The sequence below is a fragment of the Telopea speciosissima genome, chromosome 2, assembly GCF_018873765.1.
Source record: "Telopea speciosissima isolate NSW1024214 ecotype Mountain lineage chromosome 2, Tspe_v1, whole genome shotgun sequence".
NCBI classification, from domain to species: Eukaryota; Viridiplantae; Streptophyta; class Magnoliopsida; order Proteales; family Proteaceae; genus Telopea; species Telopea speciosissima.
Genome location: NC_057917.1, coordinates 7,890,036 through 7,962,124, shown reverse-complemented (window position 1 = coordinate 7,962,124; position 72,089 = coordinate 7,890,036). Strand labels below are relative to the sequence as shown.

At 39.1% G+C, this 72,089-nt stretch overlaps 4 protein-coding genes across 4 annotated transcripts in view; all 4 read left to right on the top strand.

Moving 5' to 3' along the window:
* The window catches only part of LOC122650099 (2-oxoglutarate dehydrogenase, mitochondrial-like), a 9,377-nt gene extending 4,820 nt beyond the window's left edge, over nt 1-4,557 (top strand). Inside the window, exons 5-9 of the mRNA XM_043843399.1 lie at nt 1-233; nt 1,003-1,131; nt 1,311-1,526; nt 1,938-2,061; nt 4,239-4,557. The exon at nt 1-233 is cut by the window's left edge and continues 14 nt beyond it. Of these exons, the coding sequence (XP_043699334.1) occupies nt 1-233; nt 1,003-1,131; nt 1,311-1,526; nt 1,938-2,061; nt 4,239-4,477 (941 nt within the window). The 3' untranslated portion in view covers nt 4,478-4,557. The remainder of the gene's footprint in view (nt 234-1,002; nt 1,132-1,310; nt 1,527-1,937; nt 2,062-4,238) is intronic.
* A 10,489-nt stretch (nt 4,558-15,046) lies between these two features.
* LOC122650405 (WAT1-related protein At2g39510-like) lies at nt 15,047-17,624 on the top strand. Its single transcript, XM_043843822.1, has 7 exons — nt 15,047-15,246; nt 15,643-15,705; nt 15,878-15,994; nt 16,145-16,388; nt 16,674-16,835; nt 16,978-17,129; nt 17,372-17,624. The coding sequence occupies exons 1-7, from the start codon at nt 15,047-15,049 to the stop codon at nt 17,622-17,624; spliced, it is 1,191 nt and encodes a 396-aa protein (XP_043699757.1).
* Nucleotides 17,625-41,239: 23,615 nt separating this feature from the next.
* On the top strand, nt 41,240-43,655 carry LOC122650404 (WAT1-related protein At2g37460-like). Its single transcript, XM_043843821.1, has 7 exons — nt 41,240-41,439; nt 42,037-42,099; nt 42,224-42,340; nt 42,554-42,797; nt 42,875-43,036; nt 43,161-43,312; nt 43,401-43,655. The coding sequence occupies exons 1-7, from the start codon at nt 41,240-41,242 to the stop codon at nt 43,531-43,533; spliced, it is 1,071 nt and encodes a 356-aa protein (XP_043699756.1). The 3' UTR covers nt 43,534-43,655.
* Nucleotides 43,656-48,717: 5,062 nt separating this feature from the next.
* Nucleotides 48,718-52,228, top strand: LOC122650403 (WAT1-related protein At2g37460-like). Its single transcript, XM_043843820.1, has 6 exons — nt 48,718-48,920; nt 49,309-49,371; nt 49,539-49,655; nt 49,806-50,049; nt 50,346-50,468; nt 52,067-52,228. The coding sequence occupies exons 1-6, from the start codon at nt 48,718-48,720 to the stop codon at nt 52,226-52,228; spliced, it is 912 nt and encodes a 303-aa protein (XP_043699755.1).
* Nucleotides 52,229-72,089: the final 19,861 nt, after the last annotated feature.

The following is a 72,089-nucleotide window of genomic DNA, read 5'->3' as shown; positions in this document are numbered from 1 at the left end:
TTGGTGTCCTTGGATTTGAGTTGGGATATTCAATGGAAAATCCAAATTCATTGGTAATTTGGGAAGCTCAGTTTGGCGATTTTGCAAATGGGGCTCAGGTGATCTTTGATCAGTTTGTGAGCAGTGGAGAGTCAAAGTGGCTGCGACAATCAGGGCTTGTTGTGCTGCTTCCTCATGGATATGATGGCCAGGGCCCTGAACATTCAAGTGCACGATTGGAGCGTTTTCTTCAGGTATCGTCTTAACATCTAATTTTTGTTCTGCCTCATGTAGTAAAACATTTTAAAAAGGCAATGCTACACTGACAATTATCAGACATGGCCTAACAGGCCAATCAAATGTTAGAGAGTCTTTGGTTTTCTCCATGCACACACACCCCCTCTCTGGTTTTATAGCTTGCCCCTCAGGGGTGGGGGTGGGGGTGGGGGTTGTGATCCTAATCATCCTATGGAAAAAATTCTGGGAGGACCTTCTGGTAATCTGGTCACATGTGCTACGGTAACAATGAGGCTAGCAAACCAACTTTTTATCCATTTGGAATTTTGAAATCTTCTTTATTGCTTTATTCCCTTGTAACATCTTTGGTGCATTATTATAGTCTATTGATGCAGTGAACTTTCACTCAGACATAAATCAATGCTAAAGTGTTAATTCAGCAAAGCCCTTAAAGAAATATATATTTAGTGAAACCACTTCCTCTGAGCTGCAATAATAAGTCAATTGATGGAGACCACTGCATGATCCTGCATTTTGGCGCAAGTATGCTTTCAGTTTTATCGGTCTTGTATATATCAGTCCACCCTGATTCTTCACTTGACATGGCAAAACCTCCCTCAATCTCCCTCATTTTTGCAAATCCATTCTACTCAGCTTGGTAGCTATGTTTGACAAACTCTCTTGCTGTTCCAATATCTCTGCTGGTCGTATTATTTCTTGAATCTGTGGACAACAATACTCAATTCTTTTTCCTTATGGTATGTGCTTGAAAATTGATATATGCAGATGAGTGATGATAACCCCTATATGATACCTGAGATGGATTCGACACTGCGCAAGCAGATCCAGGAGTGCAATTGGCAGATTGTTAATGTAACAACCCCTGCCAACTATTTCCATGTTTTGCGACGTCAGGTACATGCTCTTAAACAATCCCCGAATGTCCTTCAGTATTCTGGATTAGTTTCTTCTGCTTTTTTCAGTTGAATGGCAAAATAGGATTTGTATAGGAGACTCCGCTTAATTAGGCTGAGTTTAGTTGTGTTGAGTGTAGTTTCTTCTGTTTTCTTACTCTCTATGGTTTCATGTTACAGATACATAGGGAATTTCGGAAACCACTCATTGTGATGGCTCCTAAAAATCTGCTTCGGCACAAGGACTGCAAATCAAATTTATCCGAGTTCGATGATGTACAAGGCCACCCAGGTTTTGACAAGCAAGGGACCCGTTTTAAGCGCCTTATTAAAGACCAGAATCTCCACTCTGATCTTGAGAATGGCATCAGACGCTTGGTTCTTTGCTCTGGAAAGGTATTCTGCTTTCTTTTGTTGTTTTCTTTGGGTCCTCCTCACTGTTGTTTTCAATTTATGAGGACAGACGAACTTTAGGTCAGTGATCTGCTATACCTTTAAGATATGGTGTGTATTGCTATAACGATGTACTGTTTGGTGAGTCTCATGTGTTGATATTCTATTTAGTTGTCGTCTCTATGTGATTGTAACTATTATCCGTTACTTTCATTTCAGTGGGCGAATTTATGGCTACCGATCAGATATACCTACTAAATCAAATGTTTTCTTATACCTGGGAACCATTGAATTTGATTCTGGCATTTTTTTATCTCATTGATATTGGTGTTTGGAATCTAGCTGATGTGTGTGTGTGTGTGTGTGTGTTCTTTTTTGGTTTTTAATTTGTCTTTGTAAATTTATCATCGCCAGGTTTATTATGAGATTGATGAAGAGCGGAAGAAAGTTGATGCAAAGGACGTTGCTGTCTGCAGGGTGGAACAGCTCTGCCCTTTCCCATATGATCTCATCCAGAGAGAACTGAAGCGATATCCAAGTATGTCATTCTCACTTGAGAAATAATTGGATATTTTTTACTGGAACTGAGTATACCTTGTAGCATAAAGGTTGAGGGAGCATCTTTCCACAATAACACAACATTAAGGCTGTCTTGTTTCAATCTTAGAATCTTGAAACAGCGAGAACTTACGAGATATGGAGTTGCTCTTTGATGTGTTCTAGGTTAGAGAAGATGGGGTTAATAGAACACAAATCCACAAAGGACAGAATCACAATGATCCAAATCAAACACAATCTGGCGGAATACAAAAAACTAAATAAAACAGAATCTAATTGTCGGATGGATCTGAAATTTGGATCAGATAATCCCTTACTAGGTTGAACTATCCCTCCGAAATCAAATAGATCCAATGGTGGGATCTGCTATTATGACATGAAACAGAAATAGAAACTTAGCCTTTTTACAGGAAATAGAAACCAAATTAAAACTGATTGAATTCCCAACTGACTGGTCTGATCAACATCAAATTTAGCGTTATTAAAGGTACCAACATTGAAGATACTAAAGTAGGGCTGAATCCAAGGGCTGGAATGCCCAGAATAGACAGTTAAATCCTGCAGCCAAATTAGCAAGTAACATTAACAGCATTAAAAAACCAGTACTAGCAATGGAAACCAGTGGGCTTCTAAGGGACTGAACTCGAGGAACAATGACAAGAGATTCAGGCACAGTGGCACACATACACAGATTGTGTGGCCTGCAAAACAAAATGAGAAAAAAAAACCAGAAAAGAAGTCCTGACCAACAGAGAACCGAGAGGACCTAACAGTATCAGTAGCCTGCAGTATAGGTTAAAACAGAATAGTAATGATAGCAGGTCATGAAAACAAGAGAACAACTCAAAGGAACAGTCTCGGTATTACCTTGCTGGAACTGATGGACAGACTAGTAGTAGGAGAGAAAGATGGAAAAAGAAGAAGAGAAGGGGGATATGACCTGGCTTCACCACCTAGGGTTGCTCCTACTCCACCATAGTAGCAAAGCTTCATAAGAGAAGACACCTTTTTTTCCTTGTCAAAATCGTTGAAGGGAGAAAGAACGCCACCTGGTCGTGTGCTGTGGTGTGTATCTGCGCCAGACACAACCGGACGCAAAATGCTCGGCACACCCGTCTTTCCATGGGGCGGAGTGGTCATTTTGCACCCGGCTGTGTCTGGGCATAGGCACACGCCACAGCGCATGACCGGGTGGCGTTCCTTTTCCCCAAAGAGAAATCCTTTTACTTGGTCTTAAAGCCACCGAGTCCTATTGGGCTTAAGTTAAAGACTTAAAGAAGTGGGCCTATAATGGACTTAAGTGACTGAACATGATTTAACCCATAATGGGCTTAAGTGACTTAACCCATATGGGCCCAAAACAGGCTAAGGAAGCAAGTGTCTTAAAGACCCATCGTCGCTGTTTTAAATGGCCTATCGTGGGCCATTTTAAACATTGATTGTGGGCCTGATCTTAGCCCAGTCATGGGGCTAGTTTTCTGACTCTATTTTGTGAAAAATCCCAATAATCAAGAATAACTTGCTAAGTTTAGCAAAAACAAACGTCTTTGTCTACCATTCTGAGTCTCAGTTAAGGTATTCATTATTTGAGTTTGTCAAATCAAAATTGAGTTGCAACGTAAATTTATCCGATTGAGGTCATACCCCACTTGTCTATCTCAGCTGCTAGATCCTTGTGTATGTGGGAGCTGGTTCTGATGATTGCTCTGTTGAGTTACTTGGGAACTGGTTAAACCTGCAATTGACTGTTCATTCTTTATAGCTTGGATCTCGTCCCACTTTGACTTCAAGTTGGATGGAGACTAGAAATGTGAAAAAATCATTTGTTTGTGAGTGAAAGAGAGAACAATGGTAAATGGAACCAGTGTCTTGTGCAACCTGCAGCAACCATTGTGATCCATCTAAACCCCAAGCACACAATCTACATACTTGGCAACAAGATGTGTGTACACATCCTGTGCCATCATCCTTTTCGGGATTTTCACCCCTTGTATGATACTTATTAATGTATCATTGGAAATGACACTGCATCTACAATCATGGTTTATAAGGTATCAGTATCGTATCGGCTGAGACTGATACTGATGTTGATATCTATAACCTTGTCTAGGATCTTTTTTCTGACTAATTATTTATTTTCATTGTGGTTTTCTTCAGATGCGGAGGTTGTGTGGTGCCAGGAAGAGTCAATGAACATGGGCGCATATAATTACATTGCACCTCGGCTTTGCACCGCTATGAGGGCATTGGGCAGAGGGTCCATGGAGGACATCAAATACGTTGGGCGTGCCCCATCTGCTGCTACGGCCACTGGTTTCTATTCAATGCACGTGAAAGAGCAGTCGGAGCTTGTACAGAAGGCCATGCAACAGGAGCCAATCAATTATCCTTACTGATTGAAAGAAAATTCCAGAACTGTGAGCCAATCTTAAAAAAATAATGATGCCTGGGAGGATCCTAACATGGTAGATGCTTTCAGAATTGGTGGAAGCTCATGTCGAACACTCAATCGATATGTAGTTTTTTTTTTTGAAGCTCTCCTTATTCAAAATGTTCACTTTTGAGTCATATTATTTTTGACCCATCTCTTAAATTTTGCTCTTTATTCGATTTTATGGATGTGTGGCAGTAAAGATTTGCAGAAGATAAACTGCATTTGAGTTTTGTTTTACAGAAAAACATTGTAATAAACCAAATTAATATTACATCCAAGATGTTATGGGATGGCCCTGCTTGTCAATCTTCTGATGGAATTTTGCTGGGTGGATCCATGAACTAGAGACTGGAGTAATGTTATTGGAACACGTTCGGATTATTCTAACCAAGACCTGAATTGGACTCAATTAAGAACTCTTGCTATAGAACAAGCAGCAATTACACTATAATTAAACTCTTGACTTGTGGATTAAAAGCATTAGAAATGCTTAATTATATTGGTTGGCAGGAGTAATTGGTCTCAATCTTCAGAGACAACCGTCAAGTCTAGTCCTGGCTGCTATTGCTAAGATCAATTGGGGCTTGGCCTGCGGATGTTGAAGCTTAGGTGTTAGCCTGTTAATGGATCATTTGTATTAAAGGAAGATCGAAGAAAAAGAATGAAAAAAATACAAGCTGGACAAAGCCAGCAGAAACTCCAACAAAAAAGCAAGCAAACCCCTACCACCTACGGCATTGCCATCAGCGGGAGAGGAAAGTTGCTGATTTTGCTAAAAAATTTGCAAGGGGGTTGGCTTCTCTAAAGCAATGAGAGATTTTTTCAATCAATAGAGGAAAGGAATGACTGAAGAAAGAATCACGCTTGACGAACAAACCACGGCACTACTCTCAACGACATTAAAATAAGAACACTACTAAAACCGAATCACACTCCACCCAAATCTTTTGATAGCTAACCAAGGTCCTTAGCCAACTCCAAACCATGAATAACAGCATAGTAAAATACCCAAAGAAAAGGAGCATCCATTCTAATCTAGGCATAATTCTTTGCAGTTTACTGAAGCTACAACAACAACAAAAAATTATTCTAAACTTCTTACTGATCGTAGAGCTAGCATTATTCTTTGCAACCATCTGAAGCAAACCCAATAATATATAGGGATTTGTTGCTAATAAGGGATTAATCAAGCTAGCTAGCTAGCTTAGCTAGATCGAGTATCCGGCCACAAAGTGATCAGGAATGCAATCTTGATATTCGAAGGGCAGAAATATATAATGAACTCGATCGATCCTTATAAAATAACACTCCTATTTCTGGAATTTTATTACCACATTCTAATTTCTAATACAGATTTTGATTTTGTTTTTCCCTTTTCATGTCTGTCTGAATTTCCATTAGAGGTTTATGAAAGTTGTGTGCAGATTGGGGTTGCAGCTGTTGGCCTTGGCACATCCTCTCCCACAGTATACAACAACCCAAATTAAACAGATGAACTGATAGCCTTGTGGGCACCATTAATATTTCTTCTCTATTGCATTCATTTAGGTGGTCCATGAAGACACCATCACGTACTGCCTTCTCCTTAATTAGAAGATAATGAGGTAGCTGTACGTGGTTAAGGCACTTACTTGGACTTGGTGTCCAAGGCAGCATTAATGCAGCTTATGTCTCCTATATATATATATATATATATATAGGTCCTGGACTGGTACTAGCTAATAAGGTCTCAATTCTTTCTTTCAGTCCTGATGTACGTTTGTTCCTGCAATTATTAATCAAGTATGGTGAGAGAGGTGATGGGGGTTCTCTGTTCAGCAAGCAACACGCGCCGCCTCCTCAGACGCTCTATGATTGATCGGTGCCCCTCCTGATCCGGACTCAAGAAATGTGGAGGAGGAATGGTTTAATTCGGCATCCCAAGCTAGAACGCAAGAATATACAGAGACCCCACCCCACCCGGCCCCGCCGGCAGTAGATGATGATGGTTGGTGTCGACGAGCTAGATTTTGGTTATGGCATATAGATAGATTCTTTAATAATAAATATATAACATACCATTTGATCACTCTAGGGCCATGCCATCATTCAATTCTGGATTTTACCCAAAAAAAAAAAAAAAGTCATTCAATTCTGGAGATTTATATATTTGGCCGTCAATATAATATCTTTGGATTCGACATTACTCTGGCTGGCTAAGAGTAGGGGTATAAATGAATAGTCAAAATCCATTTCCATATCTGTGACAGTATCCGTTTAGCACTATTCAAATCTGTCGAAAGCTAAATAGATGCAGATATAGATAGGATATAACTATCCGAAAGGCCATATTTACATGTAAACGGATAAAATATCCGTGTCCATATCCGTTTAACACTATCCGAATCTATCCGAAAACTAATTAGATGTGGATGTGAATATAGCACTATCCAAACCGAATCCGATCCGTTTACACCCCTAACTAAGAGATCAGCAGCAAAGACTGTTATTGGCTTCGGGTCCGATGGGTAAGTTACTCTTGAAATATTGCAGGTCCAAAAAAAAAAAGGCCTACTACTACTACTTGAAGGAATTAATTTAATATTCAGATGACAACTCTGCATGCAACATATCAAAGAATTACTTAAGGCCACAAATTTGACTGAAGTAAAGCGGCGGGTATGCTGCAGTTGAGATCAATTGGGGGTTGTTGGCCTTCTGACTGACAGGCGAAGTTAAGTGTTAGCTTAAGCATACTCCTTGCCTCCTTGTGAGGTGAATTTTTTTCAAAAGTGGAGAGCACATGCATGGCGAGATGGTAAGGGGCTTAGCATGCACCTATTTATATTTCAATAACAAAGTGTACGTCTATCATACCACACTCTTACCATTTTTTCTAAAATCCTTGATTTTTTTTTATCAGAAACAATTGGATTTGCAAATCATTATATTAGACTAAATTAAATAAATTGTTTGGAACGATATTACTTCTCTTGAGAAAGTACAAAGCTTTCTTCAGATTTCTGAATGCATTGAAGACCATCTTAAAGATCCCCTCTTCTTTAAAATCAGAAAAATATTCTTATACAAAAAAGCCCAAGAAATCCTTCTCCGATAAGTCTTCTCAATGATACAAAGTCATTGTAACGAAGAATGCTTATGGCTGTAGAATTTATTTAAAGACTTTATATATATATATATATATATATATATCTGATCGCACACAAGATGTGACTTTTGTCAAGGATAGTAACCAATTTTGTATCAGTGGAGCTACGAATATGGTTACGAATGCTTGTCATAAAGACTTTGTTCACATCTGACTTATATAATATTTTATTTTCATCCAAAAAAAAATAAAAATTGTTCGTGTATCATACTTCATTCCGGCCCATTAGGTCAACGAAATCGTAAAATGACAAAAATAATTTAAAAAAAAATGCAAGGAAAAACAACAATCAGATCAGAATTGAATAAAAAACCAATAATGGAAATGCCCAGTCACTCCTTCAATCGATCAAGATAGAAGGAGATACCTGTCTGGATCTCCATAAGAGACGAGAAAGCTAATTAATGCCATGATCAGAATTTCTCTGCGTCGATCGAAAGAACCAGTGGTACTTGAACCGGTTGTACTGATAGAACCGGCGGCGGGGGGAGAGGCAAGGCAAGAGGAGGCGCTGCCACGGTGAGGCTGTCGTTGATGTCACTGCTGGAGGAGACGGATAGGAAAGCCCAACTTATCTTTTCTGTTTTTTATAACCTAATAAACGATTTGGGGAAGATGAGCAATTTGGTCAATTAAAACATAATTTTAACGTAAAAAACATTAAAATCGATTGAGTGTTTTTGTTACTTAATTTGGAAAACAATGGAGGTACGTGAAACTTTCCAAACCTCATGGGGGAAGTATAATTAAGTCATACCTCAGGGGAGGTACATGAAAATTTTTATATAAGAAAAAAATAAAGAAGACTGTCAGGCTGCGTAGGGTACATTTGCGCCTAGACATAGGAAGGGCAAAATGGACTGCCCTGCCCTGATCCCGTGAAATGAAAAATCCCACAACCAATGTAAGCTCCTTGTTTTCTCTATTCTTACAACCCTATCACCAATGGGAATAGCCGAGCACCAAAAACATAAAGCAACTTTTTGTAAATGTTCATTTGACTTAGTGTAAAATTATCACCCTCCTTAATATGTAACTTACATTCAGTGTGATTCATACACACAACTTCTGACATAATAAGCCATGAGATCCACATTGACACTCTATCTCACATAACCTTGCACATTGACACTCTATCTCTTCAAACAAAATGTCGGCGTTCTTTATTGAACGAATCTATCTTCCCTCCTACTCTCATTGATATGGTTGCCACTCTGGTGGCGTCTAGTGAAACCTCTGCCCAATGGAGCTTTATGCAGTGGCAAATGGAATGAAAATGAAGAGAAAGGAAAACATAAGACTCTCTTTTATATTAATTGTCTTTCACGATCATCAACTTGATATTAGCCTTCAAGCATGATGTAGTGCTCTCGTCTCTCTCTCTCTCTCTCTCTCACACACACACTTTTAGAGCATTTTCAAGATTCAACAAGATTAATTATGCGGCGGTGCGAGTGGGAGAGGAGGAGAATGGGAGACACTTTTACTACGCACGTGTTGGGTTAATTAATCAAACCTGTGTGATTAAGACATTCAAAGTAACATGTAATTGAGTAATAAATAAAGAGTTCACTAAAAGGTATTGCATACAATAAATATTATTCATGTTTAATTGAAACTAATTGGTTTCATTAAGCTTCAGTATGATATCTCCTCTCTTCTCTATTGGTTAAGTAATTAGATCAACTTGCACAATCAGAAGAGGGCATGAACTTCATCTTGTCTAGCTATGTTGATCTCACCAAGCACCCAAAGTCCTAATCCTGCAAATTAAGAATTCCAGGTAGGTGGGTTTAATGTATTTGCTATCAAATGGTTTTTCTGTTGGTTTTGAATGAGATTAATCATATCTGTCATGTCTATCACTGATGGTTATGTTTAGCAAAACTAGTCATACAGAAAAAAAAACTAGGGCATAATATGTTTTCATAAGTCAAAAGAAGAAATTTTTCGAGAAATCCCCGATCTGATCTGATTGTCATTATTACTCTTACTACTAGTTGAAGGTTCATAATATATACTTCTCTTTCATTTATTACACTGGTTATCGTACCCCCATTAATGCCCCCGGTGAAATAAAACCGCCTACTAAGCCAAATGTACAATAAAAAAAATATCATATGAGGAATGCTAGCATTAAGACATCATAACAATACGATATAGTGTCTTACCTGCTCAATACGTTAGGCTGTTGTCATAAAATTTTGATGCCGTAAAACTATCATTTCATTCGTACATTCATATTAAATAAATATATTAATTATGATATTTGAAATTATTACATAGATCACACATAATAAGAAAAAAGGGTTTGGCATTAGGGTTTTTCTCAGTGCCGGCTGCTGACCTGACGCATCAACCCTCCTCCTTTTTATACATGTAGCCAAGATTGGTTGGGTGGTTGTTGGTGAGTTGATTTAACCATTCAAGTGATTAGATAGATTGATGATCCTTTGGATTAGCCAAATGCCAGCTTTCATGATCGAATTTAATTTATGATGACTTCCTATGTATTATACCTTACATTGTTATGGTAGTTATCCTAATTCTTTTTTTGAGAAAAAAATCTCTACTTGGTGGTGTTTCCTACACCTTCCCACAGGACACCATGAGATGACGCCTCTGCTCCCTGGGTAGATACCCAAGCGTGCTCACCTATTGGCCCAGACCCTTGTGTAAAGACCATGCGACCAAGTGATCGGGGCCTAATTATTCATAATAAGTGTTACATAATCTAAGTTTTTAATTGATTATCTATGAATAAATTAATACATTTTTGTTATTTATTTTTATCACAGGATTCCAAGGTTAAGCTTGCGATTTGGGAAGAATTAGAGTTAATTTTGCATCAAAGTAGATCGCTGGGAAGTACAAGAGTTCGGTTTTCCTATGGCGCAGATAGAAGAGTGCAATGAAGACAAATTTGGTATGCCACAGAGAAGGTTCCATGAACGGTAGAAGCGAAATTTCAGAAAGAAGATTGGTCCCCAAGTTAATCTTTCTTTTTTTTGGTAATGTGGTCCCCAAGCTAATCGATTGTTGCTAAAGAATCCAAAACAATCTTTTATTATTAATGTGAGGAGGAGTTCTAGTGGAATGCAATTTCTTGGAGAAGGAAGGAAGCCTTCACGGTTTGGGAGTGGGCCCTCACCAATCACTATTTCTCCCATTTCTCCTATTATCTCTCCCTAAATCTCCTCTCCCCCACGTTTCTCTCTCTTTACTCACATGCTGCCCACGGTCTCCCATCTCTTAAATCTCTCTACCCTACCTGAAAGCTCTCTCCTCTCTATTTTCTCTCTCCTCTCTCTCTCTCTCTAACCCTTGCACCAATTCTGATTTTTTTCTAATCTCTCTCTTTCCTCTTTAATCCCTCGACGTTATCTCTCTTCCATATCTATATCTAACCTTTGGGACCAATCCCCTAAAATCTCTCTCTCTCTCTCTCTCGATTTCCTAGACAACATTCCGTAAGAAGACCAACCTCACCATTGAAGCCGCTTCAGCTCTTTACTTGCGTATCACGTTCATGGAAGATCACCATTGCTGTGCCCTATCAATTAGTCCCATGAATGACTAAGTATCTTCTGTATTTAGGAATAGATGAATCTTTGATAATTGTTATTTAATTTATGATTTAAGCATGTTGATTATTAGATGTTATATATATATATATATATATTGATACTGTGACACATGGGCTGATGTCATTCTCATATATATATATATATATATATATTTTGCATCCATTTTTTTTTTTGTTTGATAAGTTTTTGTATCCATTCATGCTAGGCACAATTGCATATGCCATTATGTTATAGTGTTTTTTTTAATGCTTTGTCTAGTTTTGCAACGTATGAGATAACTATTTTTTATTTATATACATATTATATATGTTATATGCATTAATTGAAGTGAGAGTAAAGGCCAGTATAAGACAAAAAAAACATTTATTTTAGATGTGGTAGCATTGGGTGGGGCTCCCGGCGGGTTTCCTTGTTGCAGCATGGCGCTCTCTCTTTTTTGTAGTGATTTTTATGATGAATGGGCTCTAGTTATATGGTATTATTCATTTGGCGTACTTACCATTTTCACTGAACATAATGCAAGGCTTAGCATTCGACTTTTTATTTTATTTTGTGCAGGTTTTAACTGGGACAATATAATCAATTGCCAAAACTAGTTAATATTATTATATTAACTTCACATATGATTATATATTGGGACCGTGCATGTTCCAATAATCTGTTAGTAGATTGAACATGCACTTAGAATTGTGGAGGTAAAGTAACCCAATTATGATTGACATTAGACTGGACTTGATGTCCACTGGAACAATGTGATGGAATTATCAGATAGTCTCATTCAAGTGGATCAAGTGTTAGAGCAAATAGCATAGGTATCTCAATGGTAATCCATTGATGCAATTGTTTGATAAAATTGTTATTTGTCTCGCATCATTTTTGTTGATAAGATGTTCATTGGAATTTTTGGAATCTTGTTGATTATATGGATGCAAATCCCGTATGCCGTCAATATATATATATATATATATATATATATATTTGTCCATGGTTTGAGTGGGACAGGTCAATTAGGCTTGCAGCTATAATGAATCTAAGTATGTGTCAGAATTAAATAATTATATCAATGGGGATTTGAAACTTAAAGACTGTTTTTCTCATCAATTCTCACTTTTGTTAATTAGTCATTAATTTAGGCCTAATTTGATAAGATTTCTATTTCAATTTCAGATTGGTTTCATGAAATAGCCAACAAATAGATTTTTGGTCAAAAAATTGAAATTGTTTTGGTTGTATCAATATGAAATATTTCAAGAATAAAAAAATCCATTTGGCAATTCAATTTCTGAGAATAGATTCTCTATATTTCTTTGAAAAGGGTGGTGGTGGCAACGGCAGTGGTGGGATTGTGGTGGTGGTGGCGGGATTGATGGCAATAGTGGTAGTGGTAGTGGTGAGACCATTAGGAGGAAACACACACCCTTCACTCACAACACTGTATGTAGGACTCATTCAACAGAAAAACTCACTCAGAATATAAGTCACACAAATTGCACAAAGAAATTATACAGAGAATGTAATACTTAAAATTCCCTACAATTGAAACTCAATCCAAACCAAAAACACCATTCAAAATTATGTGAGATTTCCCTTCAAACTCATCTCCCAACCCCTATTTATAGGAGAAGGGAATAAGAGAGATGAGAGGAAACCAATTCCTTGGTTTCTCCGTAACCGCTCTCCTCCTCTTCCTCATTTCTTACCCTGTTTTTTGTATGAGATTCTTCATTTCTTTACCGGTCTTGCATTAATTAATGCCATCTTGACTTCAAAGCTGCCGGCCACATCAAATAGTTAAGTAACTATTTATTGTTTTTAATATTCATTTTGTTATGTGGGGCCCACAACATTTACCACATGGTGTATGAAATGAACATTCAACCCTAATTCAGGTATCTTCTTTTTTAACGGATGGAAACTCATCGGATGCAAAGGATTTCATTGGCTCCCGTGATGGTGCAGGGACTACATGACCAAGCAACAACCTCTACCCCTACACAAAATAAAGAGAGGGATCTACACAATACCGCACCTATAGTTAGGGATGTAAATGGATCAGGTTCGGTTTGGATAGTGCTATATCCGCATCCGCATTCGATTAGCTCTCGAACGGATTCGGATAGTGCTAAACGGATACGGACACGGATTTGGATCGAATATTTTATCCGTTTACATGTAAATATAGTTTTTCGGATAACTATAACCTATCTGTATCTGCATCCGTTTAGCTTTTGGACGAATACAAATAGTACTAAATGAATACGAACACAGATACAAAAATGGATTCGACTATTCATTTACACCCCTACCTATAGTGGCTTCCAAGAAACAATACATTTAATGAGGAGAGAGAAAGGAATCCACATATTTAACAAGGAGAGAGTAGAGAAACTATGTGAGTAGGGACTCAAAATAAGCTTCACCAAGTCATGAATCAATTTTCGACGTGTGTGCTGACTTTCTTGGTGGTGGTGTACAGAATTGGAAAGATTCTTCCTTTGATGAGGAAGACATGATTATTTTTGATAACAATCATCATGATGCCATGGTTTGCTACTCAAGCGTTGCTTGATTGTGCACACCATTTTGGGAAAGTATCTAATAATCGAACTTTGACTGAGAATTCAGTTTCAAATTCTGATGAGGCGGCCACAAAAATCAAAGATGGTTTTTCAAACTTTGATAGAGAATCTTATCAATAGTCAAACTTTTATTAAAAATTCAATTTTAAATTCTGATGAGGTGATTAGTCAATCTCAACATAGGATTGTTTTTCAAACTTTGAGTAAAAAAATAATCCTATACATGGTCAAAATTTTTGTGCTCAGGATTCTTGGTCGGGAAGGCTTCTTTTTCAACATGTGGGTACGGGTTTTGTCCCAAACACATGACCCGGGCGTCGGGGGATGGGACAGGTCAAGGAGGTGAAGCCTCCTTTTCAAAATGTGGGGGCGGGTTTTGTCCCAAACACATAACCTGGACCTCGGGGCATGGGATAGGTCAAGGAGGTTGAACTTTAGGTCATGGTCGGATGGTGACTAATCTCGGGGGGTGGGGGTTCAACTTTCCAGGTAGGGAATGTTGCAAGGGGTGGGATCAGGTGTTGCTTCCTGTGAGCGTGGTGATGGAGTCCATGGAGTCCATTGATCCAACCCAACGACTTTCCAAAGACAAAGAAGGTGAAAAGGGTAAGGCTCAAGCAACGTAGAGTGAAGAAGAAGGGGGAGGTGGACGTCAAGGGTTAGGTAAACGATCTGTCCAATGCATGTCCTTTGTTTAGAATAGAAGAGAAATTAAGAAGATCGCTCCCCGGTTGGTTATTGATCTCTTGATTTGAGTAGTGTAGTGTGGGGTCACCGTTTGGGAGACTTTGACAAATACAGGGAAGGTACACAGTACCCGAAAAAAAAAAATGTGAGAAAGCATAAGTATCAGAATCAGTATGGCGTATGGAGCCGAATCAGATGGATGGATGCTTTTGCCGACATTTTTTTTATCAACCAGCCCAGCCGCATGAGGCGGCTGGGGTGGGGGCCCCGCGGGGGTCAGGGGGGCGGGGTTGGGTTGGTTGGTATATAAATAAGGCATCACTTCTCTTATTTCATTCAACAGCTCAGGCGGATTTCTTTCTCTCTTTTCTAGCTAGCAAAGACGGCTGCTGGCTACTTCATTCAGATAAACAAAGCAGTGTTGGGGGGAGGGACATTGTTAATTAGTTTGAAGTTTTTAAGTTCTTAATTAAAAGCTGAGTTCATCTATCTATAGTTTTTGGTTTGAGATGGAAAAGCAAAGATTGATGATGAGTTCTCAATGCTTGTGTGGTCTGTTCCATAAAGCAAAGCCATATTTGGGTGTGGTACTGTTGCAGTTTGGGATTGCAGGGCTGGATACCATTGTGAAGATTGCTATGGATCAGGGGATGAGCCATTACTCCCTTGTTGTCTACCGTCATGCCATTGCAGCTGCTCTCATCTTCCCCTTTGCTATCATCTTAGAGAGGTTTGTGTCTGTGTGTGTTTGTGTCCACTATTTGAAACAGTTTTTCTTAGCTTTGGTTGGTTCTGTTTCTAAAGAACTAATTCTTTCTGGAAGTCTTAATTAATTTCTATTGGTTGGCTAAGAATTTAAACTTATATTAGATGGATAGATAGATAGATTTGAAGAGTTTGCTAACCTCACAATTCTCTAATTTAGAGATGTAAGTAAAACAGAGGAACTGTTTAATAACCTCTCTCTGTCTCTATGGTGTTAGGCTGATTGGCTCAAGATCACTCAGATTAGCTCCTGATTAAATGGGTTTTATTGAGTTTTGAGTATGCATAAAACTTATAACTTGTATTAGTAATAATGCAGCAGCAGAATGACTTAAAACTTCTTTGTTTCATGTTTCATCAGGAAGGTGAGGCCGCGGATGACACTATCCATCTTCATCAAGATCATATTTCTCGGATTGTTAGAGTAATTAATCCACTATTTCTTTTTAATCCTATTACATTGACTTGACTGGAATCTTATATTATTGGATAGATGAGTCAGTCTCTCTAGCTTATGAGCTAAAAAGAAAACAATATATCTAACACACACAAACACAGGGAACTAAACTATTTTTTAACTTGATCTCTCTGTGCAGACCAGTACTTGACCAGAACATATACTTTGCTGGAATGCAGTATACCACAGTCACATTCACCACAGCCATGACCAATATGATTCCTGCCTTGACCTTTATAATGGCTTTCCTACTTAAGTAATTCCTCCATCTCTTTAACAACAACAATATTTTATTTTTTGTCACTTTTTAATTTCCTTGCTTCTCTCCTACCTCTTCACAAAGCTTAACTTCCATGATTTTCAAAAGTGGCTAACTTGAGTTGTGTTGGTGGTGAGTGATTTGAAGGATGGAGAAAGTGAATCTTAGAAAATCAAGAAGCATAGCTAAAGTGGCTGGAACTATAGTCACACTTGGGGGAGCAATGCTAATGACCTTTATTAAAGGTCCCTCCATAGAATTGCCATGGACCAAAGGAGGAGCAGGAACCCAATTAGCTATAGCAGAAGCCAGTATCCAACAACAACCTCTTAAAGGAGCTCTCATGATCACAGCAGGCTGCATCTGTGCTGCTGGATTTATCATTCTCCAGGTAAGCGCCCCCGCATATCAATAACTACTCTTAATTAAATCAAGGCCAAATGTTTTCTGTACATGTGGGTGGGCAAAATGACCACCCTGTCGCCTTGAATGGCAGGCCCGTGTGCGCTGCGACACGACACACAGAACATCAGTCCATTAAATTAATTAATAGCTAGGATCGAGATGAGTAGTGATGAACTGAAGATCGATAAAGAATCTTGTAAATAAAAAAGTAAAAAGTTTCAGGTTTTTTTTTTTTTTTGTTTAATAAAAAATTTCTTGTGCTCTGTACCAGGCAATCACATTAAAGTCATATCCAGCTGAGCTCTCTCTCACTGTTTGGATATGTTTGATGGGCACGATCCAGGGCGCCTTGGTTGCGCTTGCATTTGAACACGGCAACCCTTCTATCTGGTCTCTTCAAAGGGACATGAAACTTGTGGCTGTCCTCTACAGTGTAAGTCGATCATGACTATTCTTTCTCTTTAATTAATTAATTATTAATTAAGGGTTTGTTTGTTTTGGTTTAACTTTAATCTATGTATGGAGGATCTGGAGCTTAATGTTGATGATTGAGAATTCACTCAAATGCTTTGCAGGGAATAGTGTCTTCTGGGATAGCTTATTCTCTTCAAGGACTGATAATGAGGGCGAAAGGACCAGTTTTTATCACATCTTTTAATCCCCTAAGCATGGTTATTGTTGCTGTACTCAGTACTTTCATTTTAGGAGAAGTGCTAACTGTAGGACGGTATGAATCAAAACCCCTTTCACCATGATCGAATAACCATTTTTTTTTTTTTTTTTTTTTTTTTTTTTGGGGGGGCACTGTTCTCTGTGCTGCTACGCCCAGGCACATGGAGGTGGATGCGATGACCACCCTGCCCCTGAGTGGGAGACCCATGTGTCTGGGCACAGCCTGCGCTGACATAAAGAACATTCTCTCTTCTTTAAAATATCATTCCAGCTAATTAAAGATTTACAATTTTGCAGCATAGTTGGGGCAATAGTCATAGCCATTGGATTGTATCTTGTGGTGTGGGGTAAGTACAAAGATCAGTATTCTTCATCAGTAGTACAAGCTGAACTGCCAACCACCGCGATTGCGAGTAACGGAGACAAGAAGAATAATGACAATGAATTAGCCACCATTGTTTTGGCCAAAACAGAAGTGACCACAACAACAACAACCCAGGAACCCTCTTCAACAGATAACCGAGGGAAGAAGAATAATGACAATGAATAAGCCACCATTGTTTTGGCCAAAACAGGAGTGACTACAACAACAATAACCCAGGCACCCTCTTCAACAGGAGGAGATTGATTTTAAGCTCTAGAGGTCACTTTGATTGTAGTATCCGGGCAAAGTTTAAAATTTTGTTTGGAAATTTCAGAAAGAAGGTTTCTTTATTTAAGTTCTATTTAGTCCATGGAGCCTTCAACATTATTGTTGTTAAGCATCACAAATATTGTTCCTTGTATGTAATTGTAACCTGCAATTGAATAATATAAAGCAAATTTAATGGACGATTGGCTCTTTGTAGTGTGTATCAGTACTGATCCAGTGATACTAATATCTATACCGATATATCGGTTATGGCCAATATCTATACGAACCTTCTGATACGGCTGATCCAATACTAATACCTAAAACCTTGTGCTCAACTATGATCCAAAATGAGCTGGGTTAGGCCAGACTTAACCACAATTTGGACAAAAATTAATTATCAATTTTCGAACTCAATCTTGGCCCACTTGCATCCAATACAATGGATAGTTGATATCGTATGGAACTCATTAAAATTATGGGAAATGGAAAAAGAAGTGCATGTTGTTAATGTGTACTTCTTTCTCACATTATCTCTCCTAATTAAATATATTTTGTTACTTCACGCTATTAGCTTGACGTCTATGATAACTATAGAAAGATAACATGTAGATCTCTCTCAAAAATAATTATTTTGAGGTCGAGGAAAGGGTGTTATGGGTTGGGGTGGATTTAAGCCAAAGAGGCACCTATGGTGGCATGGAGCACAAACAAAACAGATCGGTAAAGGGCAATGAAGCACAAGCACAAATCCAAACCGAACCCGATCAAAACCATACGTCAACTTAACAGTTTAGTACAAACAAGCCCAATACAAAACCAAAACTGATCCAACCCAACTACTTTACACCCGTAAAGTCAAAAGTTAAGGGGATTGCTTTGTCTGATGATGTGGCACTTCAAAATCACACCCTTTTGTTATCTAAAGTCCCACCAAATTGATGAATCTTTGGTTACTATTCATGAAAAAAATAACTTTACCTAAACATTTCTATCTCAAAAAAATCCTATCAATATGTGGGTCCCAAACTTCCCAATAATCCCACCTGGGAATCGTTATCCTCTCTTGTTACAATACGGTGCTGTAATGCATCGTGTGGCACTATAAAGATCATGTGGCATAGTGGGTCCCACATGGTGCACATGGTCTCTGCAACTGCCGCACGATAGGTTACAGCACCGTGCATAAAAATTCCCCACTCAACCTTTCCCTCAAACAAATACAACACAATGCCAACCCATAAAAAAAGACACAAGAAAAGCTAGAGGGAGATGTAATAAATATAGTCCACTGGCTCAAAACATCTTCGTCATAAAACAAATATGAGAAGGTATCAAGGACGAGGCATATAAGGCTAGAGGAGCTGTATGGAATCTCCCTAAAACAAAGTACGAAATTGATCTCGTGATCAAACCTTCGCTGCTACATAAGTTCTTAGGACCACCCGCCTGAGACTCACTAGGGCCCAGAATCTCCCAGTTTGTGCCTGACACAGTGGTCATATACGAGCCAAGGGGACTTAATCGACCTAAAGTCGGATACCCCTCCTCTCTCCCAAAAAAATAAGTACGAAATCATGGAGTGGAAACCCATAAAAAGAAAGTCTTACATAGGGAGAACGATTATTACAATTTACACAATTATAGAAACAAAAAAGGCCCCACATATAGAGAATCTATAATAGTAGTGTCTTTTCTTTTGTCTTGTTTTATTCATAATAATAATTGATGGTTTCCCCCACTTTCTCCCCAACTCACATACGGATGTGAAACATCGGCCCCATTTCACAGATTTTAATAATAATGAACCTGTTTTAGGACTATTTTAGCTAGCTCAACAGCATCGAGATCCTTTTCTATCGTTTCTTGGAAAGATCTACTGGACGGGAGTGAGGCGGTTTTTTCACATCTCATCAAATTTAGGGTTGCACATGCAATCCTGGCATTTTACCTGACATGTGTTAAAAAATTTAATTTAAAATTGAAAATTAATAATAAAGATCTACATCACCTAACACATGTCATTTAAACAATATACTTTTAAAGTGATTTAATCATTTCACTAATTCACCTACGTTCATATAAGTGCTTAAATTTTTTTTTTTTTTTGGATGTAATTCAAGGGCCCATCAGCCATCAACCTCAACAAAACCCCACAAGGAGGCAATGAGGAGACCCACAAGAGGTCAAATATGGTACCCAAATGCTCCATTTCTTGGAAAGCAATTACATGTGGATTAGGTGTCGTTAAGAAGACTTGAACCACTGATCAAGCGCATGATGCAGTTCTCCCAAGGGAGTAGCGAACCACCAGGGCAAGCCCTGGATCGACACAAGTGCTTAATGGAGTTATATCTATTGTATGGACGCTAGATTGGTCATGGTATCGGTCACTTACGAAATCGATATGATATCGGAATGGATCAGTTTTATTGGATAAAATTACCCTTGAATCTTTTTATAAAAATGAGTTTTCTGACCATTTTACCTCTTGTCTGTATCGTGTCATTGATACGGTATCGACATAGTATTGAGATCAAATACATGCAAAACCGGTATGTATCGCCCGATACTTAGAATTATGATTGGACCAACCTAGTATGGAATAGGTTAAAAGGCTGAAACATGGGTGTAGTGTTCACGGTATTAGTCACCAATGATACTAATATCTATACCGATATATCGGTTATGGCCGATATCAATGCGAATCCTTTGATACGGTTGATCCAATACTAATACCTAAAACCTTGCACTCAACTCTGATCCAAAATGAGCTGGACTAGGCCAGGCTTAACATCAATTTGGACAAAAATTAACTATCAATTTTCGAACCCAATCCTAGCCCACTTGCATCCTATACAATTATGGGAAAAGGAAAAGGAAAAGAAAGTGCACGCTGTTAATGGGAAAATTTTTCATATAATCTGGGTAACAATAAACTAGGACATATCTAAAACTCAATATAATGACATTAATTTACCATACCACTCTATAGTTGGTGTTGTTTAAAATCTATATTCAGCAAAGGCGGCTAAATGTAACATAATATAGATTGACTTGTGTCTTAAAGCATGTAACAACACCCTACTTCACTTTAATATTAATCCTTGATGAACATTTGCTTTATAGGTTACAAATTAAAATGTGAGCCATGAGAAACACCCCCCAAAAAAAAAAAAGTGCACGCTGTTAATGTGTACTTCCTCTCTCCTAATTAAATATACTATGTTACTTCACGTTATTGGTTTGACATCTATGATGACAATAGAAAGACAACGTGTAGATTTTTCTTAAAAATAATTACTTTGAAGATTGGGAAAGGATGTTATAGGTTGTAAGCCAAAGAGGCACCTATGGTGGCATAGAGCACAAACAAAACAGGTTGGTAAAGGGCAATGAAGCACAAGCACAGATCCAAATAGAACCAGATCAAAACCATACTTCAGCTTAACAGTTTGGTTCAAATTGGCCCAATACAAAATCGAAACTAATCTAACTTGAGCACATTACACCCTTAAAGTCAAAAGTTCAGGAAACATTATTAATTATTTTGTCTATTGATGTAGCATTTCAAAATCACACCCCTATCTAAAGTCCTATCAATTTTAATTATTATTCATGAAAAAAAATAACTTTACCACAATATTTTTATCTCAAAAAAATCCTACCAACACGTAGATCCTAATTTTCTTAACAATTCCACCCGACCTTCCACTCTAAAACAAATATAATACTACACCAACCCATAAAAAAAGAGACATGAAAAGTTAGTGGGAGATGCTCAAAATATCTTCTCCCTAAAACAAATATGAGAATCCATCGACAAGAAGGCATTGTAAGGCCAGAGGAGGTATACGGAATCTGCCTCAACAAGTAGGAGATCATGGAGTGGGAAACGCATAAAAACAGAAAGTCTGACATGGGGAGGACGATTATTACAATTTACACAATTATCGAAACAAAAAGACCCGTGACACACCCTGTTGATAAAGCAATATTTTGTTCGATCAGTCATGGCCAGAGGTCGTCAAAATCGAGAGTAGTGTAATTTAAAAGGTACTATTACGGAAAAGGATCTTATCCCGTCGTGACGAGAGCTGCACCTGTGCAGCACCACTAAACGATAAGAAAAATAAAAATAAAATGTTATGTCACAGGTGTGTTTCACCTGGGCCTCACATGTGAAATGATCACCACCCCCGAAAATATTTAGGGAGGGTTTTGATGATGCACAATGCAGCTCCCACCGTAGCTGCACAAGATCCAAGTCCATCTAATACCCCCACATATATATTAAGATACTAAACGATAATATTCCTTTCACATCTACTTTATCTTTATTGATATCATTTTCTTTCTTTCTTTGGCTTGTGTTCGGATTTGGCTCCTGTCGTCGTGTCGACACTCTTTTCGGTTTTCGATCGTTTCCTGGAAAGATCTGCCCTTTACCGAAAAAACAGAAAAGGAAAGATCTGCTAGAGAGGTGTTAGGCTCGACAAATATTTCTTCCAAACCCAACAAGATAAGTGGAATCGGCACATCCACTCACCATCTGTTCTTGCAAATAGGAACCGACCCTTCAGTATCGTGGAGTGATTCTTCTCTTCACATACGCTCTTTACATGACATGTGTTAAAAAGTATAAATTCAAATTAATAAATTAATAATAAAATCCACATCACTTGACACATGTAATTCAAACAATGTATTTTTAAAGTGATTTAATCATTTCACCAATTCACCTACGTTCATACGTGAAGATTTCTGTTATTTGCTTAATGGAGGTATATCTATTTTATATATGGAGTACTAGACATGGATCCGGTTCCTCTCCAGTGAGCTCAACACTCAAGGGACATTCAAGGGTTGGTCTATGCCGCACATATCTCGGTGCATGCCTAGGGATATGTACGGTACAACCCTACAGTTGGATGTTCCTTGGGCATGCTGGGTTCCTGGAGAGGAGCTCAATTTAAACTTTGCATTGGGAAGCAAATCTCTAAAGGCATCCTCAAGCTCCTTTTCCATGGGTGCCACACCAGACATGACTTTCGTGATTGACGATAGATCGTAATTTGCCGCAATTGAGCTCTTGGTGATTGATAAAACTATCGATGGAACCAATGAGGTGCAATTGTTACCTTATACTTTTGCACCAATTCCAACAAGGACAATCTCAAACTTCGATCTGCATGATCAGAATCGCTGCTCCTACTTGTAAATAACGCACACAATAGCACAGTGTTGAGAAAGTAATTATGAAATAGTGGTAAAACACATATCAATACATGCTCACTCGTTAGATACAAATTAGGATTATATCCATTAACCTATTGTGCCACACTCGTTACCAATCCCTTGTGACTCAACATCACACCCTTAGGTAACTCGGTGGTCCCCGATGAGAAATGAAGGAAGAGCCACGACATCATCTGATGAGATCTCGACACTTGGCATCTCATTCTCATCCGACTGAGTCAACTTGAAGAAATGAATACACCCATCTAGGGCCGAGTCAATACACACAATCTTAATATCATTCTCTTGTGCTAACTCCTTCACCTTGTCCACATAACAAGCTTGTGTTACTATCGATCTAACATTGGATTCTTGGCTTGCTTTGCAATCTCGGCCGACATATCAAACGGGCTTCTACACAGTATCAAGGGTAGTTTGATCATTTGATAGAATTACAGTGGCATTTGAGCATGGGGATGACTATTGGCAGTATATTTATTGGGTCCCTAAGAAGTGTTTGGCAAAGGCCCAAAGCAGCAGGTGAAGGTTTCATACATCAAAAGCTACGATTTCATCGGATTACGTAGTGGAGTCCTCTTTGAAGCTATTTTTGGAAGTGATAATGGTAGAATTGGGCGAAACAGTCTTGATAATAAATGTAACTCGTTGAATCTTGGTTACAACGCAATTTGTTTCACCTCTTTTCAATGTTAGACGAGGAAGTTATGGAGTTTTTTTTTTGTGTCGTTACATGAAAATAGAGCGAATTTGAAAAAGGACGTTTTCTCTCTACTTAGTCAAAATTTTGGCTTAAATTTAACAACCTTTCTGTAGATAGACGTTTCCCTTTAAGTTGATAAAGTTCCATAATCTCCACGAGCGTCGGATAAGCTTCAAGTGTTTAGATCCCTCTTGGACGTCGTGGATTGATGCAAATTCTTTTTCAAAAAGAAGGAAGAAAGAAAGGAAATAAGTGATTCAGTAGTAGAGTGTGACATCAGCATGACATCACCTATTATTTCTAACGTAAGTGGCCTTGTGAAATTCTCTGACACGTGTCCTCGTTACATGTGATTTTATCACAAAGAATCTAGTTATTTACGATTCTACCACTGGTAACCAGTTTTGGAGCATTCAACTTTGGAAGACCGTATCTTGGCCATCTAGAGTCCAAATGTGATGATTTTTTTTTTAAATTGGGTATTTTTTGAGAGAAAGCCATTGGAAGTAGTTGCAGCATCGTCTGAGCACATAAAGTAGATGATATCACTATATTATGCTCAATGACTCCGTCTTGAAGATGATTTGAACAGTGGAGCATACACATGCACGATTTCTATGTATCAGAAACTTCATAATTGTTGGGATTACTTTGTAAGAGGTAATCTAATTTTGTAAAACCCTATTTTTTATGTTCTACGTTGTTTGCTTTGTTGAAACCCTAGATTGTGTAAAAACCCAAATGTTAGATCTTGTATTGGGGGGTTTTATATTCTTGTACTTTAAATTGATGGATTGTAACTCCATTCAAGCTGAGGCTTGATTGGAGAAGGGATTGTTGCCCTCTTTGGTGTTGTTGCACAAACTGAAGTAGAGATTGTAGTTCTTGGGCTGTTGTTGCAGTCAAAATTATTGGGTATATTTTATAACCTTAATATATGTTCTAATATAAGTTTACTTGAATAAAGAATCAATGTGTGGTGGGCCCCACTGGATAGAACCCAACCTAAAAACCTTAGTCTTTCCTATAAATACTAGTTGGAGACAACAATTTGTTTATTCCTATATTACTTTAAGTAATCTTGTGTTTAAACCCTAAACCCTAATAATCTTAAAGTAATAGATTTTTTTATTTTTTTTCTCCTTGAACATGCGCTACCTTTGGAATCACTGTTTTGATTAAAAATGATCGACTTTGGCATTCATCATTCACGATTTTGTTCAAGAGATCGGATTTGGGTAATCGGCTTTGATGATCTGTCATTCATGGTTCTGGCTTTTGAAAGATCGACTGTGATTCTTATCTCCGTTCACGATTCTGGTGGAAAGGATTTTTTTTTTCAAAAACTTGATTTGATCGTTTGATTAAAAAAATAAAAACCGAAACTTTTGTAGGATTCGGTTTTGGTCGAAAGACTTGTTCTTAGTCAAGCTTTTGTTTTTTGATTGATTGGAAAAAAAAAATATAAAATGAAAGTTGCAGGTTTCGGTTTTGGCCGAAAGCCCTTTTTTTGTCTTATGTTTTCTTAGTCAAAGCTATAATTAAAGTTTTTGTCTTTGATTGATTAAAAAAGAAAAAAAAAAAAAAAGAAGAAGATGATACTTTTGATTTTGATTTGATTGTCAAAGTTTTTTTGGTTTTGAGCACCAGCAGCCAACGACCAGTGCCAAGGTTGAACACCATCACCATTGGGTCTTCGTCGGTTGTGTCTAATCCACTGTATCCTCCGCCTCTCCTCTCATCAGGTGTAATTATTCTATTTTAAATTTTTTTTTTTTAAATAAAAGATATATCAGGCTGAAATAGGTCATGTTGAATTATCTGACAAAATACGAAATCATCATTTTGATCGATGTACGATCGAAGGATAATATGATAAATACTCTTACAAAGGGACTGAACAAAGATCGAACATTCAAAACTATGGGAGAAATAGAATTAAAGACCTTTTAGGCAGGTCTTATTCTAATCTTATGTTATTTTGAATTATGCGAATCTCATCTAGTCATAATAAACATGTGTGACAATTTACATATTTCAGATAATCTGGTAAGATCACTAACTATGGAGGTTTGTGAAACCATTCTAAATCTGATGGTGTAGCAAATTTCTGTATGACGTTTCCTTACTTTGTTATTCCACAAAAAAATACAAAAATTACTTTGATATGTTTCGTTGATATTATGCTTGTCTTTCAGTCCTTCATAGTATGATGTGTCATTCCAAACTTGATGATACAACATCTATGATTGTTATGAGGATTATAATATTCCAAAAAGAAACATGATATGGTCCTTCTAAAATAGACTATATATGATTTTATTCTTATATAGAAACTTGATGACAATGCTTATTGTTGAATTTTGATTCATTTTCAACCATTATATGAATTGTACTAAGTTCTTTTGGTTGAACTAGAGACTCTTATATCTTTATGCAAATGATTGAATTCATCTTTCTTATGAAATTCATATTTGATAAATTACAGAGGATGACAAAGAGAGAGGAGAACGTTTAAAACTGGATCTCGATGATGATGACTTACTTGATGAGTAAAGTCATTAAGGATTGCAATGATCTTTTTCTTTTTAATTTTTCACTTACATATGGAACTTCTTGTTGTTTGGATTTAGATTCGATCTAAAATTCAAAGGTTAATATTTCTTGAAGTTTACTTTATGATCCGTTAAAGTTTTAAACATTCAATGTATTTGATTCAATATTTCGTTTGAACAATGTTGATCTATTCTTGGTGCTGACTATATGTAGAACATATGAGGAGATTGTTGGGTATATTCTATAACCTTAATATATGTTCTAATATAAGTTTACTTGAATAAGGAATTAGGGTGTGATGGGCCCCACTGGATAGAACCCCATATAACCTAAAAATCATAGTCTTTCCTATAAATACTAGCTGGAGATAGCAACCTGTTTATTCCAAACTTGATATGTAAGGTGCATTGCTTTAAACAATTTTGTGCTTAAATCCTAAACCCTAACAAAAATTTGAGTAACGTATTGAGCAATTTACGAAACCCTGGGTAGGGTATTGCTCCATAAACATAGGTAGTTTGACCGAACCGCATAAATTTGGTATCTTGTCTATTTTACTTTCCATTGTAAATATTGGAATGTGTTTGATCTGCAGAATGAGGTGCACTATCTGGTAGGTCTGACCACAGTGTGGTTGCGTGGTGGACGTGCATGTGTTGTGAGATTGATAATTATGAGATTCCTTTGGCCAATCAAGTTTGCTTGAAGTTTTCTCCATTGACGTCAACACAGGATTGCAATTTAAAGATTACTTTTAAAGAATTTTAAAGAACAATGATTCACCCTCTCACAATTATAGAAAAAAAAAAAGGGAGAAAATTACAAAACTAGACAGTCATTTTTTCTTTTACAAAACTAACCATCATCTATTGTTTTAGTTAACAAAAATAGCCAAAACAGTGTCTCTTCCTTGCTCATCTATATTTTAGACAATTTTACCCCTGTCCCTAAACCTCCCTTCCCTTCCCTGCAATCCCATTGGCCCATCCTGGAACTTTACATTTTCCGATCACCATGTCCATCCCACCTGCTACCTGTTGCAATCGCAGTTGAGGAGTGGAACCTCCTCGAGGCCCCTGAACCTGAACCACCACTGCGAGGCCCTTGCACCCATGGTCCCAACTCTGCCACCTGTAGAACCTCCTCCTCATGAATGCCAGGCAGTTTGCACCTGATCTCAGCTCTCATGCCTGCGAATCCCGTGTCACCTGCAAGAACCCCGTCGCCCAACCTAGGAACTTCCTTACACCTACGAACTAGAAGAATTAGGTCTCTCTATTGGGGATTTTTTGTTGAATCCGAAACGCTCGATGCCCAGCTTTGCAGAGAGAGTCGTTCCTGGTTTCAATTCATCAATTTCTTCTCTCCTTGCCTTTTTTTTTTTTTTTTTTTTTCTTTTCCTTTTTCCATTTAATCCGGTAGAACTAACATCTTTCAAAGAGGTTTGTTGAAGCTCTTTTGTGTGTGTGTGTGGCAGTGTGTGAGTTTCTCCCAAACTCTCTCTCTCTCAACTGTTTTAAATTTCAATTATCCAGAAACAGCTCTAACTTTGGGAGTGGGAGTGGAAGTGGTGGGGTTGCAAGGAAGGGGTGGTGATGGTCGTAGTGGTGGAGGTGGAAGGGGAGGGGGAGGGGGAGGCGGTAAAAAGAATTAGGGGTAAAAATGTAAAAAAATGTAGGTGCAGGAGGGGGATACATTGTTTTGGTTACTTTTCTAAATCTATACCTAATTTTGGCTATTTTTGTTATCTGAATCAATAGGTGATTAGTTTTGTAAAGAAAAACCTGATTTTGCCTAATCTTGTAATTTTCCTAATAAACAAACCGTGACACATCATATTGACAAAGCATTTTTCTGTCACATCAATCATGACCAGAGGTCAGAATCGAGAGTACTTTAATTTGAAAACATATAAAGACATTAAAATATTCCTTTCACGTCTACTGATCTTTATTCTTCAATGTCTTTCTTTGTGTTGTTTTATTCATGATAATCATTGATGGGTTTCCCCCCACTCTCTCTCCCAACAAACAGACAGATTGATGTGAAACATCCCATTTCGCAGATCTTAATAATAATGAACCTGTTTTTTTTGGAGTATTTTAGCTAGCTCAACAGTGTCGGTCGAGACCCTTTTCTATCGTTCCCTGGACCAGAGGAGTTAGGCTCCGGACAATTATTATCTACGGTTTCCTGATCAATGCGATTTCCTAGAAGCACCAACATGGACACTCAAAAAACTCAACTTCATTGAATTGGTAGTATCATTAAAAGGAAATGATTGAAATAGGAGTCCTGGTGGATTCGAACCACCATCTACTGGTTGTAACTCCAGTTGCTGTTCCATTTTGAGCTAAAGACTCACCTAACTTGGATGAACTACAATTTGGATCTTTCCCTTCCTCTTTTCAATAGCTAGTTAACATTACAAGTATGTTTAAGGAGGTAACTCTATGTTTTTAGGGCTGAGTACCTCCATTTAATGGCTGTCTAACATGTTTATGTGAAAATTAAATGCTTTAAATTTTATAATAAGAGCATCTCCATCTGTCTGTGAACATAATAAAATAAGAACAATCAAATAGAATGTAAATGAATCATCTTCATTTTTCCTCATTTTCACCCCTTGGATGAGTTTGCTTCAAATTTAAAACACATTAAGGAAGGAATTATGAGGGGAACGTGGACCACCTGTGTGGTTTCGAGGTTCATTGTAAAGATTGCTTCTTGGAAATTACCCAGAAATGAGCCCATGATCAAAGCACCAGTCACCATTATTACACCGATTACACTGAAGTTGGGAGAAGTATGAGCATCTGCTAAGGTGAAGATGATCAGACCCACTACAAGAAGCAGAGCAGAAACATATTCCAGGGCCGAATACTTCCGTCTCAGACCTGGAATAAATGCACCCATTACCATCACCGACAACACTTGTATTCCCACAGCCACACACAAAAGAGGAACCCAAGAATCAGAACAAATAGAAAGGCTAGATTCCTGAATACATACTATCATTCAGTGTCTCATGATTTGAAGCATTAATCAGAGAAAGAATGGATCTACCAACAAAAAAAAAAAAAAAAACAGAGAAAGAACGGATGTTTCTATGTGGATCTAATCCCACTTTTAGGATTAAAATCCGATATGGTTATGCATGCACTTCCACTAAGATCTTTTTATAGGTACAAAATCCCATTAATCGGCTGAATGGGATGCTGCACAAAATGCCATTAATCTCATCTCTCCAGTATTCCAAATGTAACAGAGCACCACAGAGAAGAACATTGAGCAGGACTAGTCCACAAGGTAGAAGTTCTTAACATAATACTTAACATTTCCATAAATTTACAGCAGAGGTTACAATACCTATCAAAAGCTTTTTTAGTTTTTGGTATAAAAACCCTATCAAAGGATTTGAGTAGACTAAGCTTGACTTGAGAAAATATAGAACAATTACATGTTTGTATGTAGAATTGAAATGCACTGGAAAAATACAAAGTGCTGTGCCACAAGTGCAACCCAGCTTACAGTTCATCATCATGGAGGTCCTTAGCTCCTATGGCCTGGACAATTGCATTAGGCTCATACTTCACGTTGCCAAATCTACACCACAATTTCCTAGGACAATTTCTTTTCTTTGCTTCTTTTTTGTGTGTGTGTGTGTGTGTTGGGGGGGGGGGGGTTGGAGTGGGGTGCAAAGCTACCCAGAACCTTTAACCAATGCTATCTTCCGTAAATTAATAATGAGAACCAATTTCCTTCAACCTCAGTAAGCAAATCACTCTTACAAAATCTAATTCCCAACAATTTTGCTCAAAGTTGAACATACGGAGATAAAAAACTGAAGCAATATTTTTTATGAACACCCAAGTTTTAAAAATCAGAGAATAGTTTTGGGAAAATGGGACTTTTCCTATTGCAAATGGAATTGAGCATGAGCCTGCTGAAGCATCGGATTCTAATGCTGAGACTTCTAGTGAAGTTTCAGATGTGTCAACTATTGAACAGAACCAATTTTTTTAATGATTTTAAACCAAAAATCAGAGATCAAAAATTGATTTTTAAAACTTGGAAAATTTCTCTATTTTTTCCTTTGATTCTACAAATTCAATAGATCTCTGTTTTTTAAAACTTGTGTTCCTAAAAAAAAAAAAACCACGACATTGCCTGAAGTTACCTGAAGAAGTTCGTTGCCCCGTCGCCTGAAGTCGCAGCGGCAAGAAGTTGGGGGCAACGACGAAGTTGCAGCTCATCCGGCAAAGTTGCAGCTCGTCACCTGAAGTTGCAGCGGCACCTTCTCCTCGGTTGGGCTTCATCTCACAATGAGGGCAATAGAAGAGAGAGGCGATGAGATTAACAGCGTTGAAGATTCGGTCTCAAGAGCGGCAAGAAGAGGTGGGCTCCGGCAAAGTTGCAGCTCCTGGCTTTCGACGACAGCTTCTCTCAATGAGGGCAATAGAAGAGAGAGGGAGAGGCGATGAGATTAGGGTTGAATCTATCGGTTTGAGTTAACCATGGGTCTAACATTGGTTTGGTTAAACTTGACCCAGGTTAGACTCTGAGTTGGAGTAACCATAGTTAGTTCATTATTCAAATTGAGAGAATGATTTAGAGCCGTTAGATTTAAGTCTGTCACGTATCGCACTCTGGAGGGAAAAATAACAAGAAATAATGGATCTTGAAATTGAGAGGAGTAAAATCCTACTAGAGGGGTTAGGCTCCACAATTATTGCCTCCAAAAAATATCACACTCCCCAAGACAAGAGGAATCAGCAGAACCACTAACCAACTGATCTTTGTTTTAATGAGTCAAATAGGAACCGACCCTTAAGTATCGTGGAGTGATTTTTCTCTTCACATACGCCCTTTACATGACACGCGTTAAAAAGCATAATTTAAAATTGACAAATTAATATTTCCATTAAAAAAAAATTGACAAATTAATATAACACATGTCATTTAAACAATGTACTTGAAGTGATTTAATCATTTCATCAATTCACCGATGTACCTGAAGATATTTGTTATGTGCATAATGGAGTTATATTTATTGTATGGATGCTAAATTGGTCATGGTATCGGTCACTTGCAAAACCAATATGATATCGGAATGGATTAGTTGTACTGGATAAAATTACCCTTCAATCTCTTTTAAAAAAATGAGTTTTCTAACCATTTTACCTCGTCTATATCATGTCATTGATATGGTATTGGCACAGTATCTGGATTGATTACATGCAAAATCGATATGTATCATTCGATACTTAGAACCATGATTGAACCAACATAGTATGGAATAAGTTAAAAGGCCAACATAGGTGGTGTTCACGGTATCGGTCACTAGTGATACATTGGTTATGGCCGATATCAATACAATTCTTCTGATACGGCTGATCCAATACTAATACCTAGAATCTTGCGCTCAACTATGATCCAAAACGAACTGGGCTAGGCCAGGCTTAATCTCAATTTGGACAAAAATTAATTATCAATTTTGGAATCCAATCCTGGCCCATTTGCATCCTATACAATGGATAGTTGATATCGTTTGGAACTCATTACAATTATGGGAAAAAGAAAAGAAAGTGCACGTTGTTAATGTGTACTTCTTTATCACATTCTCTCTCCTAATTAAATATACTATGTTACTTCACACTATCGGCTTGACATCTATGTTGACAATAGGAAGACAACGTGTAGATCTCTCCCTAAAATAATTATTTTGAGAGGAGGAGGTATTATGGGTTGAGGTGGATTTAAGCCAAAGAGGCACCCATGGCGTGTTACGCGCAAGATAATTTACAAAATAAAATAACAAAAAGAAGAGAAATAATACGGAGAGGAAGATATGAGAGAGAGATAATAGGGGAAGATAAGAGAGAGGAATAGGGGTTTTGGGGCTTTACGGATGAAGCCACCGGACATCCTGGCCTAATTAGGTGGCGGGCATTCTTCTTCTCAAGATAGCTCTTAAGAGATAATTTAGGATTTCAAAAGTCCCTTATTTACTCGTTACTCTGCTATTTATAAAATTCAAATTACAATAGTAGTTATCCATAACTACTTACCCCTTCCCTAATTTAACTCTAATTACCACACTTCTCTTCACTACTTATAATCAATCGTTATCCCCTCCAATTCGCTGTCCCCTTCAATTCCTCCAATTCCTCACATGGGGGCAGAAATAACCACCACCCCCTGCCCGAAAATACTGCCCAAGGTGGGATCCACTCCCCCCTATTAGAGGAATTGCAGGAATTAGAGGTGCCCACGAATTCGAGGTGATAATTACTATTTAACCACATACTACAATAACTACAACAATTAAACACAATAATAATAATAATTAAAACATATAAAATCTAAACTAACTATTCCCTCCTAAATCGAGAATATCCCGTCCATTACATACGTAACATGGTGGCATGGAGCACAAACAAAGCAGGTCGGTAAAGGGCAATGAAGCACAAGCACAGATCCAAACTGAACCAGATCAAAACCATACTTCAGCTTAACAGTTTGGTTCAATCTGGCCCATTACAAAACCGAAACTGATCCAACGCGACCACTTGACACCCTTAAAGCCAAAGATCAGAGATGAAGGTTCATAAGATGAAGCCAGCAAAGCTTATTACTCCATGACTTTCCCATATTGACGTCTCTTCCATGTGGTATCAAAATTCTTAGGGAAAATTTCACGGACACCCCTTTTGAGTATATCGTATATCACCGACACCCAAACATATTACAAAATATCAACCTTTCCCCCTAACGTTAAGCATAGTAAGCACCCAAAGTTGAAATGTCCATTTTAACCCCATTAGTTATTTAAATAATAACCTATCATTCCATCTTCCTCCCTCTTCTTCCCTATTCTTACCACTGAATCTTCGTCCTTGTTCATACCTTTGGATAATTGCTGCAAAACCATTATTCGGCGACCATCATCTGTACCAACTTCATCTCCGGTGACCATCACCCACGGCAACTCCATCTCCGGCACACAAACATAGGGCTTGAACGAGACCTTCCCCTGCTTCTACTCCACACATTGCTTCTCAAAAACCTTGTTAATGGACTGGGCTCGAGTTGGGTTTCAAAGAGTGAGGCATTTAGTCCAAAACAGAGAAACCTATGATCTACGATGGAAGTGAAGGTGGTTCGGCTCCACCACCACTTGGGTTGGGCCTAAGTTAAGTCGTGGTGGTGTTCAAATGAACTATTCATCACTCCATGTCACTCAAAAATGGTGGGGGAGGTGCAAATAATTTTTCTCATATAATCAAATTTAAAAAATATAAGAATCAAGAAATTAATTGGGCTGTTAATTTTTCCCACGTAAAGTGATTGCCATGTTAAGGAGGACACGTGTTAAGCTTCTTCTATGTTATTTGTACAACAGATCTAGAATCTTCCATACACGTCAGCCAAATGTAATCTATATATATTGTAACACCTTTGACTAATTCAATAGAGGAAAATACCAAATTACAATATGCCAATCTTCTCATACTTCATTGGTGCAAGCATGAAAAAAGAGACACTACACCATTAATAGGTTAACAGATGCTGTTGTTTTTGCATCAGAGAAGCTTATTCAAAGATTTTATTTAAAATAAAAATAAAAATAAAAAACAAATAATTTGGAAAGTTTTTTGAATTTAAATTAAGGAAAATTTAGGTTATAATTATCATACAACATTGAAGGCTTATTTGAGTTTATATTAAAGGAAATTACCCTTCTATGGCTTGGATCTTAAAAGTCTGAATGACCCAAAATTGGATAGTTTTGGCATTAACTTGGTAATGAATACTAGTCCATCTTGTATAAGATCTCAATAGAAATCAATCTCCACAACTTTGGATGGTGTTTTTTATTCCTACAAGATATGGGAACTAAAAACCCACTGTGGTATACAAACTCCATAAATTTTCAATAGAAATTCAGACAGATTGATTAAAAGAAAATGAGAGGAGAGAGAGGTCGGAAGCTAATGAAAACAACTCTTCATCATAGAATACATCATTGAGACAAACAGAATCCATCAACTCCATATCCATGTCTAAGCTGCTGGTAGTACCCTCTGAAACAACATCCCCATGGCTCGACGACTTCGAAATCGATGGTAACTCCGATGTACGATTCATGGAAGATTTGAATTTGGTTATTAGATCATATGGTACTGGAAGATAATATTCTGATGAAGAGGAAGGTTTGTATTCTTATTGTTCTATTGAAGGAATAATGGATTTCTTGTGTTCTTCCTTGCTTGAAGGGACGGATGAGAAGAAATGAGGCTATTGTTTTGTAGTGGTGTTTGATTTAAAACTGAGTAGAACACCCTCTTCAACAGCAGAATCCATTCCCAATGAGGTAGGGTTGTCAATGGGCCGGACTGGGTCGGGCCTGCCCTAAACCCTAGTCCAACCCTAGGGCCTTAACCTAAACCCAAAACCAAACCAACCCTGCGAGGGCCTAAGATACCCTCAACCTAATCCGACACTGTCAGGGTTCTCCCCAGCCCGACCCTCCCCTCCCCTCTGTCTTGGCCCTAACCCTGATGGGAATCAAGCAACCTAAGTACCAATTACGAACATAGGATAATGAACAAAGGGAGGCAGTTGAACAGATCCACTACCCAAATGCAATTGAACAAGTCTCACTATTGTAACACTACACCACACATCACAAACCTTCTAGGGGAGAAGCACAAATATAATCCACAATTAAATAAAGGGATTATACAATTCAAGAATGCACTGAAGATGAAACTCATGCTTGCAAGTAGTCTCCTGCACAGTAAGAAGTTTGTTTCTAAGAGAGACAATTCACTACAAACAGAGCTCAGACAAAATTTCAATTAACAGACAGGGAAGTAGAAAATGAAGTGGGTATAACTAAAAACGAATAATCAATTAAAAGGTGTACCGTTGAAGGATCACTCTCCCAGAAGGCTTCAAGGCAGAGGCTTCCTGAATTCCCCCTTCCACAAAAGCAGCAGCCGAGGTCAGATGTTTTTCAGTGTTCTTAGTCTACTCCTCCATTGCTGCCTACAAAATGCAAACCTAAAACCCAAATTCATATATATCTCCGCAATACCTAATAAAGCAACCTAATAGAAATTACATCAAATTCTAACTCTGAAGAAATTCAATCCCAAAACCAAAAACATAAACCTCTAGTAGAAATAAATTTAAAATAAACAAAAGCCAACATTTTGTCACAAATTTCAATCTCAAGGAGGATAACCAACCGACCAAAACCCGGAGATGGAAGAATAAAATGTGTAAAAGTAAAACTAAAATTGACCAAAAGAAACTAAAAGGGTGGATAGATCTCGAATCCAACAAATACATCGCCGGAAGGTATATCAGTACTTACCTCCATCGAAAATGCTCCAGATTGGGACTCGAGGAATCGCCCTTGAATTTCAAGATTGAATTGCATTCCAGGGAAGGATTGTTCGAGACCCATCTCCAATAGAGACAGGGATGGAGAGAGAAAGAGAAAGAACCCTAGATTTTAGATGAGAGGAGAGAGGAGGGGGAAAATCATTTTTTGTTTTTTTTTTTTTAGAAAAAGGGAAATTCTCATGGGCTTCTTCTTTCCTATTGCAACCTCACCAATCAGTAGTGAGAACTACAATTTTTCTCCACCCAATCAAACCCTAGGCCTAAATCTCAATCTCCATGATTTTAACAACAACCCATCAATCTACTCATCTTCCTCTCCATCATCATCATCATCATCATCTTATTCTCCTCCCACTGCCATGGAGGAAGTTCCATCGTCATACGCCATATCATCATCAGCCGAAGAACCTCCAATGATGACAGGAGACCTTCTGCATCCAGCCATGGACGGTGAGGAGATGGCAGAGATCAGATCCATTGGAGTGAAGCATCAGATAGAAGGGCCGCCACCATGATCAACCTGGAAGATTGCATCCTACCGTAAGCCAATTAACCATAGAAACTTTCCCTTCCACCTTCCACCTACCAATGCAAATTAACAAAATTGCAGGCCCCTCGTCTTCCAGAACAACCAAATTAATAAGAAAAAAACGATATAATTTTGAGTTCGTTTCAACGTGAAACTCTTCTGAAACGTAACCTCGGACGCTTCAGAAATTCCCAAGGTAGCAGTTTCAGTAGTAGAACTAGTCCTGTTCTTGCTTCTTCCGCCTCCCGACCAATGAAGATGATGAAGAGAATGCTTTATAATTTGGGGTATTAACCCTTAAGGGTATAATGGGAAGTTTACCCGGTGGTAAGAGTAATTTCGCTATTAAGAAAGAGAGAACCGCGAGTTAATTGCACAGACCTAACGGAATGGACTAAGTCGAAATAAATTCATTAAGTAAGGCGTGTCTGTGATATTTTGTGATATGTTTGGGTGTCAGATGATATACGATATCCGTGAAAATTTTCAAATGATGGTAGTTATCCACTTCTCATAGCTACATAGGCTTCTTTGAATATTTAATCGGAAATCAATTAATATAGGAGACGGAAATAAATATAATTTAATGAAAAAAGAAGGTTGTTGGGTTGTGTGAGGCTTGCGCCTAGACGTAGGAAGGGTAAAAAGGACTGTCCAACCCCCATGAAATGAAAAATCCCATCACTATTAGATGCCCTCGATTGAGCTGGTGCAAGGGTCACACAAACTGCCAGAAACCCCCTCCTATAATTTAACTTGAAATATGGCTGGACTGTGATGTAATAGTTTCTACGAGTTTAGCATTTCTATTTTTAAAATGAAAAATATTATGATTTCCATTTTGTTGAAACTCTAATTAATATAAATTAATTTCAGAGAAATTTTTATATTTCATAAAAAAAAAATGTTACATAAATCATTCTTCATATAGCCCAAATCCATGACCAAAAATGAACATATAATTTACTAAAATGATTTGTTGATTACATCTTCAATACAAATATGCCATACAATATTTTTCACATAAAAACAAAGAAATAGAGAGGGATTAGGAAAATAAAATTGTTTATTGAACAACACATTGTCCATTGAAAGTCATATATTATGAATTAACTTTATTTTCTATTTTCTTGCTAAAAAAGTGTTATATGCTTGCACTATTGCATGGGAATATCCTACAGCGAGAAGGAATGCACGGCTTATACGTAGGATAGTAGTAGAGAGTTACGAAAGTTTTTATTTATGTAATTGGTACTAGTTACCTATTAGTAGTGAGGAGTTGGACGAAGTGGAGGCATGAATTAGAGAGGTGGGAACAACTCCTTTGTAATCCAAATATAGTCTCAGATAATGAACAGATTATTATCCCTATCCAACCACTTAAGTAGGTGGCAGAGGCCAAGCTCTCAATAGAGCAACTTTTGTGAATGTTCATTTGACATGGTGTAAAATAATCAGCCTTCTTAATGTGTAACTTGCATTCAATGTGATTCATACATATAACCTCTTACATACAATCATGAGACACTTATCTCACACGCATTCACATACAGATGTAGTGCCTCTATGATCCCATCTCCATTTCTTCGATCCACCTAGCTCTCTACAAGACTCTAAGGTGGAGATTAGTCTGCATGATATGCCATTGAGCATTATGGAGTGACAAACGGAATGAATATGAAAGACAGGTAGGAAAACATAACTCTCTTTTATATTGTCTTTCACTATCATCAACTTGATGTTAGCCTTCATGCATGATGTAGTGCCCCCTCCTCTCTCTCTCTCTCTCTCTCTCTCTCACACTCTCCACACACACACTTCTAGAGCCTTTCAAGATTTCAATAAGATTAATTATGCGGCGGTGCGAGATGGAGAAGAGGAGAGTGGGAGACACTTTTAGTGTTGGGTTAATTTATCAAACCTGTGGGATTAAGACATTCAAAGTAACACGTAATTAAGTAATAATTAAAGGGTTTACGTACAAAAGGTATTGCATACAATAAATATATATTATTCATGTTTATAAATTGGTTTCATTAAGCTTCAATATGATATCTCCTCTCTTCTCTATTGGTTAAGTAATTAGATCAACTTGCACAATCAGAAGAGGGCATGAACTTCATCATGTCTATGTTGATCTCAGATCTCACCAAGCACCCAAAGTCCTAATCCTGCAAATTAAGAATTCCAGGTAAGTGGGTTAAATGTACTTGCTATCAAATGGTTTTTTCTGTTGGTGTTGAATGAGATTAATCATTTCTGTCATGTCTATCACTAATAATTATATCTAGCAAGACTAGTAATACAGAAAAAAAACTAGGGCATTATATGTTTTCATAAGTCAAAAGAGAAAGTTTTTGAGGAACCCCCGATCTGATCGTCATTATTACTCTTACTGCTAGTTGAAGGTTCATAATACCTCTCTCTTATTTATGTCACTCGTTATCGCACCCTCCATTAATGCTCACGATGAAGTAAAACCGCCTACTAAGCCAAATGTACAATAAAAAAATATCATATGAGTAATGCGAGCATTATGACATCGTAACAATACGATAATGTCTTAGCTGTTCAATACGGAGGCTGCTATCGTAAAATTTCAAAGCCATAAAACTATCATTTCATTCACACATTCATGTTAAATAAATATATTAATTTGTGATATTTCAAATAATTACATAGATTATACATATGAAATAAAGGGTCCAACACTAGGGTTTTTTTCAGTGCCAACTGCCGACCTGACACACCAAATGTCCTCTTTTTTATACATGTAGCCAAGATTGGTAGGGTGGTTGTTGATGAATTGATTTAACCCATTCAAGTGATTAGATAGATTGATGATCCTTTGGATTAGCCAAATGCCAGTTTTCATGATCAAATAAAATTTATGAGGACTTACTATATATTAGACCTTGCATAGTTATAGCAACTATCCTAATTCTTTTTTGGAAAAAGGATCTCTACTTGGTGGTGTTTCCTATGCCCTCTCACATGGCATTGTGAGATGACCTACGCATCTGCCCCCTGGGTAGATGCCCAGACGAGCTCACCCATTGGCCCAAACACTTGTGTAGAGACCATGCGACCAAGTAGAGATCACTTGCCCTTCTTTCTTTTAAATAAAAGTTGTAATAATTTTCTTTATTTTGCCATGTGGGTAATTTTGTTTTGTTTGGATGGAAGCCTACAAAATGATAGAGGGAAACATTTGTGTTGATAAATTGGAGTGCTAAATCTTCTTGGTATCCCTTTCATTTGTTTAAAGTGATTCCTCCGAGAAAGGATTCTTTGATTTTGACTAATGATTTTTGCAGAGAATGAATAATATATACTGTGTGTCATCTCTGCAATTTGTCACTTCAAAGCATAAAATAGTGCAAAAAATTCTTTAATCATGTCAAACAATAGAATTTGTACTAAACGTGTTCCATTGAGCATCAAAACCTTCAAAATCACTCCATAGAAGTGATACCAAATCCATAGTAATGATACCAAATGCTACTAGCTGCCTCATGGTGGGGAATAAATTCACCTAAGTAGGCTCACCTATTGGTCCCTACACTTGATCAATTACATGTATTCTTTATGTATAACAAAACATTATATGTACTTTATGTAAATGGTAAGGAAAATTTTTAATTTTGATGTATTTAAAACTTAGCGCCTTCTTTTAATCGTCCTTGTCTTACTCTTAAAAGTTCTTTTAAGTTAAGTTACAAAAGGATTTTCAAAAATAATTTGAAAATGACATATCATTATGTTATTATTAGAAGGTGTCATTATCATACACATTTTTCAAGTATATACGTTAAATGACAGTATTTACCTTCATTAAAAAAATAAAATAAAATTGTATACACTAAAAGAGCAAAAAAGTAAAGTTATTAATACGTGATGATAGAATGGTTTCGTAAATAAAGGGGTATAGAGTTTATTTCATGTGCGGAGGAGATAGAGAGAGGACGCCAACGTATCGTCCGTCCCTCCGTGGTTTAGCTAAGAGAACCTTTTCCTTATATTTATTTTCTTTCTACCTACATAGACTCAATATAAGGTGGGATTTCAATATCAGGACGAGGGTTCTTTGAGCAAGCGGCATAGAGGAGGGCACTAATATGTGATGATAGAACAGTTTCGTAAATAAGGGGGTAGAGAGTTCATTGCATGTGAGGAGGAGATCGATAAAGAAAGGATGCAAACGTACCCAACGTCCCTCCTTGGTCCAGCTAAAAGAACCTTTTCCCTATATTTATTTTCTTTCTACCTCCATGGCCTCAATATGAGGTGGGATTTCTTTTTTCTTTCCAGAGGAGCACCTACTTGCAAGATTAATTTATCTTTTGAAAGGATAACACAATCTTTATAACCATTAAGGGATTAGTGACATAGTACACTTTGTAGAGACTCATATATTTCATATATTATTCAACCAACATAGATTACATATATATAGATGACCAGAGAACAACTGGCAATAATAAAATCTGTAACTAATTACCTAACCACCTAACAGACACGTGACAATCAGTTACACATAACATCAAGGAGGATGATCTCTATCCCAGTAATCACACTTCATGAGCTGACAAGAATATTTTGCAACCTTGACAAGAAAAAGGCAAAACAGTCTAACATACTTTGCCAATTACTGGATCTTGAATAAGCATTGATCCGTCTTCTCAAAGGATTCTATATTTAACTCTTTTTATTTTTCAAGAAAACAACAAGTAATAAAGTGATCTCTTATCTACAAAGTTTAATCCAGCTTTTAGCTTTTGTTAATTAAGGATGTTGGAATGCACAAGGGTGCCATTGAGTTCTAATGCCAAATGCCTAACTTAGTGGAGCCCCTAGACTTTACTACCAGACTAGTTGAGATTGTTTTTCCATGCATGAGACTGCTGGGCTGGTTGATATATAAATAAGGCATCACCTCGATCTCCTACTTGATTCAATAGATCAGGTGGATTTCTTTTACATTTCTCTCTTTTCTAGCAAAGGCTACTTCAAAAACAAGTGTTTGACATTGCTGTTCATATAGTTTTGGTTTGAGATGGAAGGCAAATATTGATGATAAGTCAATACTTGTGTCGTTTGTTCCATAAGGCAAAGCTATTGTTGGCTGTGTTAGTGTTGCAGTTTGGGATTGCAGGGCTTGCTATCATTGTCAAGATTGCTGTGGATAAGGGGATGAGCCATTACACCCTTGTTGTCTACCGTCACGCCATTGCAACTGCTGTCATCTTCCCCTTTGCTATCATCTTAGAGAGGTTTGTGTGTGTGTCCACTATTTGAAACAGTTTTCTTAGCTGTGGTTCTGTTTGTAAAGAACTAATAATTCTCTTTGTTCTCAATTTGTACTGGTTGGCTTAGATTTTAAGCTTATATTAGATAGATTTGAAGAGTTTTGCTAACCTCACAATTCTCTTACTGTCCTTTCCAAACAAGACCCATGGCATACTGGTTTAGGGAACCTGTAAAATAGGAAGGATATAAGAAATTATAATTATCTTTTGGACAGGAGATTTGGCTGTAAGATTCAGGAGGATCACAGATTCTGTGAAGTTCGCATTTTTGGGATTTAAATGTAAAGAATATATTCTCTTCAGTATTCAACATCTTGGAGGCTCCCTAAATTAGAGATGTAAGCAAAACAGAGATACTGTTTAACCCCTCTCTCTCTCTCTCTGGTGTTAGGCTGATTGGCTCTAGACCAGTCAGATTAGCAATAGGATTGCCTATTTGATCCAATTCTGAATAAATTGGGTTTTGACTTTTGAGTATCCATAAAACTTATAATTTGTATTAGTATTTTGGTAAATATTAATGCAGCAGCATGACTTAAACTTTGTTTCATGTTTCATCAGGAAGGTGAGGCCGCCGATGACAGTATCCATCTTCGCCAATATCACATTTCTCGGATTGTTAGAGTAATCACTATAACCATTACATAGACTTGAGTGGAATCTTATTGGATAGATAGTCTCTCTTGTGAGCTAAAGAAAACAATCTAGCTAACCGTGCGAACTAAACTATTTAACTTATTCTCTACAGACCAGTACTTGACCAGAACTTCAACTTTGCTGGAATGCAGTATACCTCAGTCACATTCACCACAGCCATGTCCAATATGCTTCCTGCCTTGATCTTTGTAATGGCTTTCCTACTAAAGTAATTCCTCTGTTAACGATATTTTATTTTGCCACTTAATTTGTTTCTCTTACCTCTTCAGAAGGCTAACTTCCATGCATAATTATACTATACATTAGTTTTTCAGTCACTGTTTGATGCTTTATACATATGGGTTAGTTCATAGTAATGACTTTTGAGTGTGTAATATGTGTCAAAAGTGGCTAACTTGAGTTGGTGGTGAGTGATTTAAAGGATGGAGAAAGTGAATATTAGGAGACCAAGAAGCATAGCTAAGGTGGTTGGAACTATAGTGACAGTTGGGGGAGCAATGCTAATGACCCTAATCAAAGGTCCCTCCATAGATTTGCCATGGACCAAAGGAAGAACAGGAAGCCAATTAGATAGAACAGAAGGCAGTGACCATCAACAACCTCTTAAAGGAGCTCTTATGATGACAGCAGGTTGCGTCTGCTGGGCTGGATTTGTCTTTCTGCAGGTAAGCAATCTCTCCCACAATACACCATCCATGCATAGATAATCAAAAACTAGTCTTAATTTCTTGTGCTGTACTAGGCAATCACATTACAGACATATCCAGCTGAGCTCTCTCTCACTGTTTGGATATGTTTGATGGGCACGATTGAGGGCACCTTGGTTATGCTAGCAATTGAACATGGTAACACTGCTATCTGGTCTCTTCATTGGGACATGAAATTTGTGGCTGTCCTCTACAGTGTAAGTCATGACTTCAGGAATTTTTTGGCTGTCCTCTACATTCTTCTCTTTAATTATGGGTTTGTTTTGGTTTAACCTATGGAGCTTATTGTTAATTTTTGAGAATTCACTCAAATGCTTGCAGGGAATAGTGTGTTCTGGGATAGCTTATTCTATCCAAGGAATGATAATGAAGGAAAGAGGACCAGTTTTCATCACATCTTTCAGTCCCCTAAGAATGGTTATTGTTGCTGTACTGAGTACTTTCATTTTAGGAGAACTGCTATGTGTAGGAAGGTATGAATCAAAACCCTTTCACCATGAATGATCATTTTTTAAAACAAAAGCTAATTGAAGAGCTTTTTATCACATTACAATTTTGCAGCATAGTTGGGGCAATAGTCATAGCCATTGGATTGTATCTTGTGGTGTGGGGTAAGGGCAAAGATCACAAGTCTCCACCAGTAGTACTAGCTGAACCGCCAACGGCGATCGCCAGTAACGGAGAAGAAGAATAATGACAATGAATTAGCCATCATTGTTTTGGCCAAAACAGGAGTGACAACAACAACCCAGGAACCCTCTTCAACAGGAGATTTTAAGCTCTAGAGGTCAATTTGATTGTACCCAGTTTAAAATTTTATTTGGAAATCTCAGAAAGTAGGTATTTTTGAAGTTCTATTTAGTCCATGGAGCCTTAAACATTATTGTTGTTAAGCACCAGAAATCTTGTTACAACAAATGCTCCCCTGCTCTCTTTGTAGTGTGCACCAGTGATCCAGAGGATGTAAGTTGGGCCCAATCATGCTCAAACATGGGTGTAGTTCATGGTATCGGTCACCAGTGATACTAATATCTATATCGATATATTGGTTATGGCCGTTATCAATACGAATTATCTGATATGGCTGATCCAATACTAATACCTAAAACCCTGTGCTCAACTGTGATCCAAAATGAGCTGGGCTAGGCCAGGCTTAACCTCAATTTTGGACAAAAATTAACTATCAATTTTCGAACCCAATCCTGGCCCACTTGCATTCTATACAATGGATAGTTGATATCGTCAAACTCATTAAAATTATAGGAAAAGGAAAAGGAAGTGCATGCGCTTAATGTGCTTTTTCTCACATGCTCTCGTCTAATTAAATATATTATTTTACTTCACTCTATTGGCTTGACGTCTATGATGACAATAGAGAGACAACATGTAGATCTCTCCCTAAAATAATTATTTTGAGGGGAGGGGGTGTTATGGGTTGGGATGGATTTAAGCCAGAGAACACAAATATAACAGGTCGGTAAAGAGCAATGAACCACAAGCACAGATTCAAACCGAACCAGATCAAAACCATACTTTAGCTTAACAGTTTGGTTCAATCTGGCCCAATACAAACCCAAAACTGATCCAACCCGACCACTTGACACCCTTAGCCAAAGATCAGAGATGAAGGTTCATAAGATGAAGCCAGCGAAGCGTATTAGTCCATTACCTTCCCATATTGATGTCTCTTCCTTGTGGTATCAGAATTCTTAGGGAAAATATCACCCCCTTCCGCTTTAAGTATCCATAATATCAAACACTACCCCAAGTTTTGAATAATGATAATGCCCCCTATACTTTTGAAAGATTCTATCCACTGTACCCTAAGTGGCTAGCGGTGTTATCCCTTCTTATTTTTTTCTTCTTCCTCTTCTTCTTCTTCTTCTTCTTCTTCTGTAGAGTTTTGGTTTGGGAACGGATGAGGATCGGTGCAACAGTGTTGAGTCGTCTATCGTTCGGTGGAGCATGATGCAATGGAGCTTCTGGGACTGGATATTACCCATCTCTTTCTCCATACGAAACTGAAACCCAAGCCCTCATCTCCATCTCCAATCTTCTTCTCGCCTTCTTCTTCTTCTTCTTCTCCAAATACCCTAACCGAACCCATCTCTCCTCTGAACTTCAAAATCCATCTCTCTTTTCCTTTCATTAACCAAATTTATCATCACCGTGACCCACTCCCTTTCCAAAACCCCAAAAAACGATACCCAAAATTCTGGAATCCAAAATTTACAGATTTTGGGTGATTCTAGATAGAAGCCAAGATATTGATCTGATGCCCACCAAACTAAGGTCGAAGGTTACGTAGGAGATGCTCTTTGATGTCCCAAAAGTTGGGGCTAAACAGGTTACAAAATCAGATTTAATTAACAAATCAAACCAGGCTGAAATAGATAGAAAAATAGAGCATTTGCTGGTACTATCAGTATGTAACTTTGACAGAACTAGGATTTGAACTCAGGATTCAAGAGATTTACTTTAATACACTCAAAGAGACTTGGATGAGCTTAACAATCCCATCGAGTGGAGATAATATATCAAGGGATAAATTCTAAAAATTTCAAGTTAAACAGATCAATATATTCTAAGATATGTCAATTCTTAATATAGGGATAAGATGTAGAGATTTATCAGCAAAGACCAAACGTAATCTCAGACCAGCCTCCAACTACTGTCGAGTAGCCCTTCTAGTTTGATCTCCAAAATATCAGCAGCAGTTGATGCTCAGATGGGGATATTGACTGGACTACGATTTCAGCAATAAAACCTCTAGAACCAGATCGCATGCACTATTCTGCAGGTCCTCCGATCAGCAATCCGAGCAATATTTCCTCAACGGCTTTCTAACAATTGAATACGTTGTGAAGGATCTCTTGAACAAAATGGGATCAAACAACATTTTATGTGAAGGAAATGTTATGCATCCACAAGCTGATTTGCGATCAGGATTCCTTCTAAACACTAGTTTCATTGGCCTTGAGAAGGCTGATGTTTTCCTTTAGGTTGGCACCCAGGTATTGTTTGGAATTCTTAATTTGGTCATCTAGTAGAGGTTTTTATACATACATAGATACATACATACATAAGAGTATCTTGAAATATTGTTTTTTCTACTTAGATGTATCCAAAATGTCATGTTTTTTCAAATTACTTGTATGTGGCATTACTAGATAGATAGGAGAATAGAGATTTTTTTTGTCTATCATTTTATATTTACATTTAATTCAGTCAAGCCTGACAGGGGAGGTTTTATAGAACTTCGGGATTTCCTTGAATGTTGTCTGCACTGAATAGCCTAGATTTACAGAATATGGCACAACTTGATCTAATTGAGCTGCACTCTTAATCCATAAGATTTTCCTTGTCATCTTCCCATAATGGATAGAAGAACTCAAGCTAACTCTACTCAACTAAACCTTGTCCCAAGTAACTGGGGTTGGCTATTTAAAGCCATAACAGCTCTTAACACGGTAGCACTCACTGCTTCAACAAACTATTTAGATGCAATAGCATATGTAGCTACTGTTTTCGTCTCAGTCTTGTCGAAATCAGCAAAATTTCGACGAGTTTTTGAACTATGGTTTACCTCCACTTGCTCCATATATGCTTTTCATTTCTGCAACTACGAGAATACTGTACAACTTTGGTTGGAGGGGTTTCTATCAAAACCAAGTCGAGAAATGTCTTTCTCGGTTGAGATGAGGTATTATATAGGCCTAGTTCAAGGTGGTTCAACCATGTTTCGATCGAAACATGGTCGAGACTGTCAAAACTGTCGATACCGAGTCAAAACCATGTAGATTTTAAAATGCCCCTCCATCTCTTCTCGGAAACCTGCGAAATCGAGATATCTCAGGTTTTGACTGAGTTTTCTTTCCATGGTGGAGATAGGTCCTAACTGTGACAGATGGCAAATCCAAGGAGTGGCTTTCCCATCCAATGGTTGCTCGACTAAAGGAACCCTCTATGCAGCTCAAAAAGGGCAGACCAAGACCATCCAGAAAGCTTTCGGGACAGGACTTTATAATGGAATTTTATTGATGTAGGCTGGTATTTTCTGTTTCTTTTAAGGTTTAATCAAAAGGAAGGAAAAAGAGTTGTGGAAGCTGACATTTAAGAGGAAAGTTCTCACTTATTTACTGAAAGGGGAATTAAAGGTGAAGGGAATTTAGAAAAATTTCAAACAAAAGGAAAAACTTTTTAAATCATTACCCCATGTGATTGTATAAACTAATTAAATTTCTTACCGTATCTAGTAAAGATACATTTTACATGTAATATTTATTTTACATTTTAAACCAAAGGGAAATGGATGCAAAGTAAAGTGAAATTTAATAACCAAATATAGAATGATTGGGAGTTAGATATATTGTCACATGGTGTCACATGGGGTAATGATTAAAAAAGTATGAAAATTTCACTTCCCTTCCCTTTAATTCCCCTTGCAACCAAACGGAGCCTTAGGGAAAAATTTGAAGGACGTTATTCGTTATACTAAACTACTAAAGTATACCAGCGACGTCAAAGGTTGTTCCTCTGATATCACACTTGATAGGCAAAGACATACAGGTCTTTTACATAATGTCCAAACAAGTTCATTGGCCTTGCAGTACACCACATCAAATATAAGTAAATCTATACATTTAGGCTATTTTATGCATTATCAGAATAGATTTTGGGTCAAAACACATTCTGAAGTGAGAAAAAAGAGAAAAATTGGATTTCAGAATGCATTCTAGACCCATTACGTGTTCCGAGAATGCATACCAAATACAACCCTAGATTTTAAAGCATTTATTGCAAAATTGAAATGAATATATACAATTTGTACCAATAGGTGAAAAGATCAGGGAAGGTTAAATTCACAAGGCTCAGGCAAGTAAAAACAAAGATCAACAAATTCACCAGTAAGAATGATTCACAAAGGTTTCATTACCTACATTTTGGGGGTGATGGGCTCACAGAATACAATACTAGTCACAAAGGTTTCATTACCTACCTTTGAGGGTGATGGGCTCAACAATACTAACATTACAAAATCAAGGGCAATGCTACTAATTTGGCATAGAATCTTGCCCTTTACTGATAGGACAGTAAGAAAAAGAAATGATGTGGATAGTATAGTTTGATAAGAATCAAGAAATAAGGGATAGAATTCAGACAAAGATTGAATAGAAAGATTAAGCCCATTAAGAATATCAAATTTCAGACTTGCAAGTTTTTGAAAAGTGGAAGGGGTATCTCTAGACCAGCACTAAGTTTCTACAATATGAAAGCATGATGAGGCACTTTTGACTATAAGGATACCTAGGAATTCAAAGTATTCTGGTACCTTAGTGTTAAGATAAGAATCCATAAAGAGATGCAATTGCATTCTCAGTTGTACATTTCACTAATCCATGTAGTATGATATATACATGTAAAGAGAGTAATCTGTTCCTAAAACTATTCCTATATACATGGAAATAAATCCTAACAGATAAATATAAGAATAGAAAGATAATTAAAGGGAGGATTACAAGGAGGATTACACGGTTGGAGATAAGGGTCATGAGGTGTCATGCTAAGACTTAGCTCCTAGATTCCATTCCATTCTCTGGGTAGATTAAAAAACAAAAAGGACTACACCAAGCACTTAAATAAAACATTCTCTTTGACACCCTGATCTCATTCATAAACAATAAATTATCCCACAGCTCAGGTGGGATTTCTTTCTCTCTTTTCTAGCAGAGGCGGTTGGCTACTTCAGATAAACATAGCAGTGTTGCCGTGTTGGGGGGACATTGTTAGTTTGAAGTTTTTAAGTTCTTAATTAAAAGCTAGATAGCTAGCTGAGTTCTTCTATAGTTTTTGGTTTGAGATGGAAAAGCAAAGATTGATGAAGAGTTGTGAATACTTGAGTGGTCTGTTCCATATAGCAAAGCCATATTTGGGTGTGGTACTGTTGCAGTTTGGGATTGCAGGGCTGGATACCATTGTCAAGATTGCTATGGATCAGGGGATGAGCCATTACTCCCTTGTTGTCTACCGTCATGCCATTGCAGCTGCTCTCATCTTCCCCTTTGCTATCATCTTAGAGAGGTTTGTGTGTGTGTGTTTGTGTCCACTATTTGAAACAGTTTTTCTTAGCTTTGGTTGGTTTTGTTTGTAAAGAACTAATTGTTTCTGGAAGTTTCAATTTCTATTGGTTGGCTTAGAATTTAAACTTATATTAGATAGATTGATAAATAGATTTGAAGAGTTTGCTAACCTCACAATTCTCTAATTTAGAGATGTCAGTAAAACAGAGGAACTGTTTAATAACCTCTCTGTCTCTCTGGTGTTAGGCTGATTGGCTCTAGATCAGTCAGATTAGCTCCTGACTAAATGGGTTTTATAGAGTTTTGAGTATCCATAAAACTTATAACTTGTATTAGTAATAATGCAGCAGCAGAATGACTTAAAACTTCTTAGTTTCATGTTTCATCAGGAAGGTGAGGCCGCGGATGACACTATCCATCTTCATCAAGATCATATTTCTCGGATTGTTAGAGTAATTAATCCACTATTTCTTTTTAATCCTATTACATTGACTTGACTGGAATCTTATATTATTGGATACATAGTCAGTCTCTCTAGCTTATGAGCTAAAAAGAAAACAATATATCTAACACACACACAGGGAACTAAACTATTTTTTAACTTGATCTCTCTCTGCAGACCAGTACTTGACCAGAACATATACTTTGCTGGAATGCAGTATACCACAGTCACATTCACCACAGCCATGACCAATATGATTCCTGCCTTGACCTTTGTTATGGCTTTCCTACTTAAGTAATTCCTCCATCTCTTTAACAACAACAATATTTTATTTTTTGTCACTTTTTAGTTTCTTTGCTTCTCTCCTACCTCTTCACAAAGCTTAACTTCCATGATTTTCAAAAGTGGCTAACTTGAGTTGTGTTGGTGGTGAGTGATTTGAAGGATGGAGAAAGTGAATCTTAGAAAATCAAGAAGCATAGCTAAGGTGGCTGGAACTATAGTCACACTTGGGGGAGCAATGCTAATGACCTTTCTTCAAGGTCCCTCCATAGAATTGCCATGGACCAAAGGAGGAGCAGGAACCCAATTAGCTATAACAGAAGCCAGTATCCAACAACAACCTCTTAAAGGAGCTCTTATGATCACAGCAGGCTGCATCTGTGCTGCTGGATTTATCATTCTCCAGGTAAGCGCCTCTGCAACCAATAACTACTCTTAATTAAATTAAGGCCAAATGTTTTCTGTGCATGGGGGTGGGCAAAATGACCACCCTGCCGCCCTGAATGGCTGGACCCATGTGTCTGAGCACAGGCTACGCTGCGGCACAAAGAACATCAGCCCATTAAATTAATTAATAGCTAGGATCGAGATGAGTAGCGATGAACTGAAGATCGATAAAGAATCTTGTAAATAAAAAAGTAGAAAGTTCCAGTTTTTTTTTTTTTTTTTGTTTAATAAAAAATTTCTTGTGCTCTGTACCAGGCAATCACATTAAAGTTATATCCAGCTGAGCTCTCTCTCACTGTTTGGATATGTTTGATGGGCACGATCCAGGGCGCCTTGGTTGCGCTTGCATTTGAACACGGCAACCCTTCTGGGGGAGAAGTAAAAACAAATCAAGAAAAGAAATTATATGTCATTACTGCAAAAAGGAAGGATATATGAAAAAGGAGTGCAGGAAACTCAAAAGAGATTCAAAGAAAGAGAAAGAGGATGAGGAGAAGATAGATGAAACTGGTTCCACCACCGCCGTCTACTTAGACGGCGATCTTATTTAGATCCTGTCACACCTCCTCACCGGGGTGTTCGTACTGATGACCTCATTGATTTTGTTTCAGATCCTCTTCCCATGGCATGTAATGATGGGGGAGATGTACAACAAAATAATGGGATGTAGTTGGTGATGTTGGCGATGATGATGCTCTACAATTGATATAGGTGATGTGAGCAGGGGGAGCAGCCCTCTTTCAAGTGCCACTAGTTGAACCTCAGTTGATGAGATGATCTACCAAGGAGCGACAGCCGTCTACTTGAGTTCCACCACATCAGTATATGAAGGTAACCGGAATGCTTTGAAAAAGGCAAAGCCGATGAGTATGTAAAAGCCATGCAAGTGGAATAGCTGCATGATGGAAGTACAAGTAACAGGTACGATGTTGATCCGTTCCATGTTTCAAAGTTTTTCATTTGAGGGACTAGCGTTGCACAGGATGGCACACAGAGAAGGTGCACAGGATTGCACAAACAGTGGTGTATACAGAATGATACATGCACTAAGGATGCGTAGGGTGAAGAATGAAGCAAGTAAACTATTTGCAAAGACAAAGATACCATGTTGTAGGATTGGCAAGGTGTAATGGGCTATCTTACATTTTGAGAAGTTTGGTGATCGTCATGAGGGAAGCCTGTGTTATAGGGATATACAGATGTTGACATGACAGATTTGGAGATCTCTCCTCGTAAGTCGGAGGGGGAGTTTGTTGGGTGGCGTTCCTCCTCACGTGGAGGGGGACCCACATTTGGTTTGGTTTGAAGGCGGTGAAGCACAAACCGCCCTCTCCCAATCTCTCTCGTTTTTCTCAATCTCTCTCATCTCTCAATATAAAAGAAAAAAAAGGGGCGGTGGCAGTAAAAAAAAAACTGAACGTCTCTCTCATTCTCCTTTATTTGGTTTTTGTCAAAAACTCAAGCCACTGCATCCAGTACGAACCAATGATAAGCTTCTGCGAGAACCAACATCCGTGGGAAAGATAGAAGAAAAACTGCAAAGTTCTTGGGTGTTTATATTTGGGTTTTTTGGTGTACGGCGTGGCAACGTTCTCCTGATCTAGGGAAGTAGAAAAGGTGCAGTTCTTTCTACATTTTGTCATTGCCAGTATTGAGGTGAGAGTGTTATTGTTCTTGTGTATCCACCTTATTATTTGGTGAGTTATTTTGTAATCCAAGAGTAGGGTATTTGGTTATTTCTCTTGATGCTTTGGTAACCTCTAATATTGTCTAGAGAGGAATATTGTAATCCCATTATTATTTGCATAGTGGAAGTTTTACCTGGACGAGGTCTCGTAGTTTTTCCCTTTCGCCTTGGAAGGATTTTCCACGTTAAAATCGGTGTGTGCTTTTGTGGTTTGATTGATTTGTTTTGTTGTGTTATTACTCTACACATATTTGGTTATCGTTGTGGATCTCCATTAACTTGCACACAGGTGGTAAAGAGGTTGTTTTACCCAATAGTAAAGCCCCAGTTCAGCCAGAAGGCGAGTATGGCACCATTTGGAACAGCTGTAGAGAAATTCTACATGACAGATGCAATAACTTGGGCATCAAAGATAATGGCACAGTGCACAGCACAACTGATGAAGAAGTGAGAAGAGACATTACCTTAATAACAGTGTACATTTTATTCAATTTTTTTTTTTTGCCTTGGGATCTTTCTATTCCAGCAAGGAGGGATTCATTCAGAACAAAACTATATTTGTGGTGCCATAATGGACTTGTACTCATAAATGGCAGTTTCACTTATTGGCATGCATTGTAATTTTTGTAATTTTAAGTGTTAGGAAACTTGTTAATCCCTTTGTCTTATTGGTGGTGTTTGGTTGATAACATAAATATTAAAACCTTCCACTGAAGGAAGAGTAGCTTTTAAGTCTACTGCTGGGTGTAATGTTACTTGAGCTGATTGATATTGGTCTTATAGGGTGTTGTCTCTGCTTGTGATTTAACATTTAATGGAGGGACAGCTTACTCAGGGTGCATCATTGAGTATGGGTTGCTGATTTCATGACTCTCAGATACAATGGTGAAACTAGAAGTCAAATATAAAGAAAGTCTCTCTCAGATACAATGGTGAACTAGAAGTCAAATATAAAGAAAGTTAGGCAGAGCAGAACTAGACAGTGGGATGGAGAAGCTCATTACAACTAGTTGCTCAATAGGATATCCATGTTAAGAGGGGACAAGTTCTCAACCTGAAAACATATTTACTGAACATTTGAAGGAAGGAAAAAGAGTTGTGGAAGCTGGCATTTAGGGAAAAATTTGAAGGTTATTCGTTATACTAAAGTATACCAGCGACGTCAAAGGTTGTTCCTCTGATATCACAGTTGATAGGCAAAGACATACAGGTCTTTTACATAATGTCCAAACAAGTTCATTGGCACTGCAGTACACCACATCAAATATAAGTAAATCTATACATTTAGGCTATTTTATGCATTATCGGAATAGATTTTGGGTCGAAACACATTCTGAAGCGAGAAAAAAGAGAAAAATTGGATTTCAGAATGCATTCTAGACCCATTACGTGTTTCGAGAATGCATACCAAATACAGCCCTAGATTTTAAAGCATTTACTGCAAAATTGAAATGAATATATACAATTTGTACCAATAGGTGAAAAGATCAGGGAAGGTTAAATTGACAAGGCTCAGGCAAGTAAAAACAAGATCAACAAATTCACCAGTAAGAATGATTCACAAAGGTTTCACTACCTACATTTTGGAGGTGATGGGCTCAACAATACTAACATTACAAAATCAAGGGCAATGCTACTAATTTGGCATAGAATCTTGCCCTTTACTGATAGGACAGTAAGAAAAAGAAATGATGTGGATAGTATAGTTTGATAAGAATCAAGAAATAAGGGGTAGACTTCAAACAAAGATTGAAAAGAAAGATTAAGCTCATTAAGAATATCAAATTTCAAATTTGCAAGTTTTTGAAAAGTGGAAGGGGTATCTCTAGACCAGCACTAAGTTTCTACAATATGAAAGCATGATGAGGCACTTTTGACTATAAGGATTCCTAGGAATTCAAAGTATTCTGGTACCTTAGTGTTAAGATAAGAATCCATTAAGAGATGCAATTGCATTCTCAGTTGTACATTTCAGTTTCACTAATCCATGTAGTATGATATATACATGTAAAGAGAGTAATCTGTTCCTAAAACTATTCCTATATACATGGAAATAAATCCTAAGAGATAAATATAAGAATAGAAAGATAATTACAAGGAGGATTACACGGTTGGAGATAAGGGTCATGAGGTGTCATGCTAAGACTTAGTTCCTAGATTCCATTCCATTCTTTGGGTAGATTAAAAAACAAAAAGGACTACAACAAGCACTTAAATAAAACATTGTCTTTGATCCTGGTCTCATTCATAAATAATAAATTAAGAGAAAAAGATTTCCATGACGTTGTAGTGGGGACTCCTTTTGACGCCTTCTTACATAATGAGCCATGGGATTCATACTAATTCTCTTTTTCCTTAGACAAAATATGGATCCCATTCTGAATGATTCATCTCTCCGTCCTTTCATTAGTGCGCTTTCCCACTCTGGCGTCGTGGGAAACCTCTCTACCCATAAAAATAAAGAAAAGCAGAGGAATAATTTCAGTAATCAACTTGCTTATTATGCTTCCTTTCATGAGCAATTTTTTAATTGAAAGGATCAAAACTTTTGGCTGCACTTACTACAGGAGGAAAGTCCAATTTCAAGGGCTACTGTGCAAGCATAACCACACGATCCCTTATCTTAGAGATGGAGCCAACAGGCACTGTTATGCCCCCACATTGCCAGTATAACAGAGGTTAATTAAGATGCCAAGTTATCCAAAACAATTCAAAGTTTTCACGATTAAAATGTATTCACTTCTTACCATTCTCTTATACCATGCGAGTTGTAGAGGGTCACTGAATTGTGAACCAAGTTTCAATCCTTTTCAAGATTCATTTAACATCTAGAATGTGATGAGCCACAAAAAAAAAAAAAAAAAAAAAAAAAAAGAAAAGAATAGAATGTGATGAGCTAAGCACAAATATGTCAGCAACTTGGGCTCATTAGCACGTTTGAAAGGTCATTATTGGTTTATTGAGCTTAATGAAGAGTTAAAAGGTATTAGTGATGGTGGTTAAGTCATTGATCAATGGCCATGAGCCAATCAAACTAGTACATGTCTCCGGTGATTAGATTCTAGTGAATTATGGATAAGTTGATAATAAGGTAGTTAATGGGTCGAATCAGAAGTCATATATGAGATTAAGAGTCACAATCTTTGGTGATATATAACTGATCTATGATAAGTCCATCGAAATTTGAAATTGAATGGTGAGTCACCCACAAGTAGGAATGCAAGTGATCATTGACTCAGAATGGTTCAAGCTTAGTCTAAAAGATAAAATGTTGCTCAATTAGATTTGAATTTAATGGAATTTAGAATATCTTGGTTGTTCAAATGGTTAGAATCACATGTGACTTCATAAACAACCAAGGTTCAAATACTGGTATCAACTACAGCAGGAAGACCTTATCCGTTGACTTTTGAATTGGTCAAGGCCAGGCTTTATTGTGAGAGTGCACAATGGCTGGGAAGACTGGAGATGCGAGTTTTTCGGAAGTCTCTGAGGGGTGTCGGCGCGAGGTGCTCAGGCCAGGGATGGAGGGGGAATTGATCTGGGGGCCTTCCTAGGCTTTCCAATGCTGCAAGCTCAGACTAAGACCGCAGCGGTGATGCCAAAGACCTATGCTGCGGTGGCGACACCGGTTTTGCCCCCTGTAATTGAAAGTTTACCATCGCCTGTCCGGGATGGATCCTTGACTCGAATTAAGATTCCGCAGGCTGCGTATGTAGCGCAACTGGACAAGCTCAGGTTTTCGCTTCTGGGGGAGACTTAACTTTCGGTTCACGTCGATGGATAGGCTACGTGAAGCGGCACAAAGCTTGGGACTGAAGGAGAAGGTGTTTATGAAATCATTAGGGAAGGGATTCATACTTTTTCGCTTCCTCAATGAAGAGGACAAGACGAGTGTATGGAGACGTAGTCTTATTAGAGTTGATGGACAGGCACTGAGGTTTCAAGAATGGAGAAAGGATTTCATGGTTGAGGAGCAAACAATCACACATAGGCTAACGTGGATACACGGCTTCCCAATCTGCCACAAGAATATTGACATGAAGAGATCCTATTGTCCATTGCAAAGGCTGTGGGAAGACCCATAGCCATTGATAGGAGAACTAAAGATTCACTGTATGGCCACTCTGCGAGAATTTGTGTGGATGTGGATGACACTGTTCCTCGTGTAGAAGAAGTCTTTGTCGAAAGAGAGCAAGAAGGTTCGAACGAGATGTACGAGTTGAGTTCAAGCAGGGGGTGATCTTCGAAGACCCACCTACTCGGTGTACTAGATGTCGTCGCTACGGGCATAGGTTGGATTCATGCGCTGTTGAGGATAAGGACAAAGTGGATGCTGCACCTATTCCAGGCGCCAACTACGTGGAGAACCAGACTCAAGCTGGGCATCGCCGGAAAGAATGGCGGGCCAGGGATGCGCCGGCGGTAGCTCTGACGGCGGAGCATGTCACGGAGAAGGAGATGGAATCCGATTTGGATAGGGAACCGTTGGAGAGTCCTGCAGCACGCCAACTAGCGATTGTTACGGATAGAGTAGTGGGGAATAATTTGGACTCTACTATGACGTCTCCTAGTGCACCATTGATACTTGGAGATGATGTGGCGTGGCACTAGGGACGTTTGGAAGCACAATGCCAGGCCAGGTGTTGGACCGGATTTTATTCAAGGGCCTTTAATTGAACCAGCTTCTAATAAATCGCCAATCTCGGTCACATGTCGAGACCAAGGAAGAACAGCGATAGTAACCCATGATGGTTCGACTCAGGAGGAAACAGCAGGCAATGGCAGCAATACCCCTTTCACCGAAGTGACGCGGCGACGAGGCACAAGGGAAAGGCATATTGAGATTGGAAATATCGTAGATGGAGCTCGTCGCAAAGGAAAGCGGACTTTGGAGGTAGTTAGAGTTTCCAGCAGCATGGCTGCTCAAAGACAGGACGCTGCAACACAATGTCACCCTGGGGTTGTATCTCAGTGATTGATGAGATTCCTTTATTGGAATATCAGAGGGGTAGGTAACTCAAGAGCAAGAGCAAGAGCACACTTGAGAATCATTGTGAGTGAACACAATTAGCCGGACTTCATGTGTGTCTAGTGGAGCCAAAAGTTATGATTCAGGGAGGTTTGAGACGTTTCTTCTCTTCGCTTGGTATGCATTCTGAGATCATTACAAATACTCGCGATGATGGACGCTCTAATATCTGGTTTCTGTGGAAGGAGAACCTAACCAGACCAGCTGTAATTCTGGAGTCTGGAACAGCATATTACGCTACAGATTGAGTTAAACGGAGTTAGAAGTGTGGTATCGGCTATTCATGCCAGCTGCTTACGAGCGGCACGCAGGCGCGCGGCTGTGGGAAGACTTGGTGTCGCTAGCTGGGATAAATTGCCCGTGGTTAGTGATTGGTGACTTCAACGCCTATTTATATGCCAATGACAAAAGGGGACCTGGAAGATTCAATCTCGGGTCAGCTGAAGAGTTCGCAGCCATGGTGGACACAGCATCACTAATGCCAATCCCCTTTACTGGTAGGAAATATATATACCTGGTCCAACAATAGACGGATGGGGAATGTACAGGCGGTTCTCGACCGCAGCTTCTGCAATGATGCGTGGGGGCAGTATTACATAGGGTGCGTGCAACGTGTGCTTGTTCGCGGATCCTCGGACCACTCCCCACTTTTTGTATGCGGTGAATTGTCGCCTCGGCCTGCCAATGCCCCCTTCTGTATGCAGAGGTTCTGGACGGAGCATGCGGAGTTCCTTGATGTGGTAAGAAGCAACTGGAGCGTACCTGTTCGGGGATCACCCCTTTATGTGGTGACAGCAAAATTGAAGAGGCTTAAAAGACCATTGAGGGAATGGGCTAAAGGGGTGTTCCCGCAAATTGACCATGAAATACTTCGCTCTAAAGCGAATTTAGATTCAGTCCAGAATCTATTGGAGGAAGAAGGGTTCTCAGAGGAACTGTTTGATAGGGAACTGCAAGCTCGCAAAGAATATGACACGGCTATTGATCTCCAAGAGAAGCTGTGGAGTGAAAAATCAAGAGATAAATGGCTAAAATATGGGGACAGATGCACCAAGTATTTCCATACTGCTACACGATCTCGGCGCGTCCTTAATGCCATTCGGGAGATTGTAATAGAGGACGGATCCGTTTTGAAGGATGCAAATGCGATTGGAGACCACATGGTGGCCCACTTTGAAAGCTTTTTCAAAAGAGGGGCGTCAATCAGAGATGAGGAGCTGCTGGCTGTAATACCTTCTGTAGTTTCAGACATGGATAATGATATGCTAACCTCGATCCCATCGCAGGAGGAGATTAAAGCGGCTGTGTTTGATTTAGATCCGAGCAGTGCTCCAGGCCCTGATGGATTCCCCTACACTTTCTTCAGGGTTTGCTGGGAGATTATTGGCATGGAGGTGTGTAGAGGTATCCAGAACTTCTTCAAGGATGGAATTATTACAAAAGGTGTCAACTGTAATTTTATGTGCCTGATTCCAAAGGTTGAAGGCGCTAATAGAGTGGGCCAATTTTGCCCTCTATGTTTGGGGAATTTTTTCTTTAAAATTATTCCAAAAATAATGGCTACGAGACTGTCTTCTTTATTGCACAAGTTGATATCACCTGAACAAGGAGCATTCTAGAGGGGAAAAGTTATTTTTGAGAATATTGGAGTTGCTTCGGAGCTAGCCAATATGGTGGAGATAAAGTGCAGGGGTGGTGGCATGGGTATGAAGTTGGATGTACAAAAAGCATTTGACACTCTTGAGTGGGGCTTTCTATTCGATGTACTTGGTGCCTTTGGAATCTCTCAACGATGGATTCACTGGGTGTACCAAATCCTCCTCTCTACTAGAATTTCAGTGTTGATTAATGGAGGGCTGGCTGGTTTCTTTGGTATGAAAAGGGGATTGAGGCAAGGCGACCCGCTATCCCCTCTTCTATTTATTTTATCTGAGGAAATTTTGTGCAGAGGCTTTAATGCGCTCCGCGAAAGAGGATGGCTTAAGGCGTTGACAGGACCTAGACAGGTATCCACTCCATCTCATCTCCTTTATGCTGATGACCTCTTCATATTTATGAAGGCAGAAATAGCAAATGTGAGGCGTGTGAAACAATTTATGGAGGAGTACGGGAGGTACTCGGGTCAAGTGATCAACCTAGCGAAAAGTAAAGTGTTCCTGGGGAGTATCTCTAGCACTAGAAAGAGGTGCTTGGAGGCGACATTGCAGATTCCAGTTTGCACTTTCCCTACAAAATATTTGGGAGTAATCTTGAAGAAGGGTAGAGTTAAGAGTGACATGTTCCTACCACTTCTGGACCAGTTCAAGCAACGATTGGCAGCTTGGAAGGGACGCTTACTTTCCTTAGTAAGACGCATTGAGCTAGTTCGGTCAGTGATGTGCAGCATTCCAGTACATAATTTCTCTATTTATTTATGGCCTGTTGATGCAATTGTAAAGATGGAAAGATGGATCCGAAATTTCATATGGACTGGAGAAGCTTATTGCTCCAAGGTGATCATGGTGAAGTGGGACAATCTATGTAAACCCAAACAGGAGGGGGGTGTGGGTATTCGTCGGCTATGGGAACTCAACTTGGTGCTAATAGCTAAGCTGGCTTGGACAATTAGAACTGATAAATCGACTTTTGCTAGCTTCCTGAGGGGGAGGTTTGTGAAGAAAGATGGACCACTTAAAAATTCAGTAGGGTCTTCCACGCTACTGCCAGGTCTTCGAAAAGTTTGGAGTTTTGTCCAATAGGCTGAGCGGTGGGTTGTAGGCAATGGCGACTCCATTAGCTTCTGGTATGATAAATGGATCAATAACCAAAGCATTGAGGACCTGCTACATCCGAATCAGATCCCTAGCTCACTTTGTGCTAAAGTTGCAGATTTTATGGAGGAGGGGCGATGGACGCTGCCAACAACAATGGATGCTGCCCTCCAAAATGTTTTCAATATAATCCAAGGCCTGAATATCAAGCAGTCAGATAGGGAGGACTGTCGCTATTGGGCCCACTCAAAATCTGGAATATTTTTGGGAAAGACGACTTGGGATGAGTTGAGAGTGAAAAAGGCAAAACCTGCATGGCATTGGGCTGTTTGGAATAGGGATCTTCACCCTCATTCTTCAATATTTGGTTGACGATTGGCACACGGTGCGCTGTCAACAGACAACAAAATATGTAGTAGGATGATCCCTATGGTGTCCAGGTATGAACTGTGCTTATCGACCGGCGAGTCGGAGCAACACCTATTTATTGATTGTGCATTTTTTGGAGAGATTTGGAGTGAAGTACTATGGCTCTTCAATGAGACTTGGACTGGGTTCCCCTCCATTGAGCTGCTATTCTCCTGGTGGCGTAGAAAGTCTAGAATAGTCCCCCTCCCTAAGGCGTGGGAAGCCATGCTCATTATTATATGCCAACAATTATGAATGGAGCGCAACAGGCGCCGCTTCGACAACATCAGAAGACCTTCATCGCAAGTGACCAAACTATGCTTTAGAGAGGTAACAAACTGCTTCAGGGTGCAGCGGGTGCAAATAAAGTCTATCCAGGACCTGGTCATTGCAAGGATGCTACAATGTGTAATTTCAAATCCCCCGGCAAAGAAGATCATTGAGGTAAGGTGGAGACATCCCCCGACTGGCTGGCTGAAACTCAACATTTATGGGTCGTTACTGGGCAACCTAGGACCGTTGGGGGCAGGAGGAATTATTAGGGATCAGCATGGTAATGTTATAAGTTGCTTTGCAGACTATCAGGGAGTGGGGTCCAACTACATGGCTGAGTTGGGAGCTCTACTAATGGGAGTTAAGAAGGTGCAAGAGATGAATATTGAGAACTTATGGGTTGAGAGCGACTCGAAGGCGGTGGTTTCAGCAATTCTCTCTAGATCAACTCCATGGAGCTTCATGCAAGCTTGGTGGTCTATTTCATCCTACCTTGATATAATCCAGTGGCGAATAACTCACTGCTTTCACGAAGCAAACTCGGCTGCAGATGCCCTTGCAAATCATGCGGCCAGAGAAAGGACTACTACCTTTTGGAGTACCACACCAAGCTTTGTTGCACAGGTGGTTAATTGGGAAGCTATAGGCATACCCCATTACAGATTCACTTAACACGTGCAGTGGGTTGGATACACCCAATTAATTATTGAATGTTTTTATAAGAAATCCAACATCTGCCATGTCGGCAGATGGCTAGGACTTTCTTTGTAGATTCCAATCTCTCCATGTAACACTATTTTATTTCTTTACTTAATACAAATTTGCTGACCTTTAGCAAAAAAAGAATAGTTTTAGAATGCAAGTACTGTGAAACACATTTTTTTCTACTTCAAATTTAAAGTGTACCCTTTTGGGTAATCAGTTAATAATTAATTTAATGTCTAGCAATAGGCCTTAATCTTGCTACCTATGCGCAAGATAAACAATATGTATTCTATCAGGTTCCTTAAGTATATTCCTCATCTGTTCTCATAAACAAAAAAAAAATTAAGTGCAATTATATTCAATTATTAATGGAAAGGACTTGGTAGTACCCAATTATTAATGTAAAATGGGTATAAAAATACTGGGGGAAGAATGCTGCTAGGCTGTGTAGCCTATGCTAGCACCTCCCTATGTCTATCTAACTATCTCTCTCCTCCTAAACCCAAATAAGATTCGAGCGCCATCCTTATTTTACCACTTTGTGTTTTAATTGAAGAATGAAGATTTCCTTTCCGATGGAAATGTGGGTGCAGGTTTTGTCCCAAACACATGACTCGGGCCTCGGGGCATGGGACAGGTCAAGGAGGTCGAACTTTGGGTCATGGTCTGATGATGACTAATTGGGGGTTGGGGTTGAACCTGTGGGGGCTCCTGCAGCCTCTCCGAGTGATGGTTTCCACTTTTCAGGGAGGGAGTGGTGCAAGGGGTGGGATCCTTGAGGTGTTGCTTCTTGTGAGTGAAACTCACATGGTGGTGGAGTCCATTGACCCAACCCAACGAATTTCCCAGAGACGAAGAAAGGTGAAAAGGCTCAGTTCAAGCACCGTAGAGTGAAGAAGAAGGGTGAGGCGGACGTCATGGGTTACATAAACGGTCTATCCAATGAAAGTCCTTTTTTTTTGGAATACGAAAGGAATTAAGAAGATCGCTCCCCGGTTGGTTATATTGGAGATAATTTACCCATCCGTTACAGATCAGTAGATAACTCTCCCAGATCAGCAGATAACTCACCCATCAGATGACGTGGAGATATTTGCGCAGTATACTACTTCACTAATCTACTGAAGTGGTGGAATCCTGTACGATTAAATCACTTACCCACCTCACCGTTTGCTTCTTTGATTTATCTCCCAGCCATAATTCTTGGCTTGTAATGTTAATCACGTATCTACATGAGACTATATATACCCCATCTCTTGGGATATGAAAATAAGGAATAAAATTCTTCATTCCAACCATTATTAACCTGTTCTTTGTTCTGTAATTTTATCATGGTATCAGAGCTAACCTAGTTATTTTCATACTACCTCGTTCGTCATGGTTGACGATGCTATCAAACCAGTCGATCCCTTCAAAGACCCTTATTCTCTTCACCATTCTGATAATCCGGTTGCTGTTCTTGTGTCACCTCCTTTGAATGGCTATAATTACAGCACTTGGGTTAGAGCTATAAAAATGGCATTGAGAGCCAAAAACAAGCTTGGGTTCATAGACGGAACCATCTTAGCGCCTGTTTCTACAGCGGAAAATTTTTCTCAATGGATTCGTGTTAATGACATGGTTACTTCTTGGCTTCTTCATTCACTCACACCGGAACTGGCAACCAGCGTCATTTATGCGGATTCAACCCATGATATCTGGATCGATCTTAAGACTCGATTTTCTCAACCCAATACGACCAAGCTTTATCAGATCAAGCTTGCTATCGCAGACTGGAAGCAGGACAAACTCTCCATCTCTGCTTACTTCACCAAGCTGAAGACGCTCTGGGATGAGCTATCTTTATACATATATGTACCTACCTGTAGCTGTGGTGCATCTAAAGAACTCAGCCTATTTTTTAACAAGATCAAAGCATGAACTTTTTACAAGGGCTCCATGAGTCTTTTGCTCCTCTACGCAGTCAGTTACTTCTCCAGGATCCCCTTCCACTAGTTGCAAAATTATATTCATTGGCATTGCAAGAAGAAAGACAACGTGAAATCACTTAAGCAACCTTCGCCAAGCCAGAGGTTTTAGCGCTTATCTCCAATGTCCCAAAGACTATTTCTTCTAATCGTGGACAGCGCACTCGCCCACACTGTGAGCATTGTAACATGGACGGACATATTATTCAGACGTGTTATAAACTACATGGGTATCCTCCCAAGACTCCAATGCATTGTACCCACTACGACAAGGATGGCCACACAGTTTCCACTTGTTATAAATTGCATGGTTACCCACCAAAGAAGAGTGCAGCTTCAAATTCTTCTCAGCCTAAAGGTTTACAAGCAGCTGGTTCGGTTGATAACCAGATTATCTCCTCAAGCCCCGTTAGTCCTTCCATCTCCGCTGATTAATATGCTCAAATCCTTGCCATTCTTCAATAAGGTAGTACCCCACCTTCTGTTAACATTGCAGGTAAAGCCTTATCTTCAATTGTTTCCTCAAGTCATGATTGGATCCTCGATTCGGGTGCCAATGAACATATATGTTCCTCTCTAAATTCTCTGACTTCACTTGAATCTATTTCTTATTCTATTACTATTCAATTGCCCGATGGCACACATGCACCTATCTCTAACATAGGATCTCTTAAATTATCCCCTGACTTTCACCTCCACCATGTATTACATGTTCCCACCTTTAAATTTAACTTACTGTCTATTTCTAAAATCACCAAATCTTTAAATTGTTCAGTAACTTTCTTCCCTGATTATTGTGTTTTTCAGGACCTGTTAACGAAGAAAACGATTGGACTGGGCCATGTACGTGATGGACTCTATTACCTCTCTCAGCCAACCAGCCTTCTTTCTTCCACATCTCATTCATTTGACTTATGGCATTGGCGGCTTGGTCACCCATCGTCTTCTGTTATGCGCACTCTTGTTCCCTCCAATCCTTTTATTGTTATTTCCCATTCTAATGAATGTAATATTTGTCCTTTGGCCAAACATTCACGGTCACCTTTTCCTCTTAGTGATACACGTTCAACGTGTCCTTTTGAACTTTTACACTGTGATATTTGGGGGAAATTTAATACACCTAGTATTTCTGGGTCTCATTATTTTTTGACCATTGTGGATGATTATACTCGATGCACATGGTTGTATTTAATGAAATACAAATCTGAAACCAAGAATCATTTGCGTGCTTTCTTTGCTCTTGCCTCAAATCAATATAATGCTCGAGTAAAGACTATTCGTACTGATAATGGTCTTGAATTCTTAGACAAAGATCTCCAAGAATCCCTCCAAACCCTTAGCATCCACCATCAAACCAGTTGCGTCGGCACTCTGCAACAAAATGGAGTAGTCGAACGCAAGCACCGTCATCTTCTTGCAGTTGCTCGTGCCTTACGTTTTTAAGGTAATTTACCTCTTCATTTTTGGGGGGAATGCGTCTTAACCGCTGCCTATCTTATCAACAAATTACCATCTCCGCTTCTCTCTAGGAAGACCCCTCATGAATTGCTCCTTGGCACACCACCATCTTATACCCATCTTAGGGTGTTCGGCTATCTTGCATTTGCTCACAACCATTCTCCTACTCGGCAGAAATTTGATACCTGTTCTAAACCCGGTATTTTTGTTGGTTATCCATTCGGCCAAAAAGGATACCGTATATATGGCATGGAAACTAAAGTTATTTACACATCTCGTGACGTCATTTTATATGAGACTGTCTTCCCATACCGTGATTTACCTGCTGCTCCTATATCCCACACTGTTCTACCCACTCCCATATTTGTTCCATTTAACACACCTTTTGATCTCCCTCTTCCAGTGGACCCCAACCCTATTGCACCTTCCAAAAGTACAGCTTCACCACCTCCTACCACTCCATCATCCACTAAATCATCCTCCCCATTACCAAGTGCTGCTCCACCTTGTACCCCATTACTTTCTCCATCACACGCTGCATCTTCCACCCCATTACCAAGTGCTCCTCCATTGCCATGTGCCGCTACACCTTGTGCTCCATCACCTTCTCCCTCACACGATGCCTCATCCTCCTCTTCTTCTACTTCCCCTTCACCTATTGTGCACAACACGCCTACCCTTGAACCACGTGTTCGTCGTCCCCCTGGTTACCTCCGAGACTACCAATGTAATACTGTCCACACGGATTGCCCCTCCACATCGGACTTCGTTTCAGGTACTGCTCATCCCATATCCCAATTTTTGTCTTATGTTCAGGTATCTTCTTCTTACAAGGCTCTCCTGTCCTCTGTTGACTCTCACATTGAGCCATCCTCCTTCGCCCAAGTTGTTAAGGATCCTAAATGGAAGGATGCCATGGCTGCTGAGATAACTGCTTTAGAACGCAATGGCACATGGTCTATTACTACATTACCTCCCCATAAGAAACGTATAGGCTGCAAGTGGGTTTATAAGGTGAAATTCCGATCTGATGGTACTGTTGAATGTTACAAAGCCCGCCTGGTCGCGAAGGGCTTCACCCAGACTAAAGGGCTTGATTACCATGAAACTTTTGCTCCAGTTGCTGAATTAACGACTGTTCGATGCCTTCTTGCTATTGCTGCCATAAAATCTTGGTCCCTTCATCAATTGGACGTCAACAACGCCTTCCTCCATGGTGATCTTCATGAAGAGATCTACATGACTCTTCCCCTTGGTTATTGTACAAAAGGGGACCGCCATGTTTGTCATCTTAATAAATCCCTATATGGTTTGAAACAGGCAGTCGCAACTGGTTTGCCAAGCTCTCTAAGGCATTGGGTCAGGCTGGTTATATTTCTTCCTCAGTGGATCATTCTTTATTTACCAAACGCCGCCCATCTGGCTGCACCTTCGTTTTGGTCTATGTTGATGACCTACTGATCACTGGTGATGATCTGGTTGAAATTACATCTTTGAAATAACATCTTCACCATACTTTTTACATCAAGGATCTAGGCTTACTCAAATATTTCCTAGGGGTTGAAATTGCTCGCTCAGATCAAGGTATTTTTCTCTGCCAGCGCAAGTATGTTTTGGACATTCTCTCTGATATGGGTATGATGGCCTGTCATCCTGCTGCTTCCCCCATGGAGCAACATCTCAAGCTCAACCTTACTGATTGGGATCCTTTACCCGATCCTTCTATCTATCGGCGTCTAATTGGTCGACTAATATATCTCACTTTCACTCTACCCGACATCAGATACTCTATTCAGGTTCTCAGCCAGTTCATGCAAACTCCAAGGACACCCCATCTTGCTGCTGCCCTTCATGTTCTCCGCTTTCTCAAGACAAGCTCATGTCATGGAATTTTTCTCTCTGCCAGCAGCCCATTGCAAATTCAGGCTTATGCTGATGCCGATTGGGCTGGCTGCCCATTCACTCACCGATCTACCACTGGCTATTGCATACTTCTTGGTAACAGTCCTATTTCTTGGCGCTCCAAGAAACAATCCACGATCTCTCGCTCCTCTGCTGAGGCTGAGTACTGTGCCATGGCTCAGGCTTCTTGTGAAATCCAATGGCTGATTTACCTACTCACTGACTTGGGCATTCCTCACTCTCAACCGGCGTTACTCCATTGTGACAATCAATCGGCTTTACACATCGCCGCCAATCCTGTTTTTCATGAGCGCACGAAGCACATCGAACTTGACTGCCATTTCATCCGTGAAAAGCTTCAGAGTGGTCTTCTCCGCACTACTCATATTTCCACTGCTGGCCAGCTTGCTGATGTATTCACCAAACCGTTGGGTCACTCTCAACGCCACTCCACCTTGAGGGGGGGGTATTGGAGATAATTTACCCATCCGTTACAGATCAGTAGATAACTCTCCCAGATCAGCAGATAACTCACCCATCAGATGACGTGGAGATATTTGCACAGTGTACTACTTCACCAATCCACTGAAGTGGTGGAATCCTGTACGATTAAATCACTTACCCACCTCACCGTTTGCTTCTTTGATTTATCTCCCAACCATAATTCTTGGCTTGTAATGTTAATCACGTATCTACATGAGACTATATACCCCATCTCTTGGGATATGAAAATAAGGAATAAAATTCTTCATTCCAGCCATTATTAACCTGTTCTCTGTTCTGCAATTTTATCAAGTTATTGATCTTTTGATTGAGGGTGCTCTACTCTAGAGTCTAGAGAGAGAGAGATTATGATTTGAATAGTGTAGGCCGGGTTCACTGTTTGAGAGACTTTTACAAATACAGAGAAAGTATAAAGTACGAACAAAAAAAAAAAAAAACTGTGAGAAAGCGTAAGTATCAGAATCAGTATCCCCTCGGATGGAGCTGAATCAGATTTCATGATTTTGCCCACAATTTTTTACCAACCAGCCCAAAAGCCCAGCCGCACGAGGCGGCTGGGGTGGGAGGGTTGGTTGGTATATAAATAAGGCTTCACCTCTCATATTTGATTCAATAGCTCAGGTGGATTTCTTTCTCTCTTTTCTAGCTAGTAAAGGCAGTTGGCTACTTCAGATAAACAAACTAGTGTTGAGTGTTGGGGGGTACATTGTTAGTTTGAAGTTTCTAAGTTTTTAATTAAAAGCTAGCTAGGTAGCTAGCTGAGTTCATCTATAGGTTTTGGTTTGAGATGGAGCAAAGATTGATGATGGGTTGTCAATACTTGTGCGGTCTGTTCCATATAGCAAAGCCATATTTGGGTGTGGTACTGTTGCAGTTTGGAATTGCAGGGCTGGATACCATTGTCAAGATTGCTATGGATCAGGGGATGAGCCATTACTCCCTTGTTGTCTACCATCATGCCATTGCAGCTGCTCTCATCTTCCCCTTTGCTATCATCTTAGAGAGGTTTGTGTTTGTGTGTGTCCACTATTTGAAACAGTTTTTCTTAGCTTTGGTTGGTTCTATTTGTAAGGAACTAACTCTTTCTGGAAGTCTCAATTTTTCTATTGGTTGGCTTAGAATTTAAACTTATATCAGATAGATAGATAGATAGATTTGAAGAGTTTGCTAACCTTACAATTCTCTAATTTAGAGATGTAAGTAAAACAGAGGAATTGTTTAATAACCTCTCTCTCTCTCTCTCTCTGGTGTTAGGCTGATTGGCTCTAGATCAGTCAGATTAGCTCCTGATTAAATGGGTTTTATTGAGTTTTGAGTATCCATAAAACTTATAACTTGTATTAGTAATAATGCAGCAGCAGCAGAATGACTTAAACTTTGTTTCATGTTTCATCAGGAACAATTTATCTAACTAATACAAGGAACTAAACTATTTTTAAATTGATCTCTGCAGACCAGTATTTGACCAGAACATATACTTTGCTAGAATGCAGTATACCACAGTCACATTCACCACAGCCATGACCAATATGATTCCTGCCTTGACCTTTGTAATGGCTTTCCTACTTAAGTAATTCCTCGATCTCTTTAACAACAACAATATTTTATTTTTTTGTCACTTAATTTGCTTCTCATACCTCTTCACAAAGCTTAACTTCCATGATTTTCAAAAGTGGCTAACTTGAGTTGTGTTGGTGGTGAGTGATTTGAAGGATGGAGAAAGTGAATCTTAGAAAATCAAGAAGCATAGCTAAGGTGGCTGGAACTATAGTCACACTTGGGGGAGCATTGCTAATGACCTTTATTAATGGTCCCTCCATAGAATTGCCATGGACCAAAGGAGGAGCAGGAACCCAATTAGCTATAACAGAAGCCTCCAACAACAACCTCTTAAAGGAGCTCTTATGATCACAGTAGGCTGCATCTGTGCTGCTGGATTTATCATTCTCTAGGTAAGCACCCCCAATCAATAACTACTCTTAATTAAATTAAGGCCAAATGTTTTTTGTGCCGGCACCTAGACACATGGTGGGCGAAATGATCACCCTGCCCCCCTGAATGGCAGGCCCATGTGTTTGGGAGCAAGCTGCGCTATGGCATTGAGAACATCAGCCCATTAAATTAATTAATAGCTACGATCGAGATGAGTAGTGATGAACTGAAGATCAATAAAGAATCTTGTAATTAAAAAAAGTTTCAGTTTTTTTTTAATAAAAAATTTCTTGTGCTCTGTACTAGGCAATCACATTAAAGACGTATCCAGCTGAGCTCTCTCTGAAAGATATTCAATTGAAGTGGTATTCACCGTGTTTGATACGGTGAGAGTGATGTTGTATTTATAATGATAAATTAGGCAAGAGCCCAGTTACAATGAAACAGTTTTACATGATAAGAAGATAAGAATATAATGAGATAAAGGCTAGCTGTACACGGTTACAGTTTAAGAGATAACTTGGTAATTAAGAGTTTGTTATAGACTAGATAAACACAGGTGTTAGGATTTATCTTGTGTAACCGTGTGTATCTTATCATCCCCCCTCAAACTGATGTTGGGTAGCCACATCAGGTTGGTCCTATGACAGCTGAACTGTGATCGAGGAAGGGCCTTGGTGAACATATCCGCGATCTGTTCATGTGATCGAACAAAGTCAACACGAAGCTTCTTGTTGATCACTAAGTCACGAACAAAATGATAATCCACTTCAATGTGCTTAGTGTGAGCATGAAGTACTGGATTAGCAGCCATATATATAGCCGAGATATTGTCACATGAAATGACCATCGGGCGGGCGACTGGGATCGCCAGATCAGCCAATAAGTAAGAGAGCCACTACATTTCGAAAACTGTTATTGCCAGCACCTTGTATTCAGCCTTCGAACCGGAGCGAGACACGGTTGGTTGTTTCTTGGAACCCCAAGATATAAGATTTGGGCCAAGAAAGGTGCAAAATCCAATAGTGGACCACCGTGTGTCAGGACAACCGGCCCAATCTGCGTCCGAGTAAGCCATAATCAAGTTTAATGGGCCGGGCTGTAGGGTAATCCTAGCTCCAATTGTACCTTTTATATAGCGTAAAATACGCTTGGCTGCTTGTAGGTGATCCAAGGTTGGAGCATGCATGTGCTGACAAACCTGATTAACTGCATAAGCAATGTCAAGGCGAGTCATGGTTAGATATTGTAGGGCTCCAACTAACTGACGATACTCATAAGGATCAGGTAAAGATGCACTCAAAGTGGAAGATAACTTTGAGCCACACACCATTGGGGTAGAACAAGGCTTGCAACCAGTCATCCCTGTTCGGTCTAGAATATTGAGGGCGTACTTGGTCTGTGTAAGATAGAGCTGGGCATTATTTTGCTTGACCTCAATACCCAAGAAATAATGAAGATCTCCCAAATCAGTCATGGTGAATTCACGGCCAAGGTTGGTGATAAAATCACGTAGAAGAGCACCATTATTGCCAGTGAGAATGATATCATCCACGTACAGTAGTAAAATCAAGGTGCCTTTGGTTGAATTATATGTGAACATCGATGCATCAGCTACACTCTGGGTAAAGCCGATTTGTAGAAGATGAGAGCTAAAACGATTGAACCAAGACCGTGGGGCCTGTCGAAGCCCATAAATAGCCTTGTTTAGGCGACACACATGCTGTGGATTTTGGTAATCTTCATATCCAGGGGGTTGCTTCATAAACACCTCTTCCGTTAATGTCTCATGCAAGAATGCATTTTTTACATCTAGTTGTCGGATGGGCCAAGACCTAGAGATGGCAACTGTGAGAACCATTCTTACTGTCACGGGCTTAACAACAGGGCTGAAAGTGTCAGTAAAATCAATCCCTGGTTGTTGATTAAAACCCTGAGCAACAAGTCTAGCCTTATAGCGTTGGATAGAGCCATCGCTTTTAGTTTTGATGCGATAAACCCATTTGCAGCCTACAATTTTCATGCTTGGATTTGGAGGTACTAACGTCCATGTATTATTGGATATAAGAGCCTTGTATTCATCAACCATTGCATTGACCTAATGTGGATGGTGGCTTGCTTGTCGATAAGTGGTAGGTTCTAAAAGAGAAATGGCAGTGGTGGCTGTATAGGCCTGAGGTAATGGATGACGAGTGGTGAAGAAGGATAGAGGATGTTTAGGGCGCCGGTTACCTGTTTGGGAGCGGGTAACCATAGGGTGGGTGTGGGTTGGTGGAGGTGGAGGCAGGTATGGAGGGGGTGGTGGTGGAGGTGATAGTGAAGGAGGCAATAGAGGGGGAAGCGGAGGGGGTGGTGATGGTGAAGACGATGAGATGGGAGGTGATGGTGTACGTTGGTATCGATGGTGAGGTTGTAGTAGGGGAAAGAGCAGGTACAAGAGAGGTGGGTGGTGTAATGAGGGATGGTATTATGGGTGGTGAGAGAGGTAATGGTAGAGTCACAGTGGAAGTATGGGGCTGGTGTAGCTGGGTAACCGTATCATCATTCTCATAGGGAAAACATTGCTCATCAAATATAACATGTCTTGAGATGTAAACCTTACCACTTGATCGATGCAAGCATCTATAGCCTTTGTGAGATGGACGGTACCCAATAAAAATGCATGGTAGGGACTTTGGTGAGAGCTTGTTAGCCCTATATGGTCCAAGATATGGGAAGCAACGACAGCCAAAAACCCGCATAAAATCATAAGCCGGTTTGCACCCATATAATATCTCATGTGGAGATCGATTGTGTAGAACAGGGGTTGGCAACCAGTTGATGATGTACACAACAGTATTGAACGCCTCGAGCCAATACTTTTGTGGTAAGTGTGCTTGAAACATCATGGACAGCCCCATTTCAGTAATGTGACGATGTTTCCACTCGGCCAGCCCATTTTGCTGTTGAGTGTGTGGGCAAGATATGCTAGAAACAATGCCAGAGTAGTCAAGGAATTCTTTAAAAGGTCCTTTTGTAAGTTCAAGAGCCCCATCACTTTGAAAGTACTGTACACGCTGTGAGACAATATTTTCTGCCAAAGATTTAAAATGTCTAAAACATGCCAGAGCATCAGATTTAACATGTAAGGGATATAACCAGGTGTAACGAGTGAACTCATCAATAAAAATAATATAGTACTTAAAACCAGAAACGGACAATGTTGGGGAAGGCCCCCAGATATCACAATGAATCACTTTAAAGGGAGTAGTACAAGGAGTTATTGAACGAGAAAATGGTAGCCTATGATGGTTTCCTTGTTGACAAGAGTGACAAATGGTCTCTAATTCCTTGAAGCTAGGAAAAGAGAACTTATGAGAGCGACGAAGTTGACGAAGAACT

Excerpts from the sequence above, each read along its gene's own strand:
- LOC122650405 (XM_043843822.1), top strand. The coding sequence starts at position 15,047 with ATGAGTTCTCAATGCTTGTGTGGTCTGTTCCATAAAGCAAAGCCATAT. Across the intron at positions 16,836-16,977 it reads TTGTGGCTGTCCTCTACAGT|GGAATAGTGTCTTCTGGGAT; the intron begins GTAAGTCGATCA and ends AATGCTTTGCAG. Across the intron at positions 17,130-17,371 it reads GAAGTGCTAACTGTAGGACG|CATAGTTGGGGCAATAGTCA; the intron begins GTATGAATCAAA and ends ACAATTTTGCAG.
- LOC122650404 (XM_043843821.1), top strand. The coding sequence starts at position 41,240 with ATGATAAGTCAATACTTGTGTCGTTTGTTCCATAAGGCAAAGCTATTG. Across the intron at positions 41,440-42,036 it reads TTTGCTATCATCTTAGAGAG|GAAGGTGAGGCCGCCGATGA; the intron begins GTTTGTGTGTGT and ends ATGTTTCATCAG. Across the intron at positions 42,798-42,874 it reads CTGGATTTGTCTTTCTGCAG|GCAATCACATTACAGACATA; the intron begins GTAAGCAATCTC and ends GTGCTGTACTAG.
- LOC122650403 (XM_043843820.1), top strand. The coding sequence starts at position 48,718 with ATGAAGAGTTGTGAATACTTGAGTGGTCTGTTCCATATAGCAAAGCCA. Across the intron at positions 48,921-49,308 it reads TTTGCTATCATCTTAGAGAG|GAAGGTGAGGCCGCGGATGA; the intron begins GTTTGTGTGTGT and ends ATGTTTCATCAG. Across the intron at positions 49,372-49,538 it reads ATATTTCTCGGATTGTTAGA|ACCAGTACTTGACCAGAACA; the intron begins GTAATTAATCCA and ends CTCTCTCTGCAG.